Source organism: Chionomys nivalis, chromosome 8, assembly GCF_950005125.1.
Source record: "Chionomys nivalis chromosome 8, mChiNiv1.1, whole genome shotgun sequence".
In the NCBI taxonomy this organism is placed as follows: Eukaryota; Metazoa; Chordata; class Mammalia; order Rodentia; family Cricetidae; genus Chionomys; species Chionomys nivalis.
The window spans coordinates 23,223,362-23,290,548 of record NC_080093.1 but is presented as its reverse complement, the minus strand read 5'-3'; the positions used below and the strand labels follow the sequence as shown (position 1 = coordinate 23,290,548).

The 67,187-nt window shown below is 46.3% G+C and overlaps 1 protein-coding gene and 1 pseudogene across 1 annotated transcript; one reads left to right on the top strand and one right to left on the bottom strand.

Moving 5' to 3' along the window:
* Positions 1-7,971: 7,971 nt before the first annotated feature.
* Positions 7,972-9,554, top strand: LOC130879800 (phosphoglycerate mutase 1-like; annotated as a pseudogene).
* Positions 9,555-59,311: 49,757 nt separating this feature from the next.
* Ppp1r3c (protein phosphatase 1 regulatory subunit 3C) lies at positions 59,312-64,245 on the bottom strand. The gene is made up of 2 exons (XM_057778251.1): positions 64,120-64,245; positions 59,312-61,931 (listed from the first exon to the last, which is right to left on the bottom strand). Exons 1-2 carry the CDS (start codon positions 64,131-64,133, stop codon positions 60,992-60,994), a joined length of 954 nt encoding a protein of 317 aa, XP_057634234.1. The 5' UTR covers positions 64,134-64,245; the 3' UTR covers positions 59,312-60,991.
* Positions 64,246-67,187: the final 2,942 nt, after the last annotated feature.

Genomic DNA, 67,187 nt, shown 5'->3' with positions numbered 1-67,187 from the left:
GTGTCTAGAGAAGTGAATTCACCTAATTATGCAAGCATCATAGGACTTGAAGGTTGGAAAGAAACTAAGAAATCGGTAGGGTGTAGCAGCTTGCAACCTTTTGCACAGGAGCTTTTTCTGGATCCCATTAAATGTTATGATCACAAAGGCATAATTCACCCTTAGTGTGGTAGGAGAGGAAGGGTCGGGTTTTCCTGAGCATCTGTCAGTTCCGATGTCCCCTGGCCCGCCAGTGCTGTGGAAAAGCAGCCCCAGAGTGTCTCCTTCCCAGGGACTCCATGGTCATAGGTGTCAGGGAGGCGTCATAAGTGATGCTCTTCTCCTGGAAGTCACAAGGTGCGTCTGCACAGTAAATTCTGACTGACCAACCTGGCATTTAAAAAACACTGTTCATTAACTTTGTGTCATACAGGACACAGGGGCAACCCTCACCCAGTAAGAACAGTGATACTTCAAGGTGCTGCACACCAAGGGGAGAAGCAGCGGCTACCAAGCTGTGAAATCAAAGAAGTCTCCATTATTGTTGTCTCCCGGGCATGCATTTGGTTGTGATGCCCCAAGGCGACCAGCTGAGCCCATCTTCTCAGAAGCATGATGAACAATATCTCCTCAAGCTGTAATGGTTTTAGGTTTTCAAAACACACTACAGCTGTCTTGTGTCTATCCTTCAAAGAGAAAAAAAACCAATAATGTTTTTTATGAAACATATATTGTTTCATATATATTATACATATATTGTCCTAATGTTGATTGATTCTATTATTACAGGTTGATTCCGAAATCAGCCTGTAAGCACTACCTGCCCAAACACCATGTAACTTCCTGGAATTCTGAGAATTGTAGTTCTTGAGATATAATACCTGCCCAAGGACCAGGTAACTGCCTGGGATTCTAGAAGCTGTAGTTCTGCAAAAATAACAACAAAGCTTCATAGGAAAGTACAGTGGCCTATGGATTTTGTCCGTATAAGCCCCACCAACCGTATCTCAGGACACTTAGCTGGAAAATTTCCAGATAATGGTCCTTACCAAATTCCATCTTGGTCATTACTTAAAAATTTAATAAAAGTTTGCCTAAATTTGGTCAAAATAGTGGAAATGGTTTTTCTGGAAATTCCAGGACTGACAGGTTCATTGAGCAAGTATTTACTGAAGACCATCTACCCATCAGGACCAAGTTCAGGAATGCAAAATTAAGTGAATCATAGTCTCTGCCCCCAGCAGTGTCCAAGCCAGAGTGTACTATATTGGTCTGTTTGAGTAAACATAACAACTGTCAATGCCTTGGCCCACAATTACAGTGCCAGAAGCCAGCTGGCACCGGGCACTGTCAAAGCCCACTCATTCTATCACAGTTAATCTGGCAGGTGACAGATCTGGTTGAGCTTTGGTCAATCAGAGCCCAGCTTCTACCTGCATTTGGAAGGATAACGAAAACAGTCTCCTACCTTGGCCCCAGAAGTACTTGCAAGTCTGAATGCGTCTTTTGTGAGACTGGGCTGCATCTCTGAGAAGTAAATAGCCCAGGACAAAACATCATTCAGTCCCAGGGATGCTTACAGGGCAATTGCTCTGTGGCTAGATAAGTACTCAGGACCAACTAATATTGTGGATTTTCCCAATTTTTTATAATGACTGAACCATGGTGTTTTCTTAATGTAAATTTATTTTGAGTGAAAGATAAGTCAAAGAATGCTGCAGAGCAAAGGTGTGTCGTTTAAGTTAAATGAGAAAAAACTGGAACACCAATGGAATTTGTCCTCCAAGACTCTAGCTGAAGAAAACACTACAAGTTTCCAAGTGCGGATCCAGGAGAAGGAACCAGTGTAAAATAGTGGCCACAGAGAAGCTTGCCTCAGTTTCTCCCCGGTACTGATGCTAGGCAGACTTATTGGCCAGGTTGGGAAATGAATGCAGTGCCCTCTGAGATCTGGAGTATGCCTGCAAATTGCCATTCTGCATATCACACGCACCCTGAAATTCCTCACAGGGCAGCAAAGTTTAGCTGGGACTTGGGGAATAGGGGGTGTCATATGCTCTAGGTGACTCATCACCAAGGTTAAGAAAGAACAGGGAATGCATTTTAGGATTTAGGTCACAAGCTAAAAAGGAGAAATGCCCAAGTTCCTTTAGACGTTAGAAGCAGGGCTGTTGGTCAACTTAGCATCACCAGAGATAACCAGATTATGGGGAGAAAAGACTTACCTGGACTCAAGATTTTGGCAGATTCAATCCATGGCCATTGCTTCAGGGTGTGTGAAAAGTGGGCCATCATGGAAGAGCATAAAGTGAAGTGAAGCCACTCCCCTCATGGCTAGGGAAGAGAGAGCAAAAGGAGGACCAAAGTCCTGTCCTCCCCTTCAAGGACCCCAAGGACCGAAAGACCTTCCACTAAGTCCCGCACCTAAAACATTCCACCAGCTCCGAATCATGTCACCATACAACCAAACCTCTAACATCTGGATTATTAGAGGACATTTTGGATCCAAACAATACCACCGACCAATGAGTAAGAATTGGGGATCCTCCCATTAGAGGGTACCCTGGGTAATGCTATCACTGAAGAACTAACCGAGAACTAAAATAATCATTCATCTATTAGGGGATCCCAAAATCTCTTGGCAGGGGCAGGTCAAATCACACTGCCTGCTTCAATGGGCTCCATCTGAGCATAGGAAAAGGACAGAGCCTAGCTCTTCTTTGATTGATGGGTTCTACCAATTTCCCTGTGATGCCAAGTCGGCTGCTGTTCTAGTTTGGTTTCAGTTGCTCTGATAGAACAGTCTGACCGGTTGTCCAAGAGACTCCACAAAACATCACATATTGTTGCTATTGCCTTGGGTGCCCCAGAGAAAGAAGGTGAGTCCCTATTGCTGATGACACCATGCATTTTAGACACAGGGCTCGGAGGACCCTGAGCTGGAACTGACCTGAAAGCCTCATCTCTGAGGACTGGCTTTGATGGTATCAAAAGGTACCATGCAAGCTTCCAAAAAGGTAAAGAAACCAACGGTCCTACCCAACCATGATGTCTATGAATCACAACAACCAACATGGCATAGGTGGCGCACATACCTTGACAGTAACCAACATCTCTCTAATGGGACTTAAGACCTGCTCAAAAAAAAGGGAAACCATGCCCAGTATGGAAACCTAGCCAACTAGCGAAGGTTACTGAAGTCATTGGTCTTGGAGGAGAATCTGCAACCATCACTTTACTAAACCATCATAACCCCTAACTGTTGACCGAGGTTTCTGTCCCGCCTGGTCCCGCAGCCGTTCAACCCCAAAGAAATACACAGAGGTCTACACTAATTATAAATTGGTTGACCTATTATCTCAGGCTTCTTATTAACTATAGCACCTACCTGTACTACGTGACAGTATGATACTACTGTATTGCGGTGCCTGCACTACAGGACCATTCGCGAGCCAGGAGAGGGTCTAGAGATTTAAACACCCAAAGACACACAGACAGAGACACAGGTCATCCTTGAAACAAGAATGCTCTGAGGGCTGGGCGGTGGTGGTGCACGCCTTTAATCCCAGCACTCGGGAGGCAGAGGCAGGCAGATCTCTGTGAGTTCGAGGCCAGCCTGGTCTACAAGAGCTAGTTCCAAAAAGCTACGGAGAAACCAAAAAAAATCTCAAAAAATCCCCCCCCCAAAAAAAAGAATGCTCTGAAACTGTGGCTCATCGACAAGGTTATCCCCTGCAAAGAAGTGGCAACAGGCCAAGGGCATGTCAATTGCAAGCTTCCATGGGGCCTAACATAGTTGGAGGAATTTTGTCTCTGGACATTATCTAAGGAATTTAAGAAATGGAAATAAAATTTTCTGGGGAGTTATTGGTGGATAGGTCTATGTCAGGTCCAAAGAAAATTCCATTTCCCCAAATTCCAACAGACAGAAAGGACAAATGGCTATACGGTATCTATTAGCTTACCTAAGGGCCTGCTGGCCTCCGGGCTCCCTTTGTATCACAAGGACCTGCTACACATTTGAAAGTCCACACTAGCATCCTAGCCCCTCTCACCTCTTTCCCTACCCTAAACTTCCTGGACCGCATGGGCTTCCCTCCCCACAGCACTCATTCTCCTTATAGCCCTGCCGTGTTCAATGGGTTCTCTCTCTGTCCTCCTCAGGTCTTCCTCTCTCCAGGCCCCTCCGCCCCAACCCAAGCCCAGCCTTTCTCTCTGCTCCTGCTTCTCTCATGGCCAGGCACAGTCCGCTAGCCATGTTCAGTCTACTGCTTTCTTTCTCTGCGCTGGACTCTTCCAGATGCCTCTGGCTGCTCCCTCTCATATCTAAAATAAAAACCTTCTCCCTAATCATACCAGGGAACAGCCATTTTGTCAATTTATACAGTCTAAGGGCAAGACATCAGAGTACAGAAATGTTATAAAGTATATGTGTGTATGTGTGTGTAAATGTCTGCTGTTTTATATGTGTTACTCCCATAATCATGACCACGTTCTTTGAAGGAAAAGCTCCTTTCTGCAGTTGACAAATGTGGGAACAGATTCAAAACACAAAGCCAGCTGCCCACAGGTGCTACTAAGTGGCAGAGCTGGCTGAAAAGCTGGTTCTCCACAGCCCGAGGTCTGCCCAATTAAACTGAAATTCTAAATCCAAAGCATCAAAAGGACTAAATTTCTGCTAACAAAGCCATAAATGCAGTGATATAAAATATAATAATGGTAATAAGAGAGCAGCAGTGGTTGGTCCAAGGAAGAAAAGGCTGAGGTACAATCCCCTCCAGAAAAGCAGTGGTGATTAAGACAGGGCCTCCAGGCCATGATCAGGCCTTGAGGTAGGAGGGAGAGGCTTAGATAGAAAGTTATAGAACATGCATGAGAGTCAAACACGATGAGGGCTTTAAAAGGAAGGAGAGGCTTCCTTTCAAAACCTGTAGAGGAACTTCATTACCTTGCCTTAATTCCAACACTCCAGAGGCAGAGGCAAGTCGATCTCTGTGAGTTCAAGGCCCACCTGGTCTACAGAGCCATCAAAGAGAGAGGATGCAGGCAGAGGAGACTAGTGAAAATCCCTGGGAACAAGGCCCTGAGCAATCCCAAGGACAAAGGAAATAACCGATCTTCAGAAGGGGGGGGGGGCTGCAGGAAGTGTCCCATCACTAACATAGATCGCATGTCAAAGAGCATGGAAGAGCTAGGCTTCAAAAGTCACCATAAGGCATGCGTTAACTATGTCCCAGAAAGAACTGCATGGGGGCAGGGCTTGATCTCTTCGGGCTGCAAGATTTGGTCTCTTGAGAATGACCAGCGTCTTAAGGAGGCAGGCCCATGTTCTACCAAGTCCTGTGATTACATACAAGACTGAACAAGATACACAATCCCAGCATCCCAGGAAAATGGGAAGAGCACAGTGTGTGTCCGGAACGGCCAGAACAAACAGCACGTGCGATAGTCAGCCTTCATAGCTGTTCAGATTCACCTGGCAGCCCTTAATGGCTGCTAGTCCCGGCTGGACCATCATTCGAGCTGCTTTGTACAATCTTATTTCATTCCTGCTGCAGAAGTCCGCCTTTGCTTCGCCTTCTGCCTGCCACAAGCCCCCTCAACTCCAGGGGACCTTCTCAGAGCCCTTCATCCTCCTGTGCTAGGAGCCCTGGCTCTCTTCTCTCCTCCGGGCTTTGTTCCCTGACCCTGCCAGTGCGGTCCTAGCTGTTTGACCTGGTGTAGATACTGATTGTTTCATTTCATATCTGTAAACAGATGATGACTATGTATAACTCAAAATTTTGTAAAGGAAAAGATCTAGCAACCATTAAAATTCTTGGAACAGTGATTGGCAGACAGTTAGTAGATAGTTTTAGGATTTTTATTATTCTTTATTGTGTTTCATCATTATTAAAATAGAAAGGCAATGTCTTGGATGTTCGACATAAGATCTTCAGGGCCTGTCACACAATAAGTATTTATAGAATGTATAGCTGACCTTTTATATGCCAGAGAAGAGGTAGCCCGTGTAAGCTTCACAATAAACACAAGGCAAAGACATCACCTCATCCTTGTTTTACTGAGGAGCATTAGGAATTAAGGTTAAGCCCACAAAGCCCAGAACTGATGAGCCAGGGTGCAGAAAGAGTCCAAATACAGTGTCACCAGCCACCGTGCTCCACCAGGCAGTTGACAAGCCAGGACAGTCAGTGGAGAGCAACGCAGTCATCAGAGGCAAAAAAAACAGCGCTGTACGGTCAGGAGAACAGGTTGCTTGGTGACCTTCAGTTTAAGAATGTCGGAAGGGCAGGGTGGAAGAGAGACTTTCTGAGCCGCCTCTGATCTCTTAGAAGTAAAGATCCAAAAGAAAACATTCTGGAAGAGAAAGGTTGGCGGAAGTAGAGACTGTATCTGAAAACAGGGAAGTCCCGAGCAGAATGAATGACGGAAAGACATGCATGCCCCAGGGTCTGACACAGTGAGTCACTGCTGACTGCTGAGGTCTGTTTGGATCTGTTTTGTAAGGAGTGGATCATGAAGATGAGGTGTGCCACACCTGCCTCTGTTGTGCCTAGAAGTTCGGAGACAGCAAGAGCTCTGGGGGCTGAAATGCTCCCAACATTGGTGCATCAAAAGCTTGGACCCCAAGGCAATCATGATCAGAAGGGGACCTTTGGAAGGCAGTTTGATCATGAAGGCTCTGATCTCATTAATGGATTAATCCCACTGAAGGGTCCAGAGGTTTATGAGCAACTGAAAGGTGCTAGAAACTGGAGGAGGTAAGGTCAGCTGGAGGAAGTAGGTCACTGGCACCTGTCCTTGAAGGCTACACTTGGTCTCCACCCGCCCTTCTTTCCTGACACCGTGAAGGGGTGAACAGCTCTGCTCTGCCACACACACACCCTCCCCATCGTGACCTTCTTCCTTGGAACAATGGAGCCACAAGACCAAGGACAGAAACCTCTGAAATAGGAACCCAAATAAGTCTTTCTTCCTGTAAGCTGATTTCCTCAAGTATTCTGTCATAGTGGTAGAAAGTTAACACAGGAAGTCTTGGTGAAGACTTCTGCAGTTATCCAAAAAAAAATTAGTTGAGTGGCTCCTCTAGGAAACTGGAAGGACCGGGAGTTTCTCTCCAGGTCTTGCCAAAGCTGCCTTCATCTCTACCTCCCTTATATTATACATGGAGTCCTAAGAAAAGGCAGCCTGAAGAGGAAAAGAAGCAACTTGCAAAAGCATCCTTCTTCGATATAAGAGACTGCAAAAGCATCCTTCATAGACATAGGGGACCTCTCCCCTTCCCAGGGTGGAAACATAGGAGAAAACGGTCCCAACTACGGTAGAGAAGCATTTCAAAGGTCTGAGAAGGAACTTGTACATGAGAACGGGAAGTATGGGGCGGTAGCCTGAGTAATAAATCTTTTTTTAAAAAAAAAATAGATTAAGATGTAGCTGTATTTATATTCCATCCTAATCACGAACTCACAGCTTAGCAGGAATGAGGAATGTCGTCTCCCAACGCTGTGCTGCAGTAGTGGGGAAACGGGACTTGACCTCACAGGCTGTGTTCAGGCAGGGCTCAGGATGCGCTGCGGCAGCTGGAGCTCAGGAGGCGCTGCAGCAGCTGGAGCTCAAGATGCGCTGCGGCAGCTGGAGCTCAAGATGCGCTGCGGCAGCTGGAGCTCAGGATGCGCTGCGGCAGCTGGAGCTCAGGATGCACTGCGGCGGCTGGAGCACAGGAGTTGGCAGTAAGGGGTTGGTGACACAGAAGACGCACTGTCTTCACTCAGGGATGGTCTTAGCATCAGCTACCCCCATGTTCTACTTTTTAAGATTTCGGAAATTTCCAGCACACACTGAAACTGCTCACCCCCCAGGAATTCCAGTATTACATAAAGCATATTCTCTAAACATAGATCACTTAGGAAGGCTGTGAGATCACATTTAATGAAGTTAAATATAATGACACCGATTAACATTGGTAATCAGGGCATCCCCTTGCCTATCGCCATGGCCGCCTACAAGCTGGTCCTCATCCGGCACAGCGAGAGCGCCTGGAACCTGGAGAACCGCTTCAGTGGCTGGTACGACGCCGACCTGAGCCCGGCGGGCCACGAGGAGGCAAAGCGCAGCGGACAGGCTTTGCGAGATGCTGGCTGTGAATTCGACATCTGCTTCACCTCCGTGCAGAAGAGAGCAATCCGGACCCTCTGAACAGTCCTGGATGCCATTGACCAGATGTGGCTGCCAGTGGTGAGGACCTGGCGCCTCAATGAGCGACACTATGGAGGTCTGACTGGTCTCAATAAAGCAGAAACTGCTGCTAAGCATGGTGAGGCACAGGTAAAGATCTGGAGGCGATCTTACGATGTCCCACCACCGCCAATGGAGCCTGACCATCCCTTCTACAGCAACATCAGTAAGGATCGCAGGTATGCAGACCTTACTGAGGACCAGCTGCCGTCCTGTGAGAGCCTGAAGGACACTATTGCCAGAGCACTGCCCTTCTGGAATGAAGAGATTGTCCCCCAGATCAAAGAGGGGAAGAGAGTCCTGATTGCGGCCCATGGCAACAGCCTTCGGGGGATCGTCAAGCATCTGGAGGGTCTCTCAGAAGAGGCCATCATGGAGCTGAACCTGCCAACTGGCATTCCCATTGTCTATGAATTGGACAAGAACTTGAAGCCCGTTAAACCCATGCAGTTCCTGGGAGATGAAGAGACCGTGCGGAAAGCCATGGAAGCTGTGGCCGCGCAGGGCAAGGCCAAGAAGTGAAAGCGCGCAGACAGACTTCTGCCCCGAGACCCTCCTCCCTGCCTGTCTGCCTCCTGCGCCCTTCCCAGCACCCGTCATGTCACTGACTCCATGTTTAGGATCTTAAGTTTAAGTTGTAGCTGCAGATGGGAACCCGTGGCTCCCATTTTTAGTATTTTATCCCCTGTACCCACTCCCTTCATAGAATCTAGTCAGAGTAACACCTCTAGGGTGCAGGTTCTTGGTCCACATCCAGGGACAGTTCCTCTTCCCAGGAGAATTGAGAGGTAGTAATTACAGGTTTCTTAGTCCTTTGTTTACAAGGGTCTGCTTTAGGAGGTCAGGGAGGAACCATGCTGTGGCCTGACCAGTGAGAAGCCTGTCCTGCACTCTTCTGCAGTTAGGTAACTGGGGCTGTAGTCACTTCCTCTCTGAGCCTAAAGGAGCTGCTGGCCCCCGAAGGTTGGGATCAATCCTGTCAAGTCTATGTGTTACATTTACTTTTACAAAAACAGAAGTACATACATATTTATCAGTACACAAAAACCCCTCTGAGGTTTCTAGTGGTGATTGAAATAGTCTATGTGGTCACCAGAAAATAAGCCATTCCTCATATCAAGTGGGATAAACTCCTTGTCCTCAAGGGACAGGAGTGTCTCTTACTGTGTGTTAGGACCCCTCTGCCTTGTCTTGCAGAGGTGAAGTGCCCCTTGATCATGTCCACAGTTTTGTCTTTCGCTGTCTGAATCATGTTCCAGCTGCTTGACCCTACCGTGTGGGTCCAGAACTTGTTTTGGGCATACTAAATCTTCTTTTCCAGATCAGTATAATAAAGGAGTGATGTGTAAAAAAAAAAAAAAAAAAAAAAAAATTGGTAATCAGGGACATGGTTGTGGTTTGGAAGTGAAATGTCCCCCACAGATCCCTATGTTTCAACACTTGGTCCCCAGCTGTTAGCACTTGTTTGAAAGGTGGCAGATCCTTTAGTAAGTGGAGCCTCACTGGAGGAAGTGAGGCTGAGAGCAGGCTTTAAGATTTTATAGCTCTTCTCTGCTTCCCATTTGCCCTCTGCCTCCCAGCCGAGGATACGGGGCGACCAATCAGACTCTGGCCTCTTCTGCCGTGCCTTTCCTGCAATGATGGGATGAATCTTCTTGAACTACGAACTGCAATAAGCCTGTTCTTCCTTTCATTTTTTATCAGGTGTCTTGTCAGAACAGCAAGAAAAGTAACTAATAACAGAAGTTTAGGTTAGGTCAAGAGAGAACAAGTTTTTGTAGTCATAGAAATCATTGTTAGACTACCCGGGCAGGCCGAATAGCTAAGCAGATAGAGGCTCTTGCCAACAATCCTGACGGCCTGAGTTCAAACTCCGGGACCCACATGGTGGAAGAAGAGAACAGATTCCCCAAGTTATCCTTTAGCCTCCTCCACACACGGTATCGTGCATGTGTGAGTGTGTTCATATACATACACTTGAACACATACATGTAACTAAAAAGCTTAGAATGTCTGTCTACAGAATCTCAGCACTTAAATATTAGAGTACATCAGCAGATGCAGGGGGCTATGAACGTCCCAACTTTCCTTGTGTCCTCACCGACCCAGAGATGTCCTCGGGTTCTGTAACATAGTTTAAACACTGTGAGATTAGATGTGCTCAGACCTGATGAGAGATGTGAGTCTCCTCTTTCTCATGCTTTTTTCTAACATAGGTATCTGAGCCATAGAAGGGAAGATCCTATCCATGCCCAACTCAATGCTCCAGCTCCGAGTAGACCAGTCTCTCATGCGTGCTCAGACCACACTCCCATTCCCTGTGAGCATGCCTAAGATGGTCCACGGCTCAGCCACTTCTTAGAACTGGTGCCCAGCCTGCATGGCACCCTTCAGCAGTGGGCAAACTAGAGAGGCTCCACTCCCACGTTCCCACACCTCCTGCAGCTGAGCTTGTCTTGCACTGCTCCTAGGCCATCTTCATGTTGGAAGCCTTTACACAGGCCACTGCGCCAAGTGCCCCAGATGCCACTCCAAGGCGGCTAAAGAGAGCCAGATTCCACGGTGGGATCCTCAAAGATGAAAGGAGCAGACGCCAGCAAAGAGCGAGGGACCAGATTTTCAGCTTTATCCTTGCCCTGTGCATCGCGGGACTTACGCAGACACGCCTCTGCCTTTGTCGTCTAACTCAAGATTGCAGATACTCTTCATGCTGACCCAAACATGGGGGAAAACTGACTCCTAATGAATCTATGCCTTACAAATGCAGCAGATAAAATTTTCCTTCATTTTAAGTTATTTGGTAAAGTTTTCTGTTTGCACATCTACTATTCATTTGCACTCGTGAATCCTAGCCATCAACAAAGTAAGCAAACAAGAAATGAAACAAAACCCTCCCCAAGTATCTCATGGAGCTCTACAATATGTCATTTGTTTCTGTAAGGTTGTCAACTCCTCTCACCAACCGCAAGCATCTCCTGCTAAAGACAGCACGGGGTCCTCTTAGCTAGAAAAGTCAGGCTCTGGATCATGTGCTCTTCCCCCAACCGCAGTGGATTCGGTGAGAAACAAAGACCTAGAGCTGAGCCAGCAAACGGCTTAGCGCGAAAATGAACTCAACACAAAGCCTCATGACCTGAGTTGGATCCCTAGGACCCAAGTGACAGAAAAAGAGAGCCAATGTCTGCACCTTGTCTTCTGGCATCCAGAGAGGTGGGGCAATAAAAAAAAAGCTTCCAAAGGCTTAGACTCGATCATTGGAACCACCTTGTTTTTTTACTTGCACTGCACAGGAGGCAAGGGTGGCATCAGCATGGTCAGAGTTTGGATTTTATGCTTGCAAAACAGCCTGAAAGGAAAATTAAATTTGACTTTTACAAAATTATTTCCACTTCAGAACTCCTAATTATTTTAATTTTCTAATACCAGGAAGAAATCTAAGGGAGATGAATACCAACCACATTCTGCCATTAAGTCAGGAAGGCACAGTCTAGAAAGACAGGACTGGACTCTGGTTAAAAAGAAGTCCCTTAGCCTGCTAAGGAAGCAATGCTGGCAGGGCTCTTCCGAGTCGGCGATGATGATCAGAGATGCCCCAGACCTCCCTGACCACGAATGTAGCCCTCACCATGTATCATTTAGTTTTGCCATCGCTTATCAAACTATCTTTGTGATATGATTCACAAATTTTTAGCAATTCATCTATAATCCATCTTAAATTCTTCCGATATGAGTCCTTCCACCACATGGTTATTTGAGAGTCGACCGTGAAATTGCAGATGAACCACGAAGTGAACAGAAAAGTATGGTAAAATCAGCCATGTCCAATATAATCTTAGTGTTTTATTTTATTTTATTTTATTTTTGATTTTCGAGACAGGGTTTCTCCATAGCTTTTTGGTTCCTGTCCTGGAACTAACTCTTGTAGACCAGGCTGGCCTCGAACTCACAGAGATCCGCCTGCCTCTGCCTCCCGAGTGCTGGGATTAAAGGCGTGCGCCACCACCGCCCCGCATTGTTTTATTTTTTTTATAAAAGTGTCTATTTCAGTTAGGATAGATTATGTATCTAATACAATTTTAAAAAAGTTAGCATATTACTATCTTAAACAGTACAGGCTTGATGTGGGTTGGCAGAAGGTATAGGGCCTTCAGGGAAAAAAAAGGAAAGAAAGCAAGTAATTGGTTTTCTCCATAGTAAAATGGTAGAGGTAGGTAGTCTTTGATGCTGCAAGAGCTCAGACCCAGAACAGGGCAGATGTGAGCCCTGCCTTGATGGAGACCACCACAAATGTGAGAACAAGGAAGGAAATGGGGAAACTCCTAAACGAATTCTGAAAGCATCCCCCAAGTCCTTTGTACCTGATCTTATCAAACAAGACAACCAGAAACTGCACACGGTCCTGTAATAAGCATGTGACCTACTTTATAGCCCATGCTCACAACACAGCCAGAGTTTGTGCTGGTGAAGTTGCTCCTCGTCCATGCAATGGACAGTCACACACCAGTACTCCGTTTCTCAGGGGCAGTCACACAAGGTCATCTGAAAACGTGTCCCACCCAGAGCAGGGATTCTGGTTAGGTGACCAACAGTAGCAGTTGACTGAGGGCCACATACATCACACCGCACAGATAACCTTGTCTGACATGGGATAAGCTGGTCCTCTTCCCAGATCATGGTATAAAAGGCACTGATTTGGGTTGGGGTAAGAGCTGAACTAGGGAAATGGAACAAAATAAATAGGTTTCCCTAAACTAAAAGATGCCAGTGTTGAGGGCATTTAAAGTCCTGTTTAACCTGTAATACTGTGGTATGTCCACACCCTCAGAGCAAATACCTCCCTGATACGTCACAGACTGGCTATAAATCTCTGAGAAGTTATATTCCTCCTCTGAGCTGTCAAATAAGGAGATTTTTTTTCTAATTTAAGACCCATTATGAAAATACATCAAATTCAGAATATAGAAAATAGATGCCAAGTTACACTAAACCTGGGATGGAGGACCACATCCCTTCACACCTGACACTAACAGTAGACCCTGAAATGCCTTCCTAGAGACTCTTTGGAGCTCTGGGGAGCATAGGTTCAAAACACCAGCTTTCTCAGTCTCTCCAGCCTTTCCTGTGACTCATGCCCCAGCTTTAATGCTGGCATTTCCTGGTTCTAAATCTGAAAAAATAATAAGCAGGCTCAACCTTCCAAGTCTGGCTGCACGGTTGGCTCTGCTAGGCCTGCTGTGTTCATGGCACCAACAACCTACTCCCCCTGCCCTGAAGTCTGTAAATAGGAACCACTCCTAACTCCGTGTTCCGTCCCTGAATAATGCTGACACCTTTCCCCTGTTCTTGGGAGTGGGCAAGCCATGCCTGTAATGTAGAAACGTCATAGGCCAAGGCCTCTGCTCCTGTGCCCAGGCTCCATTCCACCCCCGCCCCCTTTTCTTGTTCAGTGCTACTTTTTGTCACCCAAGTGGGGCTGATGTCCCAGTAGTGTGAGGCTCTCTTCCCATTCCAGACTCCTTGGTCTTTCTCCAGGTGATTAATTAGAATCCTGGGGGACACTGGGAGCGCCTCTGGAATATTAAAGCCTCTCTCCTGGTTGCCTTGCTGCAGCTTCTTCCATACAATAAAGGAGCCAATTGTACTGTTAAGAGGTGTGTGTGAAGAGCCTGGCCAGTTGAGTGATCCCATGCTGGGGTGTTTCTTGCAGCTGAAACAGGATATGACCTTTAAGACTCATGTAGCTATTGGGAACACCCTTTTCAGTCATCAGCATTTCAAATGCTGTTCTATTTGCCAGTGAGTCTTGTCTTTATCTAGGTCATTTGCTCTGCTGTTTACTGGGCTATTCTCTGGCTGCTCACTGATCCAAGAGCAGCCCCAGCCAAAGGAATCATCAGGGAACTTGTGAAGCATGCAGAAAACTTAGGACCCAGCCCCAGACTGTCCGATGGGACCTGCGTTTTAACCAGCTCCCCCGTCCACTGCTCTTCAGAAGACAACTATAGAAGTTTGAGCGGCTTGGCCAATGGCAAGAGCCCAGCTGTCTTTGAAAAGCACATCCTTTGTCACAGGAAGCACTGACTTCTATTTCTGACTTGGCCACTGACACACTGAGTAGCCTTGGCTAGGTCACTTAACTGCTTGAGAATTTTGGACGAGCTGGACTCCTGAGTCCTCAGGGGCTTACTCTCAGGACAGAGGGCAGAAGGGGAAGTACCCTCCAGGATGCTGAGACCATGCTTTTATTGCCAAATACTTGACAGACCATTGTCCTCCGTAGCTGATTACTAGAAGTAAATATACAATTGTCACAAAAAAAAATCCAGCCAGAAACAAGAGGAAGACCCTCAAAGCAGCTCCCATCTTCTCTCAACAATTCACACACCACCATATAAGCTCTGTCTACGGGAACTCACTTCGCTGGGGGTATCTCTGTGGCTCTCTGCAATGGAACCTTTCAGCTTTCAATTATGAACAATCATTCCTGCCTGCCCATCCTGCAGAGCTCTCCCTGCCCATCCTGCAGAGCTGTGCCAAGTGGTACCCAGGCAGCACCTTGAAAGTCATGAGGCAGCTCCACGCCTTTTATAGACAGAGCCTCTCTGGAAAGGCCAGTTAGAAACGTGAATTCTTTCAACTTTTTGAATGAGCACAGCCTTTCTAGTAAATCCTTTGTCAAGCATAGGCCCTGGGGAAGAGCAACCAAGAAAACCTTGCAAGGCTGTGTGTGAGTCACAGCCCTGTTAGTAACCGCGGAAACCCGTGAACAACCTCGGTGTTCACCATTAGCAAACTGGTTCAATTAACTCACTAATGAAGATGCTGCCACCATAATTTAAAAGCTATTTTAAAATCATGCCTGTCAGGTGGTGGTGGCACATGTCTTTAATCCCGGCAGATTAAAGGAGGTTGCAGCAGGTAGAACTCCAAATTGGTCTACATAGTAAGTTCCAGGACAGCCAGGGCTGCGCAGAAAAGTCCTGCCTTGAAAAATGAAACAAAACAAAACAAAGAAAAAAAAAAAAAAAACAGTAAGTCTCAGAGAAGGAAAAAAAAAAGGTCTAGGAAGCTGTTGACCATATCTCATTAATTCGTGCAAATGCACCGAAGACAGCATTATGGAATATGATTGCATTCCTATTTGAAAATAGAATTCGTAAACAGGCATAGGAAAAGACACTCCATGTATCAGCACTGTGAGCTCTGACTGCGGATGGCTTATTTTCCTTATTTATTAGTTTCTGTAGTGAAAGTCATTGCAATTTTCAAAAGCTAAAAGTCTCATTTAGAAAAAAAGGATATAGCAGCATTCCTTGTGATTACAGGAGCTGATTCTAGAATTCCCACACCCACTGATGAGACGCACACTCTGGTGGGGGAAATGGAGACCCAAAGGACAGGATTCTAAGGGCTCTACAGCTGCCTTGCATCCACTACCTGAGCTGACTGGAAATGACACCAGCAGCCTCTACAGAGAGGGGGCGGGGACAACCTTTTCATTCAGAGACTCAGAGAGAGGAGGATCGCATAGAGAATCTAATTTCTGGCTAGCAGGCACAAACCTCACAGCCCTACAAACTGAACCGCAGCATAACTACCATCATGCCCCCTCTGAAGGCCTGAAATCCAAAACACAGCTGCAGAAACGGGCAGAGGAGGCAGACAGCATTTCTCCTGTCTCCCGAGGCCTGAACAGCCAGACAGATCTTGCCAGATGATCCTCCCAAGACCCAAAGGAAGGTAATCTATTTCAAGGGAAAGAGGAACGGAACGCTGTGGTTCCCCCTCCTGTTCACTGCAAGGGAGCATCTATAACAGAGAATACCAACAGCAATGGGAGCCTGGCGGGTGAGCGGCCATGGTCCGAAAGATATATAGATATAGATATATAGATATATGTGTGTGTGTGTGTCTGGTGTTTCCCCATATGATTTTATTTAAATATTCATAACAACCCAGTAAAGCAAGTAGCATTGTAAAGCAAAAGACCAGAGCCCAGAGAGTCGCTTCCTTGGTAAAGATCAGAAACTGGAAACCTGTTAAGACTCAAACCTGGACAAACAATGGCTGTTATGCCTACTTAACATATCAAAGCAGATCTGCCCGCCAGGTCCCCCAGCATCCCTCATTCCTACCTGTTACTGGGTTTGACTGGCACACCCTGCCCCTGGTTCCCTTCTTTGCCCTCCTCCATCCCCTCCCCTTCTCCTACATGACCCAGCTCAGTCTGATCATGTCCACTCTGGACTCTCCTAGCATATGCTCCTGTGTCTATCTACACTCTCCCTTTTCTCTACAGGGAACTGTCTCCTCCACCATACCTAGGGGCAGTCATGTCCTTCCCTTTCTTTTTTATTTGAAAACTTCTTTCTGCTGAAAACATTAAAAAAAAAAAATTAAGACACAGGCAGGCAGGGGTGATGCACGCCTTTAATCCCAGCACATGGGAGGTAGAAGCAGGTGAACCTTGGGTAACTTTGAGGGCAGCATGGTCTACATGGTAAGCCAGGACAGCTCAGGCTACACAGATGAACCCAGTCTCGAGAAACCAAAGCAAACAATTTATGACACTCCCGGCCTGTGGTATTTATCACAAGGCTGATAATTATAGGCTGATTCAGCCCTTGGTTTTCTTCCATACATGGCCAAAGATAGCTCTAGAGATATCTACAACGTTCCAATACGTGCAATAAACTGGGTCTGCTTCCCCCTGCCCCCCCCAAAACACTCAAGATCTTCTTACATTAGTATGAGATTTTCAACATATTTTCTCTCCACTTCACTGAAGGACTGCCTCGCTATCTAGAGCTATTTTTCTTCTGCCTGGATAATGGACCCGGATCTGGCTCTCATCACGTGGGAGGCCTCCTTGTCATCCTCTGCAAGAATGCTGTTTGAAAGAGTGTGCCCTGACCCCACTCATGAGCATCTAACTAGAAAAGGATGAAGATACATCTTACATCTGAGCTTTTATAGACGGCTTTGCTATGTTATGTTTCCCAAGGAGAAAGCTGGGGCCACAAGAGAGAGAAAAGGATGTTACAGGGTGAAGGCATTTCTGCCTAGAGATGATAAACCTGTCTGTGTGTCCGGGGAACCCTCCAGAAATGTCAGAAATGTCATGTCATCCGCACATCCTAACTCTCCAGAAAGCTGATGCTCCGGGAAGCTAAGGAAGCGCCCGCAGCTCAGGTGATCATTGGCTGGATGCCTCCTGATGGCCAGATGCCTCCTGAGTACCAGGCACAGACCCTGGCACCAGGGTTTCACTGGCGATAGACCACAGACCCTCTGGCTGTGGTGAAGAGGCCCACAGACCCATCCACAGCCTTCTGTTGCCTTTCTTTCTCCCTTCACAGTTCTCGTAAGAGCCAATCCCACCCCTCTTTCCAGGGACCAGCCATTACCAGACAACAGACTCCAAACTGAAAAAGGCTATGGACAAAACTGTCTGGCCACACACTAACTAGGCCTGTTGCTCTTCCAGCCTCCACTTATCTGGGGAAGTCCTTGTTTTAAACACCTACTTCAGTCAGAAATACAGGAAAACAAGTCTCTAAACCCAACTGGTGAAGCCACCCGTTTCCTCAGCCAGACCTTCCTGATCTCTTCTGTCTCACCAGGGAAAAAATTCCCTCTTCTCTCAGGAGGGATGATGTCTTCTGTCAGGTCCCGCCTCTCTGCCTGAAAGATAACCAAATCTGTCCCTCCCAGAGACATCTAACCAATGGGAGTCACATCAGACAGGGTCCCTGGACTCGCAGAGTTTAGAGAAACTAGAAACGCCTTCTAACAATCTGTGCCTTTAAAACAACGGAAACATATTTTACACTGCAACGCAAGGTCTGTGGGTAGATCCTCGGCGCTGCCGTTCTAGGGCTGAGCATCCCCCTCCGTCCACTCCAGACCTTCAGCATGGTGGCTTTTCAACTTTGTTTTATCATAGGGTCTCAAGATAGCTGCTCCAGCTCTCAGAATTATGTCCAACGGCAGAAGGTAAAAACAAATAATATCTGGTTTATTGTATTCAGAAGGCAAAGGCTTTGTAAAGAGCCCTGTGGCAGATATCTGTTTAGACTGTGTATGCTGTATCTTTGGATCTTAAGTGTCCCAGAAAGTCCATGGCCACGGTAGCTCCCCAGCACGGCTCTGTAAGGAGCTAGTAAAACTCTTAAGAAGCAGGGCCCAGCAGGAAATCGTAAGATGCTCTCAAAGGCATCTTGGGATGCTGACCACTTTTGCTTCCTTTCTGTCTCTTCTAAGCCACCAGGTGAGCCGTTCTACTCTTCCACACAGTCTTGCCACGATGAACTGCCTCACTTAAAGCGACGGGACCAACAACACATAGACTGAAACTGTCAGTCGAAATAAACCTTCCATTCACACAAGTTGAATAGCTCAGTCGCTGTTCTATAGTAACAGAAACTTCAATAACAAACACACTGCAATTGCCAACAGGTATCAGTGAGGCTGGAAATGGACGTGTCTGCTGAAAGGAATTCCAGTCTTTGACTTTAATCCTAACTCACCCTGTAGAGGCCAGACCATGCCACTGTGAACTGCATGTGGAAGAAAGGAGGGAGCATAGGCGCAAAGCCATTAGTAACAAGAGTTAAGATTCAAACCAGTGTGGAAACCATTAAGGTCCGAATGTCTAATGCTGAAAGCATTCTGCCCTCCAGCTCCTTAGGCTGAAATCATCCCTTAGGGTCTCAAGAACACGCACTCAAGGTACAGGGCCAAAACCTGGGGGGTGGGAGTGGGGGCAGCAGCTGCTCTGAAATGGTAACAGCGCTGCATGTAGGTGTTCTTATATGGAAACCTGTCTGACCACTTGGGGACAATCTCACTGCTATGGGACTTTTGACTGCGGATCTGTAAGAAGCGATCTTTAATCCCACTTAGCCTTTGCTCTCTGAAAGAAAAAAAAAAGTAAAGACAAACAGCAAACAGAGAGGATTAAGAAATGTTGGCACACCTTCACAATGACAAACCACACAGTGAGACAGACTCTGTTCCATATGTGTGGACATGGAGAGGTGGCCAAAGTGTTCTAGTAAACAAAGGAAGCAAATTGCAATAAGACAATGCATGGAGCGTAATTACCACGTGTGCCTAAGATAACCTGGGTGCTCATAACATATGTTCATATTCTGCCAGCCAGTTCCCGTCAATCCCTCTCCTTGAATGTGAACTGGATTTAGTAATTCCTGAAATGGGGCCCGAGACCTGAGAGTTGGTGGTAAAGTGTGACATGTCTTCCTTCCCTCTCTCTCTTTCCCATATTGCTTATTTGATAGGGAAGCTGGCGGCCATGTCTTGGGGACATTTAAGCAATCAACAGGAATATCCTCGTGACAAGATATAAGTGGGCCGTCTTGGAAGAAGCATCCTCACATTCCTAGCTGGGCCTTCAGAGGTCACAGCCCCTGCCAGCATCGAAGAGCCTGGGAGTTAGAACAACCCACTACCCCTAAGTTCCTGACTCACAGACACCACGAGATAATATTTGCTCAGTTCAATCACATTTTGAAAGCCACAACTTTTGATGTGATTTGGTTGCAGTAATGAGTAACTAGGTGTGTAATAATAACAAGACCTCATTCTGTTGGTCATTGTCTATCTAACATTCCATCTCATCTTTTCAATGACCCTGTTGGGTAAATGTTAATATTTTCATTTTACAGAGATAGAATGCAAAGTCTTTAGAAGCAAAGCACCCAAGGATGTATTGCTGTCTGACTGCACGTGACAATTACATAGCATTTTATACGACACTGCTCTACGATTGGTTGGTCTAAGAAAGACTGTGGTGTCGTATCTGGTATATACAAAAAATTATGAAAAGAGCATTAAACTGTTGAACCCAGTTACTTCCAAAAAGAGAACACAGGATAGAGAGACGGAAAGACAAAACTTCTTTTCTTTCCCTACCTCTGTATTGTTCAAAGGTTTTACAATAAGAGCTGTATTAATGTAATATTTGGAAATGAAAATGTCAGCTGAACTAACAGGTATGTGCTATTCACGAAATGAAGTGCTAGCGGAACAAGCCTGACCTAATGCAAGTCGCTGGCCCCGGGTTCATTCTACAGTGGACCAAATTAATATCTTCCATGATTTGCAGAGCCAGATGGGGTGCTCCAAGTCCCAGCTCCCCGCCAGCCCCACCAACTGACTTCTTCCTTTCCTCATAGCCCATGACAGAGCTGGAGAGAAACCCTCCCTCATCTAAACAGCTCTCTGAAGACATCGCTCAGAGTCCTGCCCCTTCCTCCACGGCTGCCCGCACACTTGCCAGAGTGTGGTGAGGGGCGTCCCGCATAAGGACCCCAAATAGAGCAGGAATTCTTTTCCCAGACTGAGTCTAGTTCAGGGCTAGATTCTGAGGACAGAGTGCTCAGGGTCGCTCCCCTTGTGACTGGGAAAGATCACGTGGTTGCTGTGCTCCCTGACTCTGTCTTTGTCACCATGAGAGGATATATTTAGTGTCTGACCTGTGAGGGAGCTGTCACCGGAGCCTAAATGTGAGGCTGCCTCAGTCACTCCAGGGCACTTGTCACAATCCAACCCGGTCTCTTTTTATAGATTCAGCTTATGGAGTGGTGATAAGAGTCATCTTTCTGATGCAAGACAGGATCCGACGGGGCTGCCTGGGTGATGGACGGCCGGGAGCACCTGTTACACGAGAAATCACACCCTCCGCCCTCCCCTTCCAGATGGCTGCAGTGCAGCTAGAAGCTCGCCTCGCTTGTAAGAACAGAATGTCTTAAGTGATTCCCGGATATCTTGTGGGTTACACCTATGGAGTGTTCTTCCCCTTGCCCTGGAAGGAAAGCCAGCAGAGCTCAGAATAACCTAATCTCGAGACTCATTTCTTCAGCAAGAACCACAACAGACCTCATTAGTCAACACCCAAATTATCCAGCCCTTCTACGGAGACCATCCCTAGAAGTCCCCAGCAATCAGTACTAGTTGGTCTCTGTGATGAAAACCATGAGCCACAGGTAGGGGAAGGACAACTGAGAGAGGAATTGAGTAGAGGTTTGGTTAGGGAAAGGGGTGAGGTGGCTCCAGTTCACAGATGGGATGGAGGGCTAGGGTTGGAAGTCACTGTCCCGGAGTAGAACCAACAAGGACTGAGTGCCACTCTTTGGACATGCGAGAGTCAGTATAAGCCAGAAGGGCTGCTTCTTTTATCACATGCTCCTAGAGAAGTTCCTTTCCTCCTCTGGTCCTCAAATGTCCTACCCATACGATGAATGAGTGTGTTGTAGCTCATGCTACTTGCTATAGTGTGGACTCCAAGACAAGATGCCACAGGGCCCCATAGTGTTTGGAACCAAGTGAAAAATATTTCTGAGGAATTCCCAATATCCATTCTTTCTTCTTCATTAGCTAAAGAACTCTAGTTCCTAGCTAAACAACTTCCACTCACAGGCAATAATAAAGTCCCCTGGCTGCTAGCAACAGGACTGTGTTCTACCCAGTGAGGTCCAAGAAGGGACACGGAAAGAACTCTTTCGGTCTTGGCTGGCCGATGTGACCAAGAAGACAACCTCTGCCTCTAAGTAGCCTAGACTCCAGCTGGGGAAAACTAAAGCAGCCCTGAAGTGACTGGCAAGTACAGGAAGAGGAGCCTCTGCCTTCCCTCAGTTAGTTCAGATGTCATATTTAGCCTTCTTCCATTGTGTCCCATACTCTTCCTAATTAATCAAAGATAACATTAATGTGGAATTTATGGCTATCATGCTGCAGCAGCGGGAGAATTGGGAGCCCCAGGCCTGTCTGGGTGGCACAGTGTGACTGTGTCTCAAAAATCAAAACAGTCAAAAAAGCAAGTGAGATGTCTCAGTGGGTAAAGACACTTGCCGCCAAGACTGACAACCTGAGTTTGATCCCTAGAACCAGCATGATGGGAGGGAGAACCAACTCCTATAAGGTATCCTCTGACCGCCCTACATGTGCCATGCCATGTATGGGTACACACACACACACACACACACACACTAAACAGATAAATAAATAAACATGTACCTCACATTTTCATTTGGCAACTACTGGTGGGAGCCATGATAATGCCTTCTACCGAGGTTTTAGTCTCCAGTTTAAGAAAGTTACCATCACTTCCTATTGTTCATATACCAAACTACCTACTTGGTTCTGTGATACTTTACGAAGTACAAGCCTGTCCTAGAAGCTAGAATACAAACGGGTCTTGATTTTCCTTCACTATTAGAAATAAGCATCTATTAAGCGTTTATAAATTAGAAAAATAGATGTGAAATACAGTGGGCTCTGACATCTACTTTGAAGCCCTGTATTGGTATCTGAAGCTGAAAGAGAAAAAAAAGGGAATAGGGGATGAGGAGGAGCAGTTCGAAGAACAAGAAAATCTTATTTCAGCCATCTGGGACCTGCGTGCAATGCTGGAACTCCAGCAGCCGTCTTAGACTTGGGAGGGAAGACATACACAGGAAATATGGACCAGACTTGTAGGTGTCAGTGGCCCTGGTGAGTTCATTGAACAGCCACAATGCATGCTATGTGATAAAATAAGATCCTGGAAGTGGGAATCATTATTTTGCATTTTCTGTCTCACGAGACAACTCTAATCCTACTAGCTGAAGAATTCAAGGCCAAAGCTCATGCTTCTCTGTGAGATCTTCCTGGGACCAAAAGTTTTCTGCGTGAGCACAATCTAAACATCAGTACTAATACCAAGTCCTCATCCACTTCCCTAACACCTGGAGACAGTCACAGGGATTGCCCCAGCTACTCCACAAGCTGCCTTAATGCTGGGAAAACATTCCACTCGGAGTATCCAAGGGGTGCTTTGGGTGACTAGTGGCCTAAAACCCAAGCTGATTATTCTAAACAGAAAGAAAATTTTGTTATCACTGTTCACTTACAAATAGAAGTGAAAATATTTCCTTCCGCACAGGATTGAAGGCGCGTTTTTTAACTCTGCTTAAGTAGCAAAAAACAAAAGAAAAGAAAGAAGCCGACAGTTACAGCCGTATACAATTGAAATGAATCTAAGCCTTTCGTACGCTCTCTGAGACACAGACGGTGTGGGGGAAGTGAAGAGTCATTATTGTTACCCGCTTCTTACCACCCTAGTAGCCTGTCGGAGCTGCCAGAGCAGCTCATCTGCACCTCGTCCGCTGCCTGTCATCTCCCATGGAACAAACAGAAAAGCACTGGGAGTCAGTGAGACATGGAAGCAAATCAGTCTTCAGCCAGAGCAATCCAGTTTCGGGGGTGCTAACAGAACAAGCCCTTGCTGAGCAGGTACTCGCGAAGACTTTGGGCTTTGCATCCATCTCAGGAGCCTCCCCATTCTCCCTTCAGAGTCTAGAGAGGAAAAGTCTCCCCTGGCATCACGTTAGAAGTGATGACCCGCTTGCGTCCCCTGGCTACCTGACGTCATTTCATATGCTAACATCTTGCCCTCTGTTGGCTCGTTCTAGTTCATCTTCAGTGCGCTCATACATACATTCGTGTGTTTCCACTATCAGCCTAAGAGAGGAAGTGGTCCCTTGGCTTCTCAGGGTTCACGTCAGTGCTGTAGCTCTCCAGCGACAAAACGGTCCTCATACCAAACTAGTAAAGAAAGCCATGTTCTATGTTGGTTCCAGAGACCCATCAAAGTTGAGAAATAAGCTATGGGGGGAGGGGGGGTGGAAAGTCTCTCAGCCTGCAGATCTGGCCCAAGCAAATTTACATTGACCTTCTAAAAACTTGAGCCTCAATTTCCTCCCCCCTGTGAGTAGAAGACATTGAATTCATTATCATTTTTTTTAATCCATAAACAAATAACTCTTAAGATCTACTGTTTCTATGCTAGTCACTGGAAGCCACAGCGACACCACCATGGAGCCTATGCTGTAGTCACGAAGACGACAGAGAATTACTTTGGTAATGAAAATAAGCATGAACACTGAGATGGGGCCTTTGGTGGAGGAGGGGGAACCGTTTTTGGTGCGAAAGTGAGAGACTGTCCTTAGAGACTAACAATCAGTTTGAGAACTGGGTAAAAGGAAAGAGCCAGCCACCGATCTAGAGAAAGAGGGCAGAAGAAACTCGTTATAAGGTTGTAGCGTTTTCACTGGGGAAACAGTCAGGGGAAACATGGGGGCCATTGAACTGGCTGACAAGGGAACATGATGTCTTTGCGCCTTAGCGGCATAGACGCTCCCAGCCTTGTTATGGGACACAACCTGACTCCTTGCCTACAGACCTTAGTGAGAGCCTACTGCATGCACACGAAGCCTTGCGCTTCTAAATGCTCACTTCTAATCAGTGCTCAGAGCCAAGTGTCTGGAAGCAAAGAAGAATGTACACTGACCTTTCGGAGTGGCAATGACAATGACAAATGAAGTGGGATTTGGATGCTCGCCCTTGACTATAAGAGGAAGCAGACGGCTGAGAACGAGGGTTCATGTTCTAAAGCTTAAGTTTCACCAACTGTGCAGTTTCTAGAATCGTTCTCTCCCACGGAGTGGGGCAGTAATTTGGGTTTAAAGACTGCCCTATCAGACGTACAGGCAGTTCCTCTGTCAGCCATCCCAGATCTCTAAGCCCAACCCAAACAGACGGCCTCAGCTGGCAGCATCCGCACAGGGTGGGCTAGCCTGACAGGCACGGAGTGACAGAGACAACCTACAGGGCTGTGATGGCTGTCAAAATACTCAGCTCACAGTTCTAGCAGAGACAGGACTTCAGCAACTCCACAGCCCCGTCCTGCCGAGGGCTAAGCACGGAGGACACTGCTCACCCTAAGTGTTCCTGGGTCCCTCAGGGAAAGCATCCCTATCAAGTTACCTCCAGAGGCCTAGAAGTTTTCCAGCTAGGGATTCTATCTCAAGGCACCTGATGATTTCAAGTTGTTCCATTTCCCTAGCAACTCAGCTACAGCTGAGCAGCTAAATGCAAGTCTTGGTCATGTGTGTCCTTTCCTTGGGAGGGGCGGGGAGGGTAAAGACTGTCTCTCACCTCATCAAATGAGATGAGAAAGTGCTTGGTAAGCATTAATGAATCCTGGGGCACTGGATTTGGGGGAAGACCCCCAGCACAGCTCCTAGCAGACCTTCTCTCTGCATAGTCTCTTGCTCTGAACCCCAATGTCTGTTTTCCACTCCTCCATTCCTGTGAGGAACTCTTCCTGATCACGTGACTGCAGCCACCCCAGGGGCAGCTGTACAGCTAGCTCTCCGTCCCTGAACACATTAGCCCTGAACAGCAGCAGCCCTGTCCTTAGCCTCAATGGGAAATTTTAGCTCTAGACAGCAGGCTAGAGAAACTGCATGGAAAATGTGAAATGGCTTTGTTTCTTGGGAAGAAAGCCAAAATGGAGTTCTCTGGAATTCTGTAAGTTATGAGCCTGAAAAAGAACCAGTTTACAAAGGAAAGGAGAAACTCCCCCGCTATTTGCTTAGTGAGCTGGGTCGGCCCAAACAGTGCCAAACCCCACGTACTTGGACCATATTGCTATGTTTGCAAAACAGGCCCAGGTTCCAAGAGAGGCCGAAGGCCTCTAAATAGCCAGGGTCTCTCTTCAGGCTCCTCGCTGGCCTACTCCGAAGTCCCTTGGATCCCCAAAGTCTGTAGCTTTGTTTCTCGGGCCTGGAAAGATGGAGCTCAGAAAAGTGGCGTGCAGATCTCTCTACACATCGGCTTCCTTACTCCCTGAAAACAAATTCCCCATCCCACCACCACCTCCACGCTATAAAGTCCTAGAGTGAGGCTGATTGACTAGAGAGCATGCATCACCTCCAAGAAAGCTTCCCTGGCCCTGGGGTAGGCTCGGGGCTCTTTCCCGAGGCCCCACGACACCTGTCTGTACCACACTGCATTATTAGTCTGGCCATGAGTTAGTCTCCCATGGTCCCCTTGAAAGCACAGACTGTTCCTGTGGCACCCCAGAGCCACCAGCTCAGTAAGAGAGTCAGGAAACTCTCCTTCTGCCTCCTGTGGACCACACTGGGGCTTTCTCCCAATTCAGATTGAGAATTTCTCCCAGAAAGAGAAAGGCCGTTTGTGGTGTTGTGTCCTGTTGTGTCCTGTTGTGTTGTGCTGTGTGGTGTCATGTTGTGTTGTATTGTGTCCTGTTGTGTTGTATCACTCCCTGCTTGTCTAGCCGTGTCACGCGCTCATGTCAACCTTCATCTAACTGCCACATGGAAAGCGAACTGAATGCCTTGCTCACCAGTCCTGCCTGATGCTTTCCTTAGCCCCTCCCGCCATTCCTTTCATCATTCCTGGTCAGCCTCTGAAGAATCGGTCCAACTTCTTTCCCCCAGAAGTTGCCCCTAACCCTCCACCCATCTCTCCTCTCCCTTTGATTAGTGACCTCTTGAAAACCCGAGCCATGCTTATCACTGTGTTTTCCACACTGGCTCCAAAGTTCGCTTTATAGCTCTTTCTCAAGCCCAGACTTAAACACCGGAGTGGGACACCTGCCTTCATTATCCCCACCCCTGGTCCCCAGTGCAGCGCTTGACACGCTTGACACGTCTTGGTTGCAGCTGTCAGGAAGTGCTTGCTGAGTTAATTCATTCACTAACGCGCAGAAGATAATAATAGCATCAGATGTCATGGGGCAGAGTGTGAAGATTCCAGCAAATGCTAGGAACAAAGAGGAAGAGACAATTGCTGTAGGCTGGAACTGACTCGAAAGGGGGAGGAGATGGTGTGGAAGGAGAAGCTGAGAGATAATTCTCAACATAGAGGAAGGCTGGAGGCCGCCTAGGGCAGCAGGGGAAAGAGAGAAAATGAACTGGGGCAGGGGAGGGGGCAAGAGTCAGCTCTCTTCAGAAGTGGGGGCCTGGGTAGATTGTTCATGTTACAGTAGACAGCCCTACAGCCATATGCATTATATGTGCAACACTAACCGGACTTAGTCCAGAATGGGGTGGGGGTGGGGGGCAAAGCAAGGAGGGGTCAGATGGGACCCTGGAGGACTCAGATGAAGTGTGGTCACAAAAAAGTATATTTATGTGTGAGGGAAAAACAATAGCAAAATGCAAGCTTTGCGAAACCTAAGCTTTTCGGTCAAATCCGATCCAGGTCCACTCTGGCTTAAAATGCCAGTGGCTTCTCTCTGTGTTTATAAAAATACCAGAATGTTTTTTCCAAGCCTGTGAGGCCCCATGGATGCAACCCAGCCCTCAAGCTTTGGAAAAGAGTCCCAGAGTAGCTTCTATAGGGTGGTCATTTTTACTTAAATTGTGTGCAATATTTTTGCTACAAATGTGCTCGCCTTCGGTTTGAAATCCCCCTTCCCAGGGCTGCTTTCTCGTGTGACCCGGGCCCCAGGAGCCTCCTTCACAGAACACAGTTGAGGTTTTTGTTTTGTTTTGTTTTTCCACAGTGACCCATTTTTAAATTGTCCTATTTAATGCTGTAGAAGCCTATTCTGGGATTGTTTATCTTCTAAATTGCTAGGGGACCTTAATATTAAAGTCTCCAAATGGGATCTGTTGAGAACCAGGATGAGAAGGGAGACTGCTTCTCTACTCAGTGGTGGCTGAGGCCCAGCTTCATGCCCACCGCTGGGCCAAGGGTCACCTGGAAGCATTTCTGCCCACACAGAACACAGGGTCTGACAGAGGTGTGAGCAGGTGAACTCAACAGCAGGTAATCCTTTGAGCCAGGCACCACACTGACTACTGAATCGTACTCTCTCCCAAAATCATAAGCAGTAAAGAATGTTACATTCACTTTAAAATCAAGAAGGGAACCATGACCGAGAGACGGAGGGCTCTCCCAGGTCTAGCACCCCGTGGCAGAACAGGCACCATCTCCTCCACTGCACTCTATCTAAGGCAAAAATGGGGTGAGCCATCAGTAAGGGCAAATCACTTCTAATCTGCAAGTTAGAGAAGCTACCTCAGTTTCCCCAGACTCCTTCCACTGGGTTTGGCAGCTGTAAGCGAAGTGCCCTGGGCAGTTTGCACAACTCTATTCCTTACAACAACCCTTGGGGAGGTAATTCAAATCTATCTTACAGTGAGGAGTCTTTAGAAATACCCAGAGAGCCTAATGAATTCATGTTGGGTCCCACAGAGGCAGGACTAACACTTCAACATCTTCTGGCTTTGTATAAAGCCTTCCCCGACTCCCCTTTACTCCCAGCTTAGAAGGAACTGAAAGACCCCCAGTGCTGGGGAGACTCTCACTCAAGTGTCGGGATAACACAACCCCCCAAGTAACTCACGAGAGACCGTCCTTGCTGCAATCACACGAGGCTTTAATGATGGAGATGAGACGGGAACCAGTGCACTGGGGCCGAGACTCATAACCCACTCAGGGGAAGAGTTCAACCCCGAGTGACCGGGAAAAGCGATTTTTAAGGGAAGAAAACACAGCCCAGTGATCCGGAATTGGCAGGGAGTGTGTCACAGAAAATTCCGAAAACACCAGTGAAGATTACAAGGGGGCAACCCCCTGCCTCTCAGGACCACTCCCAAGGTCATAATCAGCTAGTTCTTAAAACACAGTACAACGACAATCACAAGGGGGAAACTCCCTGTTTCTCAAGATTATTCTCAAGATTACAATCTAACTTTATCTTCAGCTAGTTCCTGAAACACAGTCACTAACCGGCTAATCCTAGATTTTTGATTCTTCTCTTCCTGCTTGGATTTTTGGCTATTTTCTTCCTGCTGGGGAGGTCTGTCTTTATCCAGGTCTTTCAGAACAATGAGTGGGAAGCTGTTTGGTTTATCAGTTAGAATTTTGGAAAGATCATAAAGAAAGGGCCTCACAAAGGGTACTCAGCAGAGAAGGCCTGATCCTGAGGCAGGACCTTGAAATACGTGCACAAATTTCAGTCTCCAAAAAGGGTCGCAACAGTAGACCTAGAAGATTGGACAGACAGGTCTCACGGTGCGTTACAGCATAGGAAAGCAAGGGACCCTTCCAGCTGTCACCATCAACCCTTAGGCAGCAAGGCTCAGACCCACAGGGAGCCTGGGCCAAGGTCAAATTACCCAAAGCCATGACTAATGTCAAATACAGTTTAAAATTACATGATCTCACTCACTTGTGGAATATAGAGAAGTGATTTCATGGATATTGAGAACAGAAAGTGGCCATGGCTAGGCAGTGTAGGAGAGAGAAAGGGGTGGGGACATAGAGGCTAAGTAATAGAAAGAAGTAAGATGCCACTACACAGTAGGGTAATGATAAGGCTAAAAAATGAATATTAAAATGATACATGTTTGAGGAGATAGACATGTTTGCTTTGATTTAAACATACAATGTATACTTGTGTCTAACTTTACACTGTGGCCCACAAACATTTTTAATGTTTTTGACGTTGGAACACAAAGGGCCCAAACTCTTCCTTGGTGCAAGAGTGCCTTGGAATTCTTGGAATGGGATAAAAGAGGAGGCAGCTGGAGAAAGGAGATATCTTCCTCCTTCCTTTCTTCCTTCCTTCCTTCCTTCCTTCCTTCCTTCCTTCCTTCCTTCCTTCCTCTCTCCTCCCTTCCTTTCCTTCTTTCCTTCCTTCCTTCCTTGCTTCCTTCCCCACTTCCTCCCTCTCCCTTTCCTCCCTCTTTCTCTTCCTTCCCTCCTTCTCTCCTTCCCACCCCCTCTCCTCCCATCCTTATTTCCGTCCTTCTCTCCCTCTCTTCCTCCCTCCTTCCTTTCTTTACTTCCTTTCAAACCATGCGCAAACCCTACAGTTGGGTTACCCGGCCACGCTGTAATTGCTACTGGCGAGGAACTTAGCTATCTTTATTTTTAAAATGAATCACTTCACATCAGCTCTGGACCCTGAGCTGTCAGCAGATGTCCCATGGCAGCAAGGGCTCCAGACAGTGTCATTTCATCGACTTAGAGACAAATCTAAAGTCAGCAGAGAAGATGAAAACCACACGCAGTTCAATTTCCCCATCAGGGGAGTAGCCACATGCAATCCAGTTTCCCCACGACTCCTTTAAGGGAGTAACCGCTTGCAGACTTACACTTGCCCATCACGGAGACCATCATACAGCAGTCCGTTGTCTTGTTCTTTCTTTGGGTGAGCGCCAGATGAGTCGTTGACTTGCATTTCAGGGTACAGTGGATGAAAAATAGTTACCTGTAAACATAATAATTGCCTTCAGCCTAATGCTCTAAGAGGGACACAAGTGGACCTGTTCCGGTGACAGTTGCTTCCTGGCATTCACTCATGGCTGTGTTCTGGAGCACCATACACCAGGAGTTGAAGGCACTGTCCTAATTTTTCTCTTCCTTCTTTGATCCTCTCTGACGCCATCTTTACTCTCCCAGGCACACACAGTTAGCTTGTTATATGAAGGACTCTTGTATGAGTTATAAACACCAGCCTGTGCCAAGACTTGGACCAGGCTTGCCATCAGCAGCCTCCTGTCCCTCTGGTCATTCCAACGACATTCTTCAGGCTTCCATCTTGGACTGCCCCTATTGACTCTTACGGGTATTTTTATTTGTTTCTTAACTTTTTTTTGTCCCTAAACTGATATTTTGTTGATGATTTTGTTCTTTGTTTTCTTTTTCTTCTATCATTATGCTTTCTGTAATTTCCATGACAGGATGGGGTCATACTAAGTGGTATTCCATTGTTCCTCTGTACCACGCTTTCTCTACCCATTCATTTCTTGGCCATTGTGAGCATCACCGCAAAGAATATGAGTGTGCAGATGCCTCTTTCGCAGCCTGACTCTGTTTCCATAGTGTGTGTTAGATACCCACCCGACAGTGGGATTGACAGCTCAAATAACAGAATGACTTTTCAGGTTTTAAGTAACTTCTAGATTGTTTTCCATAATGGCTAAAATATTTTATGACCAAGGTAGACTCTTAAAAGAAAGGAGAGCAGGTCCTAGAAAGAATAAATGGTGGGCGAACATGTAATGTCATAACTGAGTATGAAATGCCCCATGGATCCTGTGTCGAAGGCTTGGTCCTCAGCTGGCAGCGCTATTTTGGGAGACGATAGAAACCCTAGCTGAGCCCCGTTGGAGGAAGTAGGTCACTGAGGGGTGTATCCTTGGGGAATGTTCTCTCTCTCTCTCTCTCTCTCTCTCTCTCTCTCTCTCTCTCTCTCTCTCTCCCATGCCCACATACCTTGCTGCCTGTTGCCATGAGGTGGGCAGCTCTGCTCAACATCTCCTTCCCATCCTGATACTCTGCCCTGCTGTGGGAGGAAAGCAGTAGAACCATGGGCCACAGATTGAGACCTATGAGACTGTCAGCCACAACAGTTTCTCGCTTTAAGTTGTTGTTCACGGGTATTTGTCCCAGCGTGAAAAGTCTCACACAAGAGAGGAGTATAAAGAGGTGGGAGCCTGCACCTGTTCCCATGCAGGGTCCCCAGAACACTGGCCGGTGTGGGATGGGACTTCTGGATGACTCTAAGGACTCTAAGTGCTGGCCATCATACTTAGTGAGTCCCCCTGAGTCATGGAAACTCCCCCAGGCCTGTGGTCAATCAGATTTAAGTGTTGCAAAGAAGAGCAAGATGATAGTCCCTACCAAAAACATACCAAAAAATGTCACGGTGATAGCAGAAGGGCATGGAACCAGGCACCACAAGGAAAGCAATAAGAACAATGGCATAATGGGGCTTCCATGAGCTACAACCCAGGAATCTGGTGCAGTCCCACGGGAGGGAGGAGGCTCCATCGTTAGACTCTCCTCTGTCTCAAGAATCAGGGTGCTCATGCTATTTTAATTTTACGTACGAAAATGAATGGATGTATGATTTTTTAAAGCCTGAGTTCTAGTCCCAAATTCAGTCTCTTTCTTTCTCTTTCTGTCTCTCTCTCCCCACTTTCGTCCCTCCCCCTCCCCCTCCGTTCTTTGTCCCCCCTCCTCCACCTTCTCCTCCTTCCCCCTCTCTCTAACATTATTATTAGGCCAACTCTAGCAGAAGGCTTACCCACTTACGGCCCACACACAAAAGCTGCTGAGCTCCAGGGACCATTCATTCTTGGGGCATAGGACACGGAAGGATTCCTAGCCTTTGCCATCCCCCTCACAGGTGATTTCCATAGCACCCTTTGGTGATGTTTGCATGAACTGCTTCCACCTTGCAGTGAGCGATAAGCAGCATTGGAATGCCATCTTCCTCTTTGTGAACAATCGCTGTAGCATGTGACCTGATCAGTGTGTGACCTGTGTGATATTGTCATCAGGACCCTACATGTTGCCAGGTCAACTGGGCCCCTTTTCAGAGTGCTTGGTCTTATTAATAAAAGAATTTAAGAATGGACTTGAAAGCTCAAAAACAATTTTGTCAGAATTCCAAAGAAAAAAGCCCAGAGTAGGAAACCTATAAATTTCAGCAGCGGCCACATGGAAGGAGTTGGGGAAAAGACAGAGAGAATTCCACACCCTTTAGAGGTAGGCAAGAAGGTTGTGCAAGCAGTCTCATGACAAAAGAAAAGTAACTTCCAAGAAAGTGGGGGAAAAAACCCAATGTACCAGAGAAAGCATACTTAGATTCTGGGCAGCTCTAACAGAAAGAGACAGACAAGAGAAAGGAGTTACATGCAAGGAAGAAAATGAACTTTAACTTTTACGATGAGTCTGCACGTTGAGCTAAACTAGGATGAAAGAGACATTAACACCCTGCATCTCTGTGGGACACTAGTCACCAACTGTTACTGTTGATGCAGTTCACTGAAGTCAGTTTGCCCTAGGATCTGTTCTCCTGTGCTGTGTGCACTGTTGTGTGTGCAAACTGTGAGTATGCACTGCTATGTGTGCACGGCTGAGTGTGCACTGTTGTGTGTGCATTGCTGTGTGTGCACCCCTGTGTGTGCACCACTGTGTGTGCACTGTTGAGTGTGCACTGCTGTGTGTGCATGGCTGAGTGTGCACCGCTGTGTGTACACCGCTGTGTGTGCACCACTGAGTGTGCACCGCTGTGTGTGCACCACTGAGTGTGCACCCCTATGTGTGCACTGCTGGGTGTGCACCCCTGTGTGTGCACTGCTGAGTGTGCACCCCTGTGTATGCACTGTTGTGTGTGAAGTGTTGTGTGTGCACCCCTGTGTGTGCACTGCTGAGTGTGCACCCCTGTGTGTGCACTGTTGTGTTTGCAGTGTTGTGTGTGCACCCCTGTGTGTGCACTGTTGTGTGTGCACTGCTCTCGACACCTCAGTTTCCCTCCATTCATGGCCAGCCCAAACCCCGAAGCTGACCCTCACCCTTCCTATGATGTCACATAGTTGGGAGCCGAGAGTGTGCACCCTTGCTGCACTGCCTTCTCTCACTTGGCAATATACATTTAAGGTTCCCCAGGGCTTGGCGCCTCTTTTCTCCTCACTGCTGGAAAGTATTCTAGAAACACCACGGTTGACTTAGCATCCACTTATTGAAGGATGTTGTGATTTATTTTCCAGTTCAAGGCACTAACGAATAAAGCTGCTGTAAACTTTTGTGTGGCCGTAAGGTTTCAACTCATTTAGGTGAATATCTAGAAACATGCCTGCTGGATTCTACATGAAGATTATGTTTAGCTCTGTAAATACCGTTTTTTAAACCTCTTTCTATCCAACTTTATACTATTAAGTAAGGGAAGGGGAGTAATTTATAAATTGACTTCCCACAGTGTAGAACTAGAAGCACACCCGGCTTTCATCTGTACTAAGCACACTGATCAAACTTCTAAAAGTGTACCTAAGTTCTCATGCATTTTCACTTAGTGATTAATATATCTCCTTGATTTCATTCTGGTCATCTTTTCTTTTCTTCTTTTGTTTGTTCTTTTTTCTTGGGGGTGAAGGGCTTTTTGTTTGGTTGGTTAGGTTTGGTTTCTTAAGACAGGGTTTCTTTGTGTAGCCCTGGCTGTCCTGGAACTTGCTCTGTAGACCAGGCTAGCCTTGGATCTGCCTATCTCTGTTTCCCAAGTGCTGGAATTAAAGGCATGTGCTGCCACCACCCATCTCATTCTGGTCTTTTCAATTTGACTGCCAAGACAGACTGGCCTGAGAAGATGTCTATCCATAGGATTTCAGTATCCCAGTGGGAGAGTGAAGAATCAAATGTCTAAGTCATTCCTGAAATCATGCAGACATATTAGACGGGAGAGATCACATCCAGGCAGGCAAGAAAATCAATGTTAACTTATACTATCAGCAAGTAGATTTAATAGGGATTGGGGGAGAGGTTGAGGATGGGGCAATACTGAGACACTTTGGTTCCAAAAATATATGATTAGAAGTTTTCTTAAAACATTGTCCATCATGTGGCCCTACAGAAGGATTCGACAAGAATGTTAAGGAGAGAAACTTGTGGTTAGGGCAAAGAAAATTTTTCAAAAGTAGAAATGAGCTATTTATATCATCTGCTTCATACCCTCCAGCTAAAGTGGAAGAATCTTGCTATTTTGCACATGGTAATAGCTCAAACAGAGTTCACTACATTGCAGGAAGCTTCCACTGACCACACAAGGAAAAAAAATCACTTTTGCCCTCAAAGTTCAGCTACATAAAAGTCAAACAAAAGCAGAAATATTATCCTCTCATATATTGAGATTGTTTTTACATGATGTTGGACTGAGCGTATATGTTTTCAGAGGTTTGTGGTCATTAACTATTCTCCACCACTCTGGGAAATGTGAGCTTGGATTGGTTCCAAGAATCTTAGCAACGAGACAACAGCTCCCAAGCGGAGCCCCAGGCCTCTGATGGGGCCAGAATCCTGGAGACAAGGAGCTATTTATTGACATGGACTGTCTGTCTTCCAAGGCTGGAACCTCAAAGATGGAGCTAACGAGGAGCCCTGGTGCCAGGATGTCACATCGGGTTAGGAGGGCCAGTCCATTAATGGTGTGTATGCCTTGCTCACCCCGAACCAGGGGAGACGCAGAACAGACATATAGTGGTTTCTGAAAGACCGTGGCACTTGACACTCAGCCACCTAGACAATTGCTGTGTTTAGCTGGGAGTGTGGGAAAGGGCTTGGGCTGAGAACACTTCCTGCACAGATGGGCAGTGCTGGCATGGAGCAGCCAAGCCTGCCAGCTGCAGGTCCCAATGGCAGGAGTGCCCACAAAGCACTGGTGAGATGAGCCCTAGGGGAAGGATGTTTCTGCTGCCCTAGTACCACGTCTAGGGGAGGACTCACCCCAGGCTCAAGCGCTGGCGTAGATGGGAATGGAAACCCCTCACAGCAGTGGGTTCAGGAGGAAGATCTACTTCTCAGCACGCCCCAAGGGGAGGTACCATCTTGTCATGCCATTCACAATCACCTTTAGATGCTTGGAAGCACCCCAGAGGCTTCACAAGCCCACTGAAGTTCATGTCAATCCCAGGCAAAACTTTGCTCCCTGGCATTGCCTGAGCTTCCTGAAGAGCTCTGTGTGCCTTGCCCACAACTATGCAAATGGGAAACATCACAAGACCCATTGTACGGGCAGGAAAGCAGAGGCTTAGAGAGACTAAGGTGTGCAGTTTTCAGAGTGCTGGTCCATGGGCTGGGGACAACTTCATCACCTGGAAATTTCCGGTCACATGCCAGACCTGCGGCAGCAGAAGCTCTGGAGCAGCATGATACATCCTTGAACAAGTCCTGCAGGTGATTCTAACGCATAAGCAAGGCTGAGGACCTGCGGAGGGGCAGCGGGCCAACAACCACACTACAAGGCAGACCCAAACCCAGCAGTGCTGAAGTCCAAAGTCGTGCTCCCAACCTCCTAACTATTGTTCCCTGAATTTACTTGAGACAGAACCATAAATGCTCTACTTCTGCCTACACCAACAAACTCCAGACTTAGGGACCCTGCAAACATTAACAGAGACTTGTCACAAAAGTGTCCAGTCAGGTTCGCAGGGTGCCATGAGTGGGAACAACCCGCCACTTTCTCCATCGAGGCTATAGCTTCTTGCTGAGGTCATAGCGCATGCCACATTCCTTGGAGGAATAGAGGCTGGTTAAACACCCCACCCCAGAGACAACGCCCAGGCCTCTGGAATCTTCATTTCACACCCAAGAGGCAGCAGTACAACTCAAAGAAATGACATAAAAGACTAAAATAATTAACTTGGTGTGGTGGTTCACAGCGATAACCCCAGCGCTCAGGAGTCTGAAGTAGGATTTCCGTGAATTTGGAGCTAAGACTGGGCTATAGTGTGAAAGCCTGACTCAACAAACCACACCAAAATAAAACAAAAGAAGAAACAACCACAGAGTTCAGAGCCTTTGTGTTAGCTTTCTAGATCTCTTGTGACTGGAGTTAAGGATAGTTGTGTGGTCCTCGGAACTGAACTCAGGTCCTCTGCAAGAGCAACAAGTGTTCTTAACCACTGAGCCAGGTCTCCATCCCAACACCAGGTAATTTCAATAGGTGAAAACCAAGCTGGACCAGATGCTCTAGGGTTCACCCAAAATAGCTTCAGTGAAGACACAGAGTTCGCTGAGAACCTGTGCCCACATCAACAGGAAGACACCAGAGGCATCTTCATGACCAAATCAGACAGAAGGGTAGGTAGTTTCATGGGAGTCCACTCCCATTTCAGACTCTGGATTAGTGGTCCAAGGCCAGAGGAAGTAGTCATGACTACACTTGCCAGACAAGGTAGCAAGACATGAGTCTTGGCTCTCTGAAGCCCTGTTTATCTGCTTCATTCTTATAACTGATCTTCTCATTGAGAGGATGAATGATACCAGCTCAAGTCAACTTAAGGAAATGAATGCTGGCTCAGCAAGAGGATATAGGCTATAACTGCACACACCAGAATTTAATGGCACCCATCAAACCCCAATATGGTGGTGTCCAATCCATGGATTCTATCCCAGGAGGGAGGTAAGCTCACAAGAGATATCCACCTTCTGCCATGCCATGGTAGGGATGGAAAATGCCATCCAGAAGCAGGCCATGGGCTTTGAGTGTTTGCTTATGCTTGTTCCCTTTGCATGCCCACTGGGCTGGCCTGGACTGTTCGGCTGTTTGAGCTTGGGATTTGGTGTTTCAGACTCAAGCCAATCCCAGTGTCTCTCTTGTTCTTCCTGCTTCCTGTGGATCTGGCTGTGGAACTCTCTGCTCCTCTCCAGCACCGTGTCTGCCTATGTGTCTTTATGCTTCCTGCCATGCTGATGATGGGGTACACCTCTGAGACTGTAAGCCAGCCCCAATTTAAGTGCTTTCCTTTATAAGAGTTGCCTTGGTTGTGGTGTCTCTTCCCAGCAGTAGAACAGTGACTAAGACAGTCACATGCACAGAAGGCTACATAGTGATATCTGCCCTAGTGATTGACCATCCAATCAGTGGAAGAACTTAATAGCAAGCGCCCAGGCTTCCTAGAATAGGATTTCTACCTTAAGAAGTTTAGTTCAGGCTTATGGTCCACCGGTCTGCCAGTAAATTTCAGTATCAATTCTTATTGGCATTGCCAGTATGTCAACATGCCTACTGTCCCTCAAAATACACTCGGTCATTCTCGCTAGAGAACCCTGGCTAATACAGTACCCGAGGACTGAACCAGGCAAGAAAGGGGCTAGACCATGAAGTTCCATGCTTAGAGCAGAACATGGAGCAAGTCCTCCCCACACACATCTTCCTAGGGCTCCTGGCTCTCCTGACAGAGCCATGGGAGGCCCCAGAAGTTCAGTGTGGACCCTCATTCCTCAGCACAGAGCAACTGCATGGACCTCACCCTTGAGTTTCATGGGGACACAGAGGCTTGAGCCCCACCTCCCACCAGCTGAATCAGAACTGCGGCTCCACAGGATTCGTAGACTTTTGAATACACACAGCCTTTGAGCAGCGCTGGCACTGAAGGCAGCCCTGTTTTCCAGGATGGACGCTCAACTCAGTGATTTGGTTTGGCTTCCTGATGGCACTCTTCCCAACTCTGAGCACATGGACAAAACCAATAAGAAGCTAGACGTATTTAGAACTAGCCGATAGGTTACACTAGTAAAGCTGCATGTGGTGAAACAGGAGTCAACGTTAGCAGTGTACCAGGCACTGGAAAGGGCACGCCGCGTGCTAACCATCCAACCCTCCCAGGAAACCTATGAGGAAGGTTCTTTTCATATCTCCATTGTACAGCTGACAAAGCTAAAGTTCAGAGATGTCAAGTGACTCTCCCAGGGCCACACAGGCAATAAATACTTGAGAGAAGATTTAAACTCAGACATCCTGTCTATACAATCATTTTCTGCCTCTCTGAGGCACGGTTTTCATAATCTTACGCCAGTTGTATAAGGCAAGTTCTCACAGGACAAAGCTGTGATGGAAAGAAAACTTCAGAGAGAAGACAATCTTTGAAATGGTCTGCGGAGGACACTGGGAATTTGGTAGGCACACGAAACTGAGCGCATCCCAAGGGTGAGAAGACGGCTCTTATAATCAGATGGAACGTACCACCTAGCCGTGATGCTCCCTCTCCTCAGAATCCCTCACTCTATCCCACCTTTTCACTTCATTACCTGGTTCCTCCTGGTGTATACGATCTTTCAGATTTCAGCCTGCTGAGTTCCCTGAACTATGGTGGGTTTCCCTCTTGAGTGCTGTGCTAGCTTTTAATGAAACAGTCACACACGAGAACGCTCTCACCACGGCAGGGTCTGTGACCTGCTCTGTGTGCTTGGGAACCTCTGGGATCTAGGCCAGTGTCTGTCACAAAGTCAGCAATCCCATTCAGGGTCTGCTAGTGCCAGGGATGTGTAGGGCAGAGACCACCTGCGGTTCTCAGGCATACCACATACCACTCCACTCGCACCAGAAGTCGGTCTGAAGCAGAAAAACACCCTCCGCATGATTATTTAATGACACACAGGAATGCTGCCCAGCCTGCAGATCCTGCATTGATCCAATTCACTCCTAATTGGAAGGCACAAGGAGCGCAGACAGACAGTTGTTTGTAATCCTAACGGTTTGACTCCTACGAGGATACACTGTTCTCCCCAAAGCATAAGGAATAAGATAGATGGTGGATTTAAACGACGTTGTGGAAACATTCCAATAATCCTTTAGCTCCTCCAAGAATCTAGATCAATCTAGCTACGGCGAAGGCTGAGCACGGTAAAAATGAAACACCAGGAATGCTCGCCCAGTGGGGGAAATTCTCCTGAATTACGTAAGAGATGCAACCAGGTTCTGCAAGCAAGTTCTCTTTTCAATATGAAAACCCTCTTTCAGAGGCTGGGTGCTCTTTGGATAAAGGATCAGTTTGGTGGTCAGAGAAAGGATCCTCTACAGCTCACAGCCCTCCCTGTGTTTGCTCAGAGACCCACTGCAGACCCTTTATCCCGGGTTGCTTGACTTCCAACACGTTTAAATGAAGACCATCTCTTTTCCAAACCAGACCCCAAGTCATCAATGCTGCGGTTCTTCTCCCCAGTATCCAGTTTCATGCCCATCTGCCTGCTTACCAAGTTGCCCAAATATAAATACTTCTACAACTGCTGAGGGTTTCTAAATACAAGAGAGACTTCAGAATGAGGCTTCCTTCCAGAGAGATGCTATCAGACCATAGCATACACAGGCCGGCTCCTGTAAAAACAAACACACTCGAAACCCAACAGGAAGCAGCAGGGCTCTGGGAGACTCACAGATGTGGCCCTGTGTCTTCCTGGAGAAGGTTCCTCCCATCCCCAGATGCAGCGAAGGGGCTGCCGAGAGCAGCTGGGTTCTCCTGCAATTCCAGGTTGCCCCCACACAAGAGCAAACTGAAGGATCCCAGTGCAGGCTGTGGGTTGACTCAGTCAGGAGCAAGATTTATGGTCAAAGAACAACCGTAATTACAGCTACCGTCAGGATGTCTGAATTCTGCTTGTTCATTTAAAAAAAAAAAAATTAGGAAATCAGAGCACTCCTCCAACACTGACTGGCAACATCCTTGCTAAGCCTGAGGCCCCTAAAGAGAAATCAATTGGCAGGGCAGTGTTACGCCCAAACTTGCAAAGTCCCCTCAAGGCCAACAAGGAAACGTGTAAAAGCAAAGAGCCTTTAATTTAATCAAGTTTGCAAACTTGGTCTCTCCGCATGTCCAACGTATTGGAATAACCAGAGAGCCACGAGCTCAATTAGAATTGGGTTTTTATAGTAGTTAAGGTGGAGGTGTGGGGTCTCTGAGGTTCAGGACCCCTGATTGGCTGACGTTTGTCTAGGTGTCCTGGTGAATGTGCGCTGGCAGGTGCTCCTATCTACAGCACTAGGAACGCCAGGCGTTTCCTTTGAACGGTCTGCTCTTGGGTGGGGGTCGGGTTATCTCAGTTTCTGGTTCTTCCTGCTACCAGGTATTGCTTCAGGGTAAACTACTGAGACCTCTTATTAAATTTATCAAGGGCCGAGTTCTACTCTGGCAGGTGATAATGGTTGGAAATAAAGAATTTCCTTTGGGTGACCTGCCCACACTTAGTTTATCATGGCTGGTCCCCACAGGCAGTGGTGGCACACACCTTTAATCCCAGCACTCAAAAGGCAGAGGCAGGCAGAGTTCTGTGAGTTTGAGGTCAGCCTGATCTACAAAGCAAGTTTCGGCACATAGAGAAACCCTAACAAAAAAAAAAAAAAAAAAAAGAATTTCCCTGTCTTTAAATACATAGCTCTGCCTATTACATACTCCTGGTCCACTTCATAGATTGACAATCCCTGCTGGCTCATGAAGGCGTTTGTACCTTACTGCCCAGTGGGAGCTATTCTAAAAGTCTATGGCCTTCCTGGCCTCCTTTTTTTAAAAACCTAGAAAGAAACTTAAGCTTCTCATCAAAATCTAAGGCTGTGGCTCAGAAACTAGGCAGCTCTAGCAAGCAGGAACACCCCGTGGATTATTTGTATAATCAACAGCCACAAATGACTAGGCTTCTTGAGTTTTGTTTCGGTCTACGCTGGTTTTTGTGGGTTGGATGCCCATGCCTGTGGAAACCAGATTCAAGTGTCATTCTGAACACCTCCATCTTATCTTTGAGCCTGGCCTCATTGACCTGAGCTCTCTGTTAGCCAGTAAGCCTCAGCGAACTGCCTGTCACTGTCTCCACAATGCTGGGACTACAAGCACACGCCGCCATGACCAGCTGTTTTTCCATGGTTTCTGGAGACTGAACTCAGGACCTCACAATTACAAGGCAAACACTTTAATGACTGAGCTGTTTCTCCAGGCTGATTTCTCGAGGGTTTTTGTTTTATTTTTGCTTTACTTTGTGTGTGGGAAGGCGGTAGGTATATAGGTATATAATAGTTGTGTGTGTATGTGCACACATTCATGTGTGTGTGTGTATGTGTGCTTTCTTGTGTACCAGTACCCCAGCATGCATATGAAGGTCAGAGAACAACCCTAACTCTAACCCTAACCTCAACCCTAACCCTAGCCCTTCCACCTTGCTTGAGACATGGTTCCTTTGTTAGCCTTCTGTTATATGACATCCTAGCTGGCCATGCAAGCATCAGGGATTATTACCCTGTCTCTGGTTCCCACCTTGTCATAAGAGCATTGGGATTCTATATTCTAGCGTCTTTGGTGTGTTAAGTGCTCTGCACACTACCAAAGGAGAAATGTAAACATCAAGCCAGCCACAAACGCTTTGATTGACATTCTGCCTTGCCTGCAAGATACACTAGTACAGCCGGGCGATGGTGGCGCACGCCTTTAATCCCAGCACTCGGGAGGCAGAGGCAGGCGGATCTCTGTGAGTTCGAGACCAGCCTGGTCTACAGAGCTAGTTCCAGGACAGGCTCCAAAGCCACAGAGAAACCCTGTCTCGAAAAACCAAAAAAAAAAAAAAAAAAAAAAAGATACACTAGTACACTAGTGACACAAAGCTTGTGGGAGTTAACCAACCAATAGCTGACTTGACTTAAAGCCCACTCCATGAGACGGAACCAATACTCAATACTGGCTAGGTGGCCAAGAACCAGAGACTAGATAGCACGGGGACCTAGGGTAAAAACAAACACGACTGGTCTTAAAAAACAAAAAGAAAGACAAGAATGAAGTGGGAAAAAGACTCCTGCTGACAATCCTGCGGGGCTCATAGACCAGTGGCTTGCTCAGCCATCATCAGAGCTTCCTCCTGCAGCAGATGGGAACAGAGACAGAGACCCACAGCCGGACTTTACACTGAGTAAGAGAGACCTTGGAACATAGCTCTAAACAAGATGTCTCCATCAAATCCCTCCCCTCATAGCTCAGGGAACCCCATGGAAGAGGAGGTGGAAAGAGTGTAAGAGCCAGAATGGATGGAAGACACCAGGAAAGCAAACCTCTAAAGCCACTCGTGCAAAGCTCCTATGAACTCAGAGAGACTGAGGCAGCATGCACAAGGCCCATGCAGGTCTGCACTGAGTCCTCTGCATACATATTACGGCTTCCAGTTCAGTGTTTCGATGGGATTTCTGAATATGTGAACAAATGGGGCTATGGTTCTTATGCCTTCTCTCGGGCTTTTTCCCTTCTGTTCGTTTGTTCTGTCCAACTGCACGTGATAGTTTTTGTTTTATCTTATTGTATTTCATTTTCTTATGTTTGGTTGTTGTCTTTTAGAGGCTTGTTCTTTTCTAATGAGAGAAAGGGAGTTGATCTGGATGTCAGGGGCTGGAAAGGAACAAATGCACACATATTGACTCTTTAGACACACACCAACCCTTCCTCACGCTCTACTGTGTTGTGACCTAGGACATCAGATCGTGATTTGAAGAGGATCGTGGGTGAAGTTATCACTTAAGTAGTAAGTAGGATCTAAATTGGAAAGTCCATCAGGAAGATGTCTGTTTGTAATGGAGGACCTAAATGCAAATTCCTCATTCACATTTCCACTCTTCAGAAATTCTCATTGTTCAGCCGGGCGGTGGTGGCGCATGCCTTTAATCCCAGCACTCGGGAGGCAGAGGCAGGCGGATCTCTGTGAGTTCAAGGCCAGCCTGGTCTACAAGAGCTAGTTCCAGGACAGGAACCAAAAGCTATGGAGAAACCCTGTCTTGAAAATCCAAAAAAAAAAGAAAGAAAGAAATTCTCATTGTTCACTTACAGAGCTTTAAATGGGGCAAGTAAATACCTGAGTCCTGTCTAAGGAAAGAGTTAGCAATTGGAATTCTGGAAATAGGGTTTCCCATGAAAATTCAAAACCCACTGGGTGAGCTAAATCAAACGTATGCCCACTGACTCTCAATTCTTGGCCATCACTGCCAGCTCCTAAGCAAACAATTGGAAAACAAACAGCCATAGGCGCCTTGCTCAAGTTGGCTAGAAGGCAACGAGAGTGTTTGCACCCAGCTCCGTCCTCCTGGCCGTTGACACTTGCTGCAAGCTGTTTTTCATTAACTAGCCGACTACAGCCAAGCCAATTCCCTCAGAGGCCCACCAGTCAGCTCAGTCAGGGGCTGGGGCTGCCTTGTTCCCCACACAGCCAGTCTAATCCTCTGCCCTCATTACATTGCTTGCAGGAAAAGACAAACTTAGTCTGTCTCCCCATTATCTAGAGAACAAGAACTACTTTCTGCAGCTCTGCTTTCCCGTCCGATCGTAGCACAGTCTGACGCCCCTAGTCTTTGTGGCCAAAACCAGCACTCTCTACTACAATCTCTGCTTTCCCAGTCGGGGCTACTTCCTGTGCTCCCCCCTACTCCGTGCTCTTGTGAGCATAGTCCATAGGCACCGTCTCTTTTCCTCTCCATCAGCCCCACCCCACCACCCTGTACGTCCATACTCAAGGAGCCATTCCTAACCAGTCCACTTCTTAAAGGTTGCTTGTTGCAGCGACTTTAGCTTTTCCCTTTCTGTTTTTATTCACCACTGTCCTGGGCACAAACAGCGGGCAGAGCAGAGGTCTTGCCTGAGACCTCTTTAGCAGCCCCAGACCATCCCTGTAAACTACAAATGAGTTCATAAAGATCCCGAAAGTGGTTCATACTCGTAGCGCCAGGTTGACGCATTGCCCTTCAAGGTTCATAGAGAAAGTCCTTGTGGGCCAAGTTCCGAAGTACGCAGCAGTAAGGGTAAGTCACCTCCTTTCCCCTCCACGCGTCCACGCTTGCCAAAGACATTTAAAACACTGCAGCATGCCCTTCTTTTCATTGGCAAGGAAGCAAGTCCCAGCGCTGTGTTTCCCGTTTTAAGGATGGAGGTGATCCAGGGAAGGTCCAAAGAGACCTTTTGATAGAAGTGGAACTGAGCTGGGGGGAAGGGGGCGGGGCAGGGGTGCCACACCCCCACCCTTTCTCCTTAGCCTGCTTCGCCCTCTGAAGAGAACAAACTCTCACTGTGGATTACTTCGGTGAGGCCTCTGCCAGGATTTGGCTCTGCTCGGGTGAGCCTATACCCAGGAGAATCAGAGTGATAGTCAAGGTCAGAGAAATTATCCAGACAGCGCTGGCAGCAGGAGGTGGCACTGAGGCACCTAGGAGATGCGAGGATGAAGAAAGAGACAAGGAAGATGGATGGAAGTGTGTGTTAAATGGAAGCCAGAAAAAAAAAATTTAAAAGCTGAACCTGTCCTCCCCACCTTCACAGAAGCCCGATTCTTTGTGTTTCCTCCCCTTCTCTATTCCTCATGGCATTTCTATAAATAAACAATGAGCCCTCCAGCCGCCAGCTAGTCCCTCTTCCAGCGCCGCAGCTGGGGTCTATGAATACTCAGGCAGCCCTTTGCCATATGTTCTCTCCACCTGATTCCTGCCCCCCACGCTTTCAGAGTCCTGTGAGCCCCTACCCATGAGGCTCATATGCAGGGTGAGGCACTGGAACTCTGTATCCACACCCCCAAAAGTTCTTAGCAGTGTAATTAGAGGGTCCAAGCACTACTAAAAAAAAAAAAAAAAAAAAAAAAAATCAACTATGGCCCAGCATAGTAAACATACCTTTAATCCTCAGCACATAGGAGATAGAAGCAGGTGGGTCTCTGTGAGTTCAAGATCAGCCTGGTCTACATAGTTAGTTCAAGGCCAACCAGGGCTACAAACTTTGAGTAACAGCAACAATCAAAAAAAATAAATACACTTGGGAGGCAGAGGCAGGCGGATCTCTGTGAGTTCGAGACCAGCCTGGTCTACAAGAGCTAGTTCCAGGAAAGGCTCCAAAACCACAGAGAAACCCTGTCTCGAAAAACCAAAAAAAAAAAAAAAAAATAAAAAATAAAAAAAATAAAAATAAATAAAAAAATAAAATAAATAAAAAATAAAAACAACCTTTGTTACATTTATACATTCATTTTTAAACTTGTAATCAACACACAATAAGAGTATATATTTACAGAATACAATTTACAGGGTAGATGTATACACTGTGGAATGATCATATAAGACTAATTCATACACTCACCACCTCACCCTGCCCTGACTGTGTTGACTCCAGGAATTCCTGTGTGGCTAGAGTGAGATTGCACACGAGGAAGAGGCTGACACTATCGGTACAATCAGGGCATGGAGAAGGAAATGAAGATCTGAGGCTACAGTATTTACCAGAGATCCAAACCGCCTGGGCCAGCAGTCTCTGCTCCACAACCAAAGGGCTACACCATACTTCCGACCTTCCCTAAGGCCTTGGTAAGAGCCTCTACATCCCAAAGCATCTCCTGGGAAGGGGGGCTAGTCAGACATCTGGAATACCAGGATCCATAACCAGTCAAGTCATAATCCCCTTGCCTATGTCTTTTACTTTGCTTTTTAACAAATATTCTTTTTCCAGACTGTTGTGGAATAATCTTTTTGTACACTGTGAATATGTGTCACTTGGATTGGTTTAATAAAAAGCTGAATGGCCAACAGCTAGGCAGGATTTGGGGTGCTTAGAGTGTCAAACCTCTCTGCCGACACAATAATCCCAATCTAACCAAATCAGACCAAATTAGAAAAGAGCCCAGGTTTAACAGATGGCAGCACTCCTGGGTGGACCCCTGGGAAAACATGGAGGGGAACAGAGAACCAAAAGACCATGAAAAACTGGGAGACCATGTGTTCATTCTCTGGGGGGCAGTTTAAATAGCCTGTGGGAGTGGTCTTGACCCTCCCTGGGGAGGAGTCACCATTTGGCAGGCTTCTTGACCCTCCTTGGGGATGGGTCACTATTTGTCAGGCTTTCTCGGAGGTAGAGTTTGAACTGAGGCAACTCCCAGGGGAGGGAGCTTCAAAATGGAACCTTTCACCCAACATTTCAAGATGGATGTCAGGAGGCTGGGATGAACTCCCCCAAACAAACATTCCAGACTTTTTTGGATAAGGATGTTAGGGACTGAGGTGACATTTTTAACCAAACATTTTAGACTCTTTTTGGAGAAAGGGGTGCCGGCTCAAGTCTGGCTACTTCCTGCAGGCATGGGACAGTGCAGGAGAGGAGAGAGCTGGGAATTGGTGGGCTCACGTTCAGTGAGAGGTGTGGCTGGAGAGGCACTCGGTTGACTGTCATCCTGGAGACCTCAGGCAGCTTTTCCTTGAGGGAGATGAAAAGGTGGCTAGGAGAAAAAAAATATTGTTATTATTGGTCCTATGAATGGGGTAGCCATGGGAAGGGTCGTTAACTGCCAGAAAGAATGGGACAGAGAAGTGCCCTGGTTGTACAGGACAGGCACAGGTGAATAGGTGAAACATGAGTACAGATATGCCCTTTTAAAACCAGATTTTAGTTGGTAGGTGTCCTTAAGTCAGGAGAGTTGGTACCAATGGTGAAGTCCCAGGAGCTGGTGCAGGTGTTGGTGTTGTGTGAAGGGCCCTTTGTAAGTTGGTCTTGGCCCAGACAACAGGGGTGACCTGTAAAATATGCTTGAAAATGGGTGGGATCAAAATAGGCTCTGGAGACTTAGTTTTTACCAGACCAGATTTCTTGATAAAGCAACAGAACATTTTAGGAACCTGCAGGTAAGACAACTGGAACAGAAACATTTTAGAAGACAATTAAAGGGAATTGAGACCTCTGAATTTTTTTAAGATACACCTGAAACCTGTTAATCTTGGACTATGAAGCCTGTGAAAGAGGCACACCTGTCTGTATTTTTAGCAGGAAACCTAACAAATGAAGTAATGAGCTACTGGTAAGTTAAGTCATCAAATGCCATTAGACAGATCTAAGAGGGATAAATGAGCAGACATGAGACAGCTTTTTTAGCTACACAGGCAATCCCAAGTGTCTCCTTGGTGTTGGAGGACACCAGCCTTAGAAGCACTGCTTGCCATTAGCTGCTGAGTACAAGAGGCCCGAAGATTTTCTTGTGTGTATGTGGTGGTGGGGGGGGGGATTTAGTCTACCTGTCTTTGCAGGATGAAAAGATTAATCAATCCCTGGTGTAGCATCCAGGAAGCTGATGAGATGAAAGACCACTTTTTGCTGTGCAGGTAGCTTTGCCATACCCAAAGGCACCCAAAGGTAGAAAGTCTTTTGCAACCATACAAGTTCTTGGAGGAGCTATAGGATGCTGCAGGAGCTGGCATGTCTCCGTGTTAGAAGCTCTTTTGTTAAATGTCATACTCTCAGATCTGTAAAGGCACTTGAGAGTTGGGTTGCATTATCTGTTAGATATTTAAATTAGACATATAAGTTAAATTTAGACATGTACTTTATCCAATTAGTTACAGCTTACCAATGGTGGTAAATGTAAGAAGAGTAAAAGGAATATTTTAATAAGTCAAAGAACACTAGCACATGTGAGTACCCTTACCCGAGATGATGAGATCAAAATGGTAGCTACCTTGCGTTTGTATCTTTTTAGAGCTGTTGTAACCTGGAGTTACAAGATTTATAGATCTTAAAACACAAACACATAACATAGAGACAGAGAAATAAAAGAAGCACACTGTGGAAACAACACACAACTGGATTTGTGGTTCATGAGAGTTGTGGGCTTGTAAGTAGGACCGCCAGTCTCTTTTCATCAGGACCACTGACTTCCCTTTCGGATGGAGGCTTCTTTCTTCCCTTCACGACTCCAGGGAACCAAGTGACAGGAGCGGTTCTCGTCTTGGCTTTTCTTCTTTCTGTGCCGTGCCCTTCTGTTTCTCTGCCCTTGACCTCCCTGCCACTCCCTCCGTGGATTTCCAAACTCCTTCTCTCCATCTTTGGAAGATTCTTTTTCCTAGCCTTTCACAGGGAAGCAGTGTACAGGCCACCATCTTACCCAGAGGTCCGAATTGACTACTTTATTTATTTATTCCTTCAGTCTGCTGGGAAGGTAAATTACGGTGATCAAAGTTCTAATGTCATACTCATTCCTAAAATGTTTGCATAACCGGTTTGCCAGAAATGAAGTAATTCTAAAGAGACACTTGTGTCTCTTAGCCTGACTAGCAAACTAGGGAAATAGTGGACCCCAAAGTAATGGGGATTTCCCTAGAACCCTCATACTGAGAAGAAGAGGATGCCAGCCAGAGGGGGAACCTGTGTCCCCCAAAGAGATCTCACACAGTTCCAACCTTTCAGGTCACCATACTGGATAAGACTGAAGCCCAGGTAACTGGGTCACTGGTGTGTGAGGCACACCTTGGCCAGAACTGCTTGGATCTGCACATCCTTGGCCTTCTATTTTAACTTTACTCTCGCTTCGGGACCTTAAAAGTTGACTTGAGGGCTTTGCTGGATCTCTTTGTTCCTCATCCCATTGGGGCCACATGACTAAACCTCCTATTTTTCCTTTTCACTTTTAATTTTTGGCTCTTTCAATCAGCTTATCAAAGAGGGGTTGGCAGGCCTGACTTTGGAGCACAGGTTGTGACCCTCAAGTCTGATAACACTTAGAATTCATTCAACTTGATAATAATACATTATCTTTTAGTATATGGTTAGTTTCATTTTAATAATTTGTTATATATAAATTTTTATATCTACCTCTCTCTATGGATGTACTTCTCTCTAGGAAATTGGCTTGCAATTTTCCCTTTCTATATTGTCCCTGGAAGTCTTCACTATTGAGGTTGAAGAATATCTTTTTTTTATATATGAGATATTTTGTGGGAGGTAAATGGTTGATCTTTGAATTTTTTAACATACTTCAAGAAAACACCTGGGCCAGACATTTCATTTTTGGGCAGAGTTTTAACTCCTAGCTTTAAAATACTAAGCTGAATGACCTATAGCAGTGGTACCCCCTCCACACACACATACAACTATAAAATTATTTCTTGCTACTTTATAACTGTAATTTTCTACTGTTATAAATCATACTTTAAATAGCTGATATGCAGAACATCTAATAAGCAACCCCTGAGAAAGGGCTGTTCCACCCCACAGGGGTTGCAACCCACAGGTTGAGAACAACTGTTCTATAGGTCTCACCAGACTTTGCTGTGTCTTCCTGAGATGATAGTTGCGTAGCATTCTTTCGTAGAAATTTGTCTACTCTAAGTTTTCATGGACATTATAATAATTTTTTTTCACAGTCTGCATTTTCGTTATTAACTCTAATTACTAACCTTTTCTTGTATTTTTTGCTCCCTCATTTGAATCTTTATATATCCTGACAAAGTATTTCTCCTTTTGTTGCTTTCTGTGTGAACTCATATGTTGTGGAATAATCTTTTGGTATCCCATGAGGATGTGTCATTCAGATTGGTTTAATAAAAAGCTGTATGGCAAATATTTAGGCAAGATTTTCAGGGCAGAGAGAATGCTGGAAAGAAGGGCAGAATCTCAAGGAGACACAGAGGGAGCAGGAAAGCAGGATGGACACTACATAGATGGGGTAAATGAGCCTCAGGGAAGCACATAGATTAGTAGAAATGGGTCAATTTAAATTATAAGAGCTAGCTAAAAACAAGCCTAAGCTAATGGCCCAAGTTTCATAATTAATAAGAAGTCTCCATGTGGTCATTTGTGAGCTATCAAGTGTAACAGAAAAATCCACCTATATTCATATTTGATGGAAATTTCTTGAGGCACAGGTTAAATGTTCATGTATAGGGAGGGTTTGTGTGTGAGCCTCTTTGAAGCACCAGCGGTCACTACAACCAGAAAGTGTTTCTTAGTAAGTTCTTGGCTTGATGTGTGTGAACAGACCATCATGAAACCCATTACTTTGCATCCTAACTTAGGAAAAAGGAAGGGAGGGAGGGAGAGAGAGAGAGAGAGAGAGAGAGAGAGAGAGAGAGAGAGAGAGAGAGAGAGAGAGAGAGAGAGAGGAGAGAGAGGAGAGAGATAATGGGAAGGAGAGAAAGAGGGACAGGGACTGCAAGTTAACCTGGAGTTCTAGGTTTGGAGAAACAATAAAATCAAATTATTATAGAGAAATGTGAAGAACTTGTTATTTTTTGTTTCCTGCAATCTAGCATATTACACTCATATGTGGCCTGGACTGAATTAATCATGTTACCTAGAATTCCAAGAAACGAAGTGTTCTGTTTAAAAACATTTTCCAGGCCTCTACATACAAATCATTTGGAAGAACTGTACGCAGTTGTGGTAGAAGCTTTTCCATTTCCCTGGCTTGCTGTGCAGAATATGTTCACTGTGACCTGAGCTTTATTCATGACTACCTGAGCTTTATTCATGACTACCTTTGCCGCTCTGTGCCAGATTCATTACTCCCACTAATACAGCAAAACTGACAAGAATTACTGATAGGTGTACTGAATAAAGTGATCAAATAGATTTCTTTTAATTCTTGGCTTGAGGGTTTCAGAATGTAAGGAATATGTATCTAAACATCATAATGCACACCTATAACCCCAGCACTTGGTTGGTGGAGAGAAAGCAACCAAGAGGTGACCACTGGTTGGTTGCTTACCAGATCAGAGGCATCAGGGCCCACAAAAGACCGTCTCAGACAAGAAGAATGTGAATGTGGATCACAAACTCACGGGGTGGCCCAGTTGTGGTAATAAACTTTAGGGGGGGTTGTGCTTTGTTTTTTCCATATTTGCAGAGCTAATTTGAGAAAGGCATCTTTCCTAGTTTGGGTTTCATGTAAAAAGGGTGATGTTCTTTTTCTTAGCACATTAATGGCCTCCAATCCTTTGTCTTCTGACTCTACAGTAAACACAACTGTCTGGAAGCATGTTGGCGGGCCAGTGAGATGGCTCAGTGGTTAAAGGCATTTGCCTTCAAGCCTAAAAACCTGAGTTCCATCCCCAACACACACACAAGCACACTTATGTACACACACATAAGTAAATGATAAACAAGTAAATGTAATATTAAAAAGCATGTTGATCACCTAGGGACGAGCATATGGATTAGAGACAAGTGGCAGCTTCAATACACATGTATCTCCCTCGAAACCTGTGCATCGTCTTTACTCAGTAGGGCAGAGAAGGCCTTTAAAGGCATTCTATTTTTTCAGCTCAGCATTTCCTAAAATAAATAAATAAATAAATAAATAAATAAATAATAAACCTACACATAATTTAAAAGTATTTTATCAACCATTTCAAGTGTTTTCTCCTGGACGGATTTTACAGAGGATAACGGAGATTTCCTACTTGATTTTGTGTTTTCGAGCCTTAAGCCATGGCATTATCATCACCACAGCATTACTTTGGCCATTCCATCAAACACACTCTAGATACTAGGATAATCCGCAGTGTTTCCAGAGAAAGACGGTGAGCTAGCTTTCCTGGCTGGGATTCTAGCCATCCTTCAACTTTAACCAGAGCCAATCATACTCAGAACCCTTTCCTTAGATTCCTAGAAGCTCCCGTGGGAGGCGTGTCTTTGTTTTCTATTGCTGTGAAAAAAAAAACACCATGACCGAAAGTAACTTGAGGAGGAAAGGGTTTGACTTCCATATCCAGGTCATAGTTCACTGAGGAAAGCCAAGACGGGAACTGGAGCGGAGACCATGCTTGCTTGCTCAGCCTGCCACCTTTATATACCCCAGGACCACTTGCCCGAGCATTGCTTCCGCTGCAGTGAGCTGAGCCCTCCCACACCAATCATCAATCAAGAAAATGCACCACCACCCCCACCACCACCACCACCACCACCACCCCCACCACCACCCCCACCACCACCCCGTTTGCCTGCAGGTCGATCTGAAAGAGGCATTTCTCAGTTGAGGTTCCTTCTTCCAAGATGGCTCTAACTTGTGTCACATTGTCCAAGAAAGCTAAACAGTGCAATGGAGACACGGACTAAATAAACGAAGATTATTACAGAGTTAATCACGGTGAACTAATGTCTGTCATGACACTACCTACAACAGCCCGGAAAACACCGTGCTGGTTAGCTCTTTTGTTACTTTGACAAATACAGGGGCGGGGAGAGACGTGAGGAAGAGTTTGTTTTGGTTCAGTTTGAATAGTCTCAGTCCACACTCAGCGATTCTGCTGGCTGGTGCCTCAGGGAAGGCAGGAGCATGCGCAGAGGCTTGCTCCTCATCCCACGTGACTCAATCAGACCCATGGGGAGAAAGGAGCTGGAGATAAGCACCCAGTGACCACCTTCTTCCAGCTAGGCCTCACCTCCTCAAGTTTCTACTGCCTCCCAGACAATACCACCCCCAGAGACCAAGCCTCCAACCAAGAGCCTGTGCACAGCCTAAACCACAATAAACACCCATGCAAGTCATTTCAAAGCACTGCAGTTTCTGAAGCTATTCAGAGAGTATCAAATATCAGGTAAGACCCCAGTGTGAGGTCTTTACCCCTGGACAAACAGCTAAGATGCCTATTAACATACCAAAGCCGACTCTGGCTGCCAGGTTTTCCCAGTATTCCTCAGTCCCAACCTGTTACAGGGTCCTCTTGTCTGGCACACCCCAACCTTTACTGTGAACCCTCCAGCCCAGGGACTGCATTGCCCCTTCTCCCAACTCCTCTGTCCCATATAGAACCCAGCCATTTTGGCTACACCCCTCCCCTTGGCCGCCCCTCTTGGTCGGTGGCTCCTCTGCCAGCCTGGTTATGTTCAGTCTGGACTCTTCCCAGATGTCTCTGGCTACGCTCTCCCTCACATCTACAGTGAACCTTCTCCTCCACCATACCTAAGAGCAGTTGTGTGCTTTTTATTTCTTTTTTTTCATCCAGCTCCCACTTCTAAATACGAGAGGGCAGCTTGGTGCAGATCAACACTAACACCAAACACTAGGACAGTGGCGTGAATGTGTCTGAAGGCGTGGAAACGTGACCACGAGGTCTTCGTGGGTGGACTGCCTTGACCCACAGTTGTGTCCATCTGGTTGTGTCTGCAGCTTTGGGGTTAGGGCAAGAAACTGAAAACCTGGGCTTTGCCTGGGAGAGGACAATGGTCAGACCCGGGTACGGTTGCTGAAAAGAGAAGAACTTAAAGATGTCAGTATCTCGATGAAGGGTAGGCAAACGACTAAACCTAACCTTGGCCCTGTTTTCCACTGAAGGTACTTCATACTCTATGGAGTAGCAGTCAAGTTGTTAACATTCCCAGTTCCCAGATGGGAACACTGAGGCTTGGAAATGCCCAGTCACTGATGACTGTTTCACCGCACAAGTGATAGGTGGAACAAACCTAAACCTCATTCTGCTTACCCCCAGGTCTCAGTCTCTCTGTGTGTCACCTGTCCTCCCCTCCCTCCCTCCCTCCCTCCCTCCCTCCCTCCCTCCCTCATTCCACATGGGCATCAAGCCCATGACCTCCCTGCCTCAGCCCTCCATGTACTAGAATTACAGTCTGTGCTATTACACTGACCTTCAGAATAACCTCTTTTTAACTTTTGTTAGGAGTTTGGGAGGCATCTTGTGGGAGCCTCTCCTTCCACCGTGTGGGTCCTGGGAATAGAATGAATTCTATACCTGAAGATGATTAGGCTTGGCAGTGGGAGTCTTTGCCTGATGAGCCATCCTACCTAGCTCAAAATAAATGAACATGTGAGGTCTATGAGGGTTCTCAGACCCTCTGGATAGCTCAATGCTCTTTCAGTATAGATAAGTAAGCTGGCTCCTATTTCCTTGGCCCTGTGAAAAACTGTTTTGAGTAGCCATGAAACATGGACCGTAACCATAAAAAAAAATAAAAAATAAAAACCTCTGTCCAGGAGAGACACATAATTACAGAGTCTCATTTTCCTGTTCAGAGATGGGAAGTGGGAGCTTATGGGAAAGGAAAGGTTATTAATGTAAAACACGGCAACACGGGGAAAAGACGTACTCCTTCCTTTCATGGATATGCCTCCTTATGTCTGAAAACAATGGCAGCCATCTCCTAATTAGGAGGGGCACTAACACAAGAACAACTCAAAGTCATGAGGATGGCAGGATGAAAATGGGGGTACTGAAAAGGGAGTCAGGAAATCAGGCACTATTATTGCTGTAATTGCAACTAATTTTTAACCTCCGGAACTCCAGTTTATCATCTCTTGTTTGTTCATTTGATGTTTTGGTGGAGGAGGAGGTGTGAGGAGGAGGTTGGTGATAGGGGAGTCCTCTCAGCCATTCTATCAGTCTGTTCTTTGACACTGCAGCAGTTAAAATCTTTCTACCCTGGGATCAGCCCTGATACACAATGGAAATAGACGGGGAATCTTCAAAAACATCCAACTCACAGCCTACAGATCAGAGGAATTAAGGATGAACCTGGGGAGGTGCAGGGAGAGTCATTAATACCTTTCAAAACTCACAGGGTGGTGCTGGTATGCAACCAAGGTTGAGGAGCACTGGTGACGGGAGTGATGCCCACCTGGTAGTGGGCAACCTCTCACTAGGCAAAAGGGGGTGTGGTCAGAAGGCCCGGAGACAACAGAACCTTATATGTGAGGACTGTTCTGAGTTTGGGATCAATCCCTGTCCACTATCGGCAGGATTTGTTTAGAACACAACTCCCAACAGCTTCTGGAAAAATTGAAGAACTTGGGACTTATTGCCGAGGAACAGTCTCCTTTCTCTTGCTGAAGGACTGACTTTTCACAGAACTTTTGAACTCTCGGGAAGGTATATGGTTTGTTCCCATTTTACAGAGTTTTTGCTTGGCCATGAAGTAAGACATGAATTTAAAAGGCAAATATGATCAGTGTCTTGTTCAACCGTCATCAGAGAAGCTGTCTTCTGAAATAGATGGGAGCAAATAGACCCACAACTGGGCAGTGTAGAGTGAGAGACCTTGGAGCACTCAGTCCTAAATGGAATGTCTCCAAATCTCAGCGAGTCCTGTGGAAAAGGGGACAGTAAAATCGTAACAATGAGTGGGGAAGGAAGATACCAAGGAAACGGTGCCTTCCAGACACAGCAGGACTGGCACATGTGTGTGCTCACAGAGACGGTGGCAGCGTGCACTGGTCTCACACTGGTCTGAGACAGGGTCTCAGCAGTGAAGGGGGAAGTAGACATCATCTTCCATCCCTAAACAGGAAACGACCTCCAACTGACAGCCACTTGCAAAGGAAAAATTAGTTTCTCCGATGGAGTCTCACCAAATGGGTAGACTGTGGGTATACAGTTCACACTTAAGGGCAGCCCATGCCCAGCTGTAGGTGGCCAACAAAAAGGCACTCACTGGTATTATAGGGGAATTTTTATCTCATGTTGCTTTGCCTGGGCCTTTTTTTTTTTTAACCGTGCTAGTCTTTTGCTTATACACTATGGTCTCTGCTTTCGTGTTTTGTGGGTTTTCTGTGTGGGCACAAGCCTGTGTATGTGCTTTTCACGCTTTGTCTTTTGCTTGTTTATTTGTTCTTTTCTTTTTTCTGTTTGTTTCTTTTTTTTTTTGCTTTTATTGGTGTGTTTTTTGTTAGAGAGAGAGAGAGAGAAGGGAGGCTTGGATTGGGTGGGTGGGGAAGTAGGGAGGAACTGAAAGGAGAAGGAGAGGAAACTGATCGGAAAGAATATACTGAATGAAAAAAATTATTTCAAAATAAGAAAGATTCATAAATTTAGAATGCAATGGAAACCCTCCCTTAGTAAATTAAACTTCTTGTTTCAGAACAGAATAGTGGGAACATTTTTTATTTCAAACACGTTTTTTGTCTGGGCCTGCATTTTATCACCTGTTTGGGGAAAACAAGCAAGCAAACAAACAAAATACATGGAGGAGCCAGGCATGGTAGCCCATACCTGCAATCTCAGCATTTGGAAGGAGGAAGATCAAGTGCTCAGTGTTATCCTTAGCTACACAGTGAGTCTGAAGACATCCTGGGCTACGTGAGACCCTATCTTATAAGTCAAAGCAAGCAAACAAAAATGCTGGACGGTTTCTCCGAGCCATTATAGTCATGATGCTCTTCAGAATCAGAGGAGTTCAGCATTCGCCAAGCTTAAAAGAGCCATTCCTCCATGTTAAATCTTGTGTGTGTGTGTGCGTGTGTGTGTGTGAGTGTGAGGGGTGTGTCATAGGTGTGTGCAAGTGTGTCTGTGTGGTGTGTCTATGTGTCATGTGTGTGTGAGTGGGGGGTGTGTCTGTGTCGTGGAGGTTGTGGTGTGGGAGGGTGTCTGTGTGTGTGTTTGTGTATGGTCTATGTCTCTGTGTGTTCTGTGTGTGTGTGTGTGTATATATATATGTATATATATATATATATATATATATATATATATATATATATATATGCCTGTGCATGTGGAAGCCAGAAGTCAGCATCAGGTATCTTTTCCATTGCTGTCCACCTTATTTATTGAGACCGGGTTTCTAGCTGAACCTGGAGCTCACTGAGTAGCTGAGGTATTCCAAGGATCCTTTGACTCCACTTCCCCAGCGCTGGGATTACAGACACTGCGCTACCGTGCCCACCTTTTGTTTTCATGGCTATTGGGAATCTGAACTCAAGTCCTCATTCTAGATCAGCAAGCACTTCAACTGAACCATCTCCCCAGCACCTCCTCGAGTTAAATCTTTTTAATAAGGATTTTTATTCCTCTCTCCCTGTGTCTCTCTCTGTGTCTCTCTCTGTCTCTGTCTCTGTTTCTCTCTCTCTCTCTGTGTGTGTGTGTGTGTGTGTGTGTGTGTGTGTGTGTGTGTGTGTGTGTGTGTGAGTGAATGCATGAATGCATGTCACGGAGGCCAGAAGAGAGTGTCAGATTCCCAGAAGCTGAAGTTACAGGCAGCTGTGAGTCAACCAGCATAGGTGCTGGGAATGGAACTCAGGTCTTCTGCAAGAATAGCCCTTAACCGCTAAGCCATCTAACCACTCTCTTGTGCTAATCTTAAAGAGAGTCTTGTTTCTCCTAGCAGGCAGAATCCCTAACAAAATGTGAAATGGGAACAACTATATTCCTCAGGAGCACCCTCCTCTGACTACATCCTTTCCTCAGGCAGCCCTCGAATGTGCCAGCACCAAATGAAGCTGACATGGGAGTTAATGCCAGAATAATGCCTGCCTAGAAACAACGGCTCCTTCTTTCAGCTCCCCAGATATTAAGAAGTAGGGTCCCATGGGAGACTTCAAGAAATGTCAAGAGCAGAAAGGAACATGAGGCCAAAAGCCACTGACCAGCCTGGCACAGGTTGGGCCATTCCCCTCTCTCAATCTTATTTTCTTCTTTTATAAAGTTTACATTTGAGTCTCAGTTTTCAAACCTCAATTTGAGTTCTGTCCATCCCTTGGAAGAGAGTGTTCCTCACACAGTCATTACCATGAATAGGCCCAGAAGAAGGAACAAAACACTCACTACAGCCTTCAGAGACGGGCCAACAGCGTACCGGAATACAGACATGGGGAGAGGCTTTTGGCAAACTCTCCATGCTCGCCCTATTAAGGGCAGCATGCCCTATCTTAAGGGGGTAGCTGCTAGTCAGCTCCACACAGTTGTTGCCAGAAGGACAGAGTTTGCAGTTTTTAAAGAAAAAAATGGCATTTATGTGTTTTATGTAAGTCTGCTCATTGTTATGCCTTGACAATAATTTTTTTCTTAAAATACCCATGTCAGCTGGGCTGTCAAAGACTTGTAACTCCAACACTTGGGAGGCAGAAGCAGGCAGGATGCTTCAAGTTTGGGTCGAGTTTGGTCTACATAGAGAATTTCAGACCATCCAGGACTATAAAGTCAGTCCCTGTCAAAAATAGCAAAACAAAAAAATCTGCGTACCAAAGAAAATACATCTGCGGTCAGACTTACAGTTCATAGTCCCCCAAACTGGCGGATGATGCTATGCTATAAAAATTTATTCTTTTTAATTCAGTATCTCAAGTAGGCTAGACATTGATTACCCCGTCGACTTGAGATACTGTCTAAACAGAGACCCACAACTCGATCGTGAGAGTGGGAGACTTTGGAGCACTCCATCCTAACTGAGATATCTTCATCAAAGCCCTTCCCTCAGGGCTCAGGGAACCCTGCAGAAGAGGAGGCAGAAAGATTGTGAGACCCAGAGGGGATGGAGGACACAAGGCAACAAGTCTTCCAGACACAGCAGGGCTGATGCATGTGTGAGCTAACTGTGGTGGCACACACAAGGCCTGCACGGGTTCAAGCCAGATGGGTCCCAGCACTGAGAGAGGAAGCAGACATGGGCTGCCACCCCTAACCAAGAAGCTCTCTGCCACAGAACTGGGTTTTTTCTATGAAATGTTTCTGGGTTACTAACCATACTTCAGGGGAAGCCCCATTCCTAGGCCAACATAAAACAAACTTTTTTATAGACTTTTGGTCTCATTTTGCTTTGCTTGGGAATTGTGTGTGTGTGTTATTGGTCTTTGGCTTGTTTATTTTGATTTCCATTTTGTGTGGGAGGGGTGTTTCTGTTGTTTGTTTTAAAAAGATAAAAAACCAAAGTTGAATAGGTAGGGAGATGGAGAGAAGCTGGGAGGAATCTGGGGAGGGGAAAACATAATCAAAATATATTGTATGAAATTTTTTCAATAAGAAAGATTTTTTAAGATACTGTGTGAAAACTTTTATGAAAATTTTAGGCAAAATTGGAAAAGCAGCTTAGGTCCATGAACCTGTTGACTCACCCTACAGAGCTCTGCTTCTCCTTCAGCCCAAGACTGACACCCATGAGCCCTTCCCGGGGTCCTCTCTGCAGTTCCAGGCTCTGCCCCTCAGGAAGGGACCAGACCTCAAAATGTAAGAGCTAGTCCAACACTTCCTACATCATCCCCTCCCCGCTGTAAAAGTGACAGGTGACATCCATTATAAGCCTCACAGCAGAGAGCATGGGAGAGAAGATGTAAGCAGAGATGGGGACAATTTGAGCAACTCAGCTACTGCTGGACCCAAGCGCCAGCTGTCAGGAGATAGGACCTATGGTCACTAATGAGACTGGAGTGTGTGACTGTCCGCGGGTGGATCTCTTTCCCAGTCCAGCATCTGCTTTGACTGGTTCTAGTTTGGAGGAAGAAAGCATTCCATTCCAGGTCTTCTACCAAGCACATTTATTCTTAAAGTGAGTGGCTCATAAGGGACAATGTAGGTGTTTACAGAACTTATGGGTGCTCACCAAACCTCCAATGCTGTTGGCGTGGAGTTATTGCAATAGTGTTTTCCCATGGCAGATCACATATGCGACAATTCACCGCACTCTCTTAATGCCCCTCAAAGGGCATGCACAATAGCAGCAAACACCCCAGGACACCAGCCCTCAAGAGCTCACAAAATGGATTTACGTACACACAAAATAGTTCACATTCGAAATCATTCATATCTACTTTGTAAAAAAGCCTTTGACTTGAAACTAAAACAATAAGACAAAAGTGGGCTTGAGACAGACGGCTCCTCTAACCGCGAGAGACTGGATTCTGGCACTGAGACTGTAGTGTCAGTCCCCACTTCAAACATCACATCAAAAAGTGTGGCAGAAAGATGAGTCACCTTCAATATGAAGGACGTGAGCTGTGTGCACTGACGGCACTCCTGAAAATGTGACAGTATCTTAGAACACCAGCGAATGGACCTCCAAATGAGGCCAAAATAATGCATGAGTTATTAGACGGCCATTCAGGTAACCGGTTTAATCAGCTACAGTGTTCTGGTTTAATCAAGGCACTGAAAGAGCTGTCTCTGACATGACGTGGAGTCTCTACATACTGCTAGCCATTGTGACAGTATGCCCAATGTCAGGCAGCATTCTGTACCAAGAACCCAAGAATGATGTCTTGGTCACAAAGACACTGATCAAGTTAAGACTGCAAAGCTGGATTTGCTTGAACACTACTGAAAACCACATTTAAACGGAAAGGATTCACTTAAGATCTTTTTGTTGCCACCGTTTCCTTTGAGACAGGGTCTTGTGTAGCCCAGGCTGGCCTCCAACTTTCTGTGTGCCAAGGATGACCTTGAATTTCTGATCCTCCTGCCTTCGCCCTAACATATGGGAATAGAGACATATGTTGCCATCCCCAGTTTTATGATGCTGGGCCTGGAACCCAGGGCTTCACGCATGCGAGGCAAGCACCCTACCAACTAAGCAACATCTCTAGCCCTCAAGATCTTGACTCTTCAGGGCGACAGTTCGTCTTCCCCCAGTACCACCCAACACCCTTTATTTTTCTATGCAAGAAGACATAGAATGGCTCTCTTTCCCCTTGCTGAGTCGCTTCCTCAGGAGAAACCTGTAAAACCCACTTTGAAACATAAGGTAACTTTATATTTTCCCACCAATGGTTAAATATCGGTTCCCCTGCTCCTCTTCTGACTTGAGCCTCGGACTCTTAGCGTCTACACTTCACATCCCTCACACCCTCTCCACAGCATCCTGTCACCGTCAACTGTCCTTAAACCTTTCCTTGTCCAAAGTGAAAGCCGGTGAACTGGGAGGGAGGTGGAAAAACACCCCCCCAAAAAAAAAAAACAGGTGTTGCTTTGATAAAACTAGTTCCCAGGCTGTTACTGGATCCTCCAAACAAGACGGAGTGGCATCACCCGCAGAGACCCCAACACTAAATTCTCAAGAGGCTGTATTATCTATAGCCAGGCCCCAAGAGCTCATACCTACACCTACTCATGGAAAGTGACTAAGACTTCCTAATAATGAGCAATACAGACCTAGAATCGCTTGAGGATTGTAATCAGACAAAGCCAGCCCGTGGGCTGTCTAACTCATCGATAGGAGGCCAAGTTAGCCATCCCTCCCCAGCTCTGCCACTCTGGGAAGAGGCCACTAGCAAGCCTCGGACTGCCAAAGACTGTGGGTTCTACCTCCGCCTTAGGCAGCACCTGTTGGAATGCACAGTCTCGGGGTGCCATCTGTGTCTGCACCCCATCAGGTTTCCATTGTACATGGACGATCTTATAATTCTGACCCTCATTGTTGTCCCAGAAGACCCTCCCATTAGCGTGGTAGGAAATGCAAAACTCGATTTTCTCCTCAGTTGGAATGACACGGGGTAAGTCGATGGCAAAGGAGAAGGTGTCGCTGTCAGAGCTGCTGTAAACATTCTTCATGTAGACACAGTCCACATCCGTGTAGGTCTTCCAAGTGTCAAAGGTGATCCGGACCTGAACCTTCTTCTCAAAGCTCACATTTTTCACTTTGACTGTCCCGGTCACTGTCCGCTCCTGCAAAGAGCAGTTCTCTAGGCAGACAAAGTTCTTATGAAAGCGGTCCCGGAAACTTAAGTAGTCAGATGAAGGCTGGGGGAAATCGAAAACCAGGTTTTTCTCCTCGTGAAGCTTTAAGCTGGAGGAGATATCGTTAAGGTCCAGGAGGTCGAACTGCAGGTCCCACGCAGGTTCTTCTGGGAGGTCAGAGAAGACGTGGATAGCAGTGAGTGACAACCCCTTGGAGTCGGCAAACACAACCCGCTTCTTGGCTTGGTCATGCGGGGGCTTCCATTCATTCTGTGATTTGGCTTCCTGCTTGACGTTGAGACATGGTTTCAAAGGCTTCAATTTATTCACAAAACTTCTTCGCTGAAAGTCACTGTAAGGACCCAGGAAACTCTTCAGGGGTGGTGAATGAGCCAAGCAAATCCTCATGGCCACATCCATTGGCATGACTGGACTTGTCAGAGGACGTGGATCCAGCACATGGATCATTCTGGAATGGAAAAGGAAGAGGGGTGTGATCAGCAAGAGCTGGAGCAGTCTTGTGCTGGTCCCCCATGCATGGGCACTAGTTACTAGTTACAGCAGGAATCAGGGAGGGACTGACACATGGAGACAGAACCCTTGGGCGAGCATGTGTGTACGATGAGCATGTGTGCAGTGAACATATGTGTGTGTGGTCCAGCTCTGTGCTTGGCAGGCTCCTGGACGTGTGTGAACTGCCTGAAACACGCACAGTGGGTTCACTCCCCTATCTGAAAAATCAGAGGTTGGGTCTGATGATGTCTGACACAGCTCTGAGGATTATTTAATCTGTTCTAGGTCAGTGGTTCTTAAACCTGCCAGGTCAACATGACCTAAGGAGTTTCTTTCCTCTAGGGAAAAAAAAATCGGATTCCTGGGACTTAGAACCACTATAGCGTTTCATGGCATGGTGCCAACAAGGCAAATCTGTACTAGAGCTTCCCCGGAGAGTCTATTGACCAGACAGTTTCTTCCATAATCGTAGTCCAGACAGACCGACCCTCTTGCTCTTTCTGGCTGCTATTTCTTATTTGGGCTTTTAAATTGGTTTTACTTCTCTGAAGAAGTAATCCACTTGAAAAGAGACAAATGAAGCAATCTTTAAAATGTTGTGTAGTTCTTAGGTGAAGTCAGAATGACTTTTGGATTTTATTAAGTTTGCACAAATTTTTCACAAATGACCAATTGCAACACCAGCTAACATATCATGTACTAAAGGGAAATAAAACTTTAATAGCCTATATTTTGTATGGAAAGATATCCATGACAAATCCATGTGAAAATGGAAAAGCTGGCAGTCAAGATAACAGGCATCCTCATCCTGTCCAATAACTGTTTTACTATATCTCTGTCCTATAACCTGCTGTACACATTATATATACAAAATAAAATACATTTTTAAGAACTGATAGCCTGAAAATTGAACCATTTTAAAACACATAATAGTATATGAATTTATAAATACTGAAAAACTTGACAGAGAAAAACATTAAAATGTTAATTATCTTTGCATGACAGAATTACAATCTACTAGTTTTGTGCTTCTTTGGTGGTACTATTGTTTGAGAAAGTAGTATTTACAAGTAGAAATCACAATATCTAATATAAAACCAAAACTCATTCATCAAGATTTTTTTCTGGCCTTTCCCTTGCCTTCACACTATGTTGCCACCCTTATGGAATTAAGATTTTCCAATCTCAGCCTTATAGTTAAGAGACACATGAAATATAGTTGGTGCCATTTTCCCCTCTGGCTTTAATTTTTAATTATTTATTCTTTAATAGTTTATGCGTGTATATAACATATTTTGATCGAATATATATGTACTATATTTGTAGTCTAGCTTGAAGGAGTCTCTTCATAGCCATGCTAAGCACAGCGCGCTGGCAAATTGTTATCATCACAAAGTGTACGGTAAAGAATGTACACAGAACTCACTCTAATAGCTCTAGGGTTTTTTCTGACAAGATTACTCCCAGCAAACAAAAGCTCAAACTGTATTTGTCTAACAACCCTTAACAGGCAGGATTTAGGGAGGGAGAATTCTTTGACTAAGTCAGTACTAGAGACGCAACTAAATGTCATGGGGTGTTCTTGGTTGCTTGGTCGAATGAGCTGTTACTCGTTTTTGTTTTGTTGAGCTGTTATTTGCTTCTTTACCTCTGCATTTATAGAAAATTTTAGAATTGGGCTACTGGAATTCTAAGTCCCGGCCAGGAGTTAAAAATGATAGCTTGCTCAAACTCTGAGACTGAGTTTTCTGACAGACCAGGTTAAGGCAAGTGGGAGGAACGAATGAATGTAAGATCGTCCTGTAATTTTTGCCACAGCCTTAACTACCTCCCCAGCAGTGCCAGGGTGCAAATGAAGCTACCCCCAAGTGCTTGGGTCTTTGAGCTCAAAGCAACAGAGTCACCTCAGCAAGGGAATCCCAGATAGAGCTGACTCACACTTAGGCAGTTTCTGCTTTGGGATGCTGACTTCCAAAACAAGTGCTAAGAAATACAACTCAATTCCACCTCTTCAGGCCTCCCTGGCGTTTCAACTCAACCATCAACTTGGCGGCGGTCTCCATCTGCAGAAAAGCAAAATCACAGAAACCTCCCAACGTTCCCGCAGCTGCAGGTTTCCCTGCACAGAGTTGCACCGAACCTACCTGGTGCAGCTCATTGGACCGAGAGGCAGCGGCGACCACGACAGCCCCACCCAGCGCAACTTCGCACCCAGCACTTAGCGGATGCAGGGCCGCGGTCCAGCCCGCCGACTGACCGTCCGGGACCCGGGAGACAGTTTATCAGAGCCCGACCACGTGAGCTGCTCCCTCTGACCAATCAGCGGTCGGATGACGGGGCCAACCAGCGCGCAGCTGTGGGGGACCAGCCCTTGTCCCCAGAACGTGACCACCGCGGGCCTGGATGTGCCCGGAGTGTGCTGGAAGGCGGGCCCGGTGTTGGGGAGCCCTGGGCCAGCGGGACCCAGCCGGGTTCCCGGAACCCCGCGTGCAGCACGTAGCGCACGGCCGCAGACACTCAGCTGACCTCTCCCTGCCTGTGCGAGCCTGGCGGGGTCTTATGTGTTATGCGTGGATCTGTGCAGAGTTGAATCTGAGCTCAGAAAGTTGTGTCTCCACCCGGTTTCTGTGCTATTTGAAATCCTTGTGCTCCTTGATTTGTGCGTCCTTGGCCCACACAAAAACAAGTTGGCTAGTTTTCCTTTCTCCACAAATAACGCCATGCAGCCACTCAGAGTAGGCAAGGGATGTCAGGAATTACCATTTTCTCCTAACAAATGTTAAGAAAACTTGTGAGCCCATGAAAGGAGACGGCTCTGTGATCTCTTCCCTCTGAAGGTGGAGGCAGGGGGCCAGCCTGGACAGCCTCTACCCCTGAATAATCAAGCAGACACCACTTCGTATGCTAATCTGTTCAGTTTTCTCCTTGGAAGAGAAAACTATAGGCAACATGAAGTTACTACTGTCCTTGCTCGTTGTCACCGGATGCAGCAGGCAGCCCAGATCCCTGGCCGAGGTTCTGACACCCTTAGGCAGTGAGGTAAAAGTCACACTACATGTTACGACCCTCCCGAGCCAGCTGCGTTCCCTGAGGTTTCCTTATTTTGTTTTGGAGCTTGAGGGACCAAATCGGTTGTACAATTTAAAACTATAAAGTTAAATTTGTTAGTCAAGTACAAATGGTTTTCTTTTGTTTTTCTGAGATTTTAATAAAATTACATCATTTTCTCCCTTCCCTTTCCTCCCTCCAAACACTTCTCTACAAATCCCTCCTTGTTAAAATGGAGCTGGAGTGAAGAACCAAAGACGGGTGCTGCTGGTCTGGAGACCCCTCAGCTGGTAGAACGCTTTGCTGCTCTTTCAGAGGACCAGAGTCAGTTTCCAACACCAAGGTCAGGCGGCTCGCACCCCACTGTCATTCCAGCTCCAGGGGAGCCACGCCCTCTTCTGGCTTCTGCTAGACCCTCACACAATCACCTACAAACCCAAAGACACACAAAAGTAAGTAAAAATAAATCTTTTTTTAAAAGTAAAAAAGAAAGAAAAGAAATTCATACTGAACATCACAGAGGAAAATAATGACTGGACTTTTAAATAAAAGATTTACTTTTATTTCATACATATGAGTGGTTTCGCCTGTGTGTGCATATGTATGCATACCACATGCACACAGTGCCTTCAGAGGTCAAAGTGGGCATTGGATTCCCTGGCACTGGAGTTACTGATGGTTGTAAACCACCATGTGGGTGCTGGGAACCAAATCCCCATCTTCCACAAGAGCAGTAGGTGCTCTTAACCACTGGACCATCTCGCCAGCCCTTGGGCTTTATAATGGTACATCTTGTGGCCCCTCTCAAGGCGGCCCAAACCATCTGAAAGACATGTTTGGGGTTCGATCCTTACCTGAATCCAAGCAAGTTCTAACCCCAGATTTCTGGTGTGCTGCATGGAGATGATAAATTTGTTTTGAGGAATAAGTTAAGTTGTGCATCTCAGCACCATACCCGATTCAGGTGTTCAGGCCATATTAGATCTCAAGTGAGTGCTTGACTCTTCCACCCTTGCTCTCCTCTCCCCTCAGCAAAGTTAGTACCTGAGGAAAACAGTGACCATGACTGTTGCTCATTGAGCCTTATCATGTACCAAACACAATTTGGTTGCACTGTGGTATCTGCTTAATATTCACAGCATACTGGTGGCATTACCTGTCACAAATGCCATCTTAGAGATAGGAAACCCAATGGGAGCTCAGTAACCCTACCCAGGACTTTCCAAGTCGAGCCGTGATCAGAACCTACATGAGGCAATATTGATAACTACCGCCTGTCTTATTCTGTCTTTCTTCAGTCACTGGTCAGTTAGAAGGACAGAGACAGGAGGGGCCTTGTGTGTTGTTGGCATCAAACTCTTTATATTTCACAGTTGAGAAATCTTAATCCCAAGAAGCTGAGCTGCTCGCCAAGAGCTGGTTAGGTCAGAGCCAAAACTAGATAGAATCTTGGGCAGGCTTTTTCTCTACACAAACCATATGTTGAGGTAAAGAGCGGATATTACCAGCTAAAGCTACGGAATCGCATACAATAAGGGGAATGTATCATGACTCTACATAATCATGTGCCGGAATAGGAGCTAGAACTTATGTCTACCAGAACAGGGTTTGGGGACGACGAAGTATGCGTGGTAAAATGGTTTTGTTTTGCTTCTCTATAGCTTTTGGGTTTTTGTTTTTTTTTTTTTTTAACAATGAACACAGAAGACTTCTGTAATTAGGAAATACATCTGAAAAGATTTTTTCAAAGTTTCAGACTCAAGTAATGTGGAGAGCCGTGCTGGGTGCCAAGAGCCATGTTGGAAGGTTTTTCATGTACTTAGCTGGTTTCCTCCCACGGTCCCTCTGAAATTCTACTCACGCTGCCTTCTCCTCTGCCCCCTGGCGTTGATTAATGCTGTCAAAGCAGGTTTCTGTTTCAACTTCAAGAGAAATTTTTAGGGAAAACAGGACTCTTTCCGAAGAGAAGTCATGGTAATCTCTAAGCTTAATGATCCAAGCCTCTCCTTCAGGTTCCTAGCTGGTTTTTACTGCCTTTCATGCTAGGATTAGAGAAACTGGAAAGGGGTCAATGTTTTTTAGTTGGGTATTGCGTCAATGAAGATGACTGAACCAGGAGTTATGAAGAATTTTATTATTTGTGGGCTTTCTCCAAGTGCCGTTT